The 72,089-nt window shown below is 44.4% G+C and overlaps 1 protein-coding gene across 1 annotated transcript; it reads left to right on the top strand.

Moving 5' to 3' along the window:
- The first annotated feature begins 14,738 nt into the window (after window positions 1-14,738).
- Window positions 14,739-69,298, top strand: LOC109886393 (hepatocyte growth factor-like). Its single transcript, XM_031818033.1, has 19 exons — window positions 14,739-15,076; window positions 17,941-18,094; window positions 18,344-18,456; window positions 19,055-19,169; window positions 30,168-30,310; window positions 30,938-31,058; window positions 31,412-31,530; window positions 37,737-37,902; window positions 38,067-38,200; window positions 40,984-41,082; window positions 45,897-45,917; window positions 50,341-50,457; window positions 52,621-52,656; window positions 52,959-53,073; window positions 60,674-60,748; window positions 64,433-64,570; window positions 64,755-64,861; window positions 65,798-65,940; window positions 66,091-69,298. The coding sequence occupies exons 1-19, from the start codon at window positions 15,013-15,015 to the stop codon at window positions 66,316-66,318; spliced, it is 2,208 nt and encodes a 735-aa protein (XP_031673893.1). The 5' UTR covers window positions 14,739-15,012; the 3' UTR covers window positions 66,319-69,298.
- Window positions 69,299-72,089: the final 2,791 nt, after the last annotated feature.

Raw genomic sequence — 72,089 nt, 5'->3', positions numbered from 1 at the left:
GAATGGAGGATGGTTCATTTTCATGCCAGCCAGGTAGGCTATACTGCTGTTGTAAAGCAAAGCAATGTGCTTAATATTAGGAAAGTTAATAAATATAGTAGGTCTAGCCTATAGAAAGCTGATGGGACCTCTTTTTAATCGAGTCAATTCATGGGCTCCCATGAATTGTTTGATTAGATTTTTAATTAAATTTGCATTGATGTCAGAGTGATTAGAGGGACAATAGAGTGCTGGGTACCAGGCCGTTAGTAAGTTTAGTAGGCTACTAATGTCCATCAGTGGCTATAGAGCTGAGAGAAGCCTAATGACAGTGACAACGCGGCCACGTGGAATCTGACTGCCATCATGACTCGTGCCGCCAGTGTGGTGGTACTACGGTCATGTAACAGCCCTAGTACCTGCCACCACTGACAGGGAGAAATATTGAGGACATCATATCCATGCCAGAATACTTCTGTTTATGGAAGTGGGCCTCCGAGTTAGCCACAGAATTGGAGACCAGTTACATTTACCTATAATGATTACAAGTCATGTTTTAAGCTATAGGGCACAGATGCTTTGTAGCAGCCCCTTATTTTGGGCCACCTGCCACAGTAGGTAACCTGCCAAGGGCCATGTGCTTTAGTTAGTGTTTAGAAGTTTTGTGGCATGCGGTGTGTGTTTGGTGGTAACCACAAGCCCCCCGTCCCCCTTGGTGCAGCCCCCCACCTTCCCTCCCATATGACTTCCAATCCAAACTCCCCTCCACCTGTGCAACCACTCCCCGATCTCTGCACTGAAGTAGATCTACCTTCAGCTGCCACTAACTCTCGTTGGGTGACTCGTCTGCTGGTTGTTTCAGCACACGCTTGGCTGTAAATTGCTGTAGTCTGGTAGCGCTCCCTTTTCATGTTCCTTTCATGTTCTGGCCGTCGTGAAAGTGAATCGCCCTCCCTAATGTATCGTACCCCCAGGCAGATGTGGTCCAGCCTGGCCCAGTCCCGCCTCATTGAGCAGCATGACCAGCGCTGATAGTTTGATGTGGTTCTCATTACACTGACAAAACCACCGGCGTGACTGGCGCTCGCACGTCAACTCTCTTAGCTGGAATAATGACTGGAGGCCAGCCGGTCATAGAGGCCAGCCGGTCATAGAGGCCAGGAAAGAAGAAGTGGTTTGTGTACAGACGTAAAGGAAAGGGGAAATACCCATTGTGTTGTGAAAGAGTCTGGTATGTGTGTTAAACTGCTGAACCACTGATAAACAGCAAGACACAATCATATACCTTTACTGTGTGGATGGGTAAACAGAGAGAGATGGATGGGTGGGTGGCACAGGAGGTTGGTGGCACCTTAATTGGGGAGAACAGGCTGTTGGTAATGACTAGAGCGGGATCAGTGGAATGGTATCAAATACATCAAATACATGGTTTCCATGGTTTCCATGTGTTTGATGCTGTTCCATTTGCTCTGTTCAGGCCATTATTTTGATCCTTTCTCCCGTCAGCAGCCTCCACTGGTGGGTATGTGGGTGGGTGGATGGGTGGGTAGGTGGGTGGGTAGGTGGGTAGGTGGCTGGGTGGATGTCGGGATTGAAGGATGGATGGACAATCATACAGGCAGAAGACAAACAAGACCAATAGAAAAGACAGACAGATTATATAGAGTATATATTACATAATACCCGGCATTATACCTAAAGCGGACACGGCCATTGGCTGCACAGAGTCGCATTAAGAGAAATGACATGCAGCCTTGTTTACAAGTTCAACCACTGGAATGTGAGATTTAATTACAGCTCCGTTAGGCTGATAGAAATAATTTTTTTGTTTAATGATTTTCAATTTGAGTGTCATTATTTCTATATAGCCTACACTTTGTCGTTGTGAACTTCTAACGCGAGTGGGACGGGTGTGGCTTCTTGACAATAACCACAAGAGCAGCTTCTCACCGATTTGACAGCTTGTACACCGCTAAAACACCAGCAATGCGGGTGTCGGCTATCACAGGTTAACGCTTGATCTGCATGAATCTAGGACTTAGACACTGACATAACACAGGCAGACAAAGAACAGACATCCAGACATCTTTGTGATAAAGCAGAGTGAGTTATTTCCTCAGCTGTGAGGGCCAGGTGTGTGTGACTGTGATTTGGGCTGAGTTGCAGCAGTTCTGGGGGGCGTAGAACGTAATAACGTGCCTGTGATTAAGAGGCAGAGACTGGGGCATACAGGGAGCTGCCTGCTCATTCAGATAAACATCTTCTGACACGATAGCCCTGTATACCATGTTTGTGTGTGTGACTCCCAGAGAGGGCCCACAGCTGCTTGTTTTGGAGAGAAGATGCCACACACACACACTGTCTCCCCTGCTTTAGGTCACTTAGTGCTCTGACTCATACACACAGTCCCAATGCCAGACCCCCCCCCCCCCCTGCCTGGACCACTCACACAACCATAAACCCCACAGACTCACACACACAGACTCACACACAAAGACTTACAGACACAGACTTACACACACATGAGGGGAGGGAAACAAACACACGCAAGTCTGCCTCCCTCACAGCAGCTCTGTGGTTGGCTAGTTTTGAAACGTGACTGTTTGCACATCAGGTGTTAATGTGTTTGTTTGGTTAGCAGGAGGTGTACAGACATGCGTGTGGAGAGAGATGCATTTTTTTAGTGTATGTCTTTTGAGGGTGGGTGGCTGAGGGTGGGCGGAGTTAAGGAATAGAGGAAAGGTGTGTAGGCGTGTATTTCTGGGTGTGTGTATTCACATCTGTCCGGGTGTGTGTGTCAGTCCAGGAGTGTGTGCCTGGGCCAGGAGTGTTGCAGGGAGGTCAAACCCTGGTCCAGGTAATTTGCCACAGATGAAACCCTACGCCATTCCAGGGGACCCACACAAACAAACGTTTCAAAGCTGCAGGAAATCTATTAGCACCTGGTGGGACTCTCTCCTCCCTGTCCCCCTCCCCAATCTCACCTCTCCACGCCCCAACCCAGTTAATAAAGCCACACAAGACCACAGCAGTCCCGCTGTGCCACTAAAAGGGCCTTGCGCCAAGGGCAGGCGTGGATGTGGGTCTATGGTGGCAGGGGGGGAATGGGAGGCTAATTTATTTAGGCTTGTCCCCCTACACACGTGGAGCCAGTTAGCAGTGAATGAGGTGCCAGACAACCTTGCAGCTGCGGCCACAACAACTAAGAGCTTTTTTATCCCAGTGATGGTCTCCCAGCTTAGCCTTGCATTGTTGGTAGACGTTGCCCATAACTACTGGTCCATGGTCAGATTTTTGTGTTCAATATAGGTGTGAGGGTTTGGGTGATCTTAAACTAGATCTGTGATTAGAGGTAAAGTATTGGATCTTCATCCAGACTTTCTGCTGCCCCAAGAGAAAAGGATGCTCACCCTCGTTTAGTCAGCCAGCATGTGTTCAACACCCTGGGTTTTACAACTCAAGTGACCACCAGCTACAAATGTGTCTGTCTCATGCTTTGACAACTTCCAGATAAACCAAAACATTGACGCGTGTGAATAACCACGGCAGTTTACTTTAGCTTACCTCAGCTTCAGCGTGCTAAAACAATTAGCCTTTAGCCTTAACGTAGGCACAACGCAGACTGTCTATATCTTTCCATCCTCTGTTCATCCTTCTAACTACATTACCTAAGTCAACTGGATTTGGAGCGGGCGGTCGCCTGCCTGCGTCCAGTTTTTAAGTTAATTGGATTTATGTGCAGGAATGTTTTCCAAAGCCACACTTGTGAAATACCTCCACATCTGCTCTCCATTAGCTAGTTGACGAAACACACCACCATATGGAGAGGAGAGCCCCTAACACCTTGATTCACTGGGTTAAGACTCTGAGATTGTGGTTTTATTATGGGGAGGTTAGGGGAAAGACTTGGTTTCTGCTCAGTGAGCAAAGCTTTAACGCTTTCTGTCTGTACGCTCTCCTCCTGTCTGTCTCGTGCTCTCTAGCTGTGCCATATGAACAGTGGTCCCTCCTTCTAAAACTCTCCATCTCCCTGTCACTCTTCATCTGTGTGTCCCATTGGTTTCAACTCAGTGAGCACAAAGCTTTATCGCTATCTATCTCCCTCTCAAGTCAAGGCATGGGAAACATATGTTAACATCAGAAACAAAAGTGAAATAGACAATAAAAATTAACAGTAAACATTACTCACAGAACTTCCAAAAGAATAAAGACATTTAAATGTCATTATGTCTATATACAGTGTGGTAACGATGTGCAAATAGTTCAAGAACAAAAGGGGAAATAAATAAATAATTAGTGGTTGGTGAGCGGACCCCAGACCCCACAACCATAAAGGGCAATGGGTTCTATAACTGATTCAAGTATTTTTAGCCAGATCCTAATTTGTATGTCAAATTGTATGTTCCTTTTGATTGCATAGAAGGCCCTTCTTGCCTTGTCTGTCAGCTCGTTCACAACTTCGTGGAAGTTACCAGTGACGCTGATGTTTAGGCCGAGGCATGTATAGTTGTTTGTGTGCTCTAGGGCAAAGGTGTCTAGATGGAATTTGTATTTGTGGTCCTGGTGACTGGACCTTTTTTGGAACACCATTATTGATGTTTTACTGAGATTTACTGTCAGGGCCCAGGTCTGCCAGAATCTGTGCAGAAGATCTAGGTGCTGCTGTAGGCCCTCCTTGGTTGGTGACAGAAGCACCAGATCATCAGCAAACAGTAAACTTTTGACTTCAGATTCTCATAGGGTGCTGCAGACTGTTCTAGTGCCCTCGTGCATCATCTCTCTCTCTTCCTCTCTCTCTCTCTCTCTCTCTCTCTCTCTCTCTTTCTCTCTCTCTCTCTTCCTCTCTCTCTCTCTTCCTCTCTCTCTCTCTCTCTCTCTCTTCCTCTCTCTCTCTCTTCCTCTTTCTCTCTCTCTCTCTTCCTCTCTCTCTCTCTTCCTCTCTCTCTCTCTCTTCCTCTTTCTCTCTCTCTCTCTCTCTCTCTCTCTCTCTCTCTCTCTCTTCCTCTCTCTCTCTCTCTCTCTCTCTCTCTCTCTCTCTCTCTCTTCCTCACTGTTCTCCCGTTTTTGCTCTCTAACACATTCTCATTATTCCTTTTGCCCTTTTGCTGTTTCCCTACATTCCTGTACCTCTCTCTGGAATGTGTTCTTTCTCCTCACCCCTTCCTGCTTCTCCACCTGTCACTATTTTCCTCAAAGTCAATACTACTTTCTATTTTAAGTCAATACTACTTTCTATGTCAAGTCAATACTACTTTCCATGTTAAGTCAACACTACTTTCTGTTTAACCTTTGATATCCTCCCTGCTAAAGCTGTTTATGTTGTCCAGTTACTTTCCATGCTTCACTGGACCCAGAGAGGGAAAACTAACATGTGGGTCCTCCAACCCCCGTGACCTCTCATCTGTAACTGGAGAGGGGAAACAGGACCCACCTAATTGGGGCAAAGCGTTGGGGGTGGAGGGGGTTGTTAGGGGTGGAGGAGGATTGTCATTCTAGCATCAGGGGGTCAGAGGTGAAAAAAAGGAGATCACACAGACCAATTAGCCCCCCTCTGGGGTGTGAGTGGAGGAATGGGGTGAGGGTGGTGAGATGAGGTGAGGGAAGTGGGATTAGGTGAGGGGAGGGGAGTGGGATAGGGTGAGGGTAAATGAGGTGTAAAGGGGTGGGACGGGTATGGCTATATTACCCAGGTGGCCTAGAGGCGGGGTGGTTTGTGTGTGTGTGTGTGCTCATGTGTGTATTTCCAAACATATTTATGTACAATAGGCGCATACACGTTCACATACAACATATATACTGTATATGACTGTGTGTGAGTAAATGCATAAGCATGTACAGTACCAGTCAAAAGTTTGGACACGCCTATTCATTCCAGGGTTTTTCTTTATTTTTACTATTTTATATATTGTAGAATAATAGTGAAGACATCAAAACCATGAAATAACACATATGGAATCATGTAGTAACCTAAAAAGTGTTAAACAAATCAAAACATATTTTAGATTTGAGATTCTTCCAATAGCCACCCTTTGCCTTGATGACAGCTTTGCTCAGCCTGGCTCCTCGTTCAGCCCGGCTCCATGGCCGGATCCGTGTTCTTGGCGGGGGCTACGACCCGCACCGGAGCCGCCACCGACGCTAGTCACCCCCCCCCTAACCCTCCCCATCTGGTTTCAGGTTTTGCGGCCAGAGTCCGCACCTTTGGGGGGTGGGGGGGTACTGTCACTCCCTGACCATAGAGAGCCCTTGGGGTTCTCTATGGTGTTTTAGGTCAGGGCGTGACTAGGGGTATTTCTATGTTGGTGTATTTTGTATGGTTCCCAATTAGAGGCAGCTGATTATCGTTGTCTCTGAATGGGGATCATACTTAAGGTGTCATTTGTTCCCACCTGCTTTGTGGGATATTGTTTGTTAGTGCATTGTGCCCGCGGTTCCACGTTTTTTATTCTTTGTTGTTTTGTGTAGTTTCACTTAAATAAATATGTGGAACTCTAATCATGCTGCGCCTTGGTCCGTCCTTGTAAACAATCGTGACAGCACACTTGGAATTCTCTCAACCAGCTTCATGAGGTAGTCACCTGGAATACATTTCAATTATCAGGTGTGCCTTAAAAGTTCATTTGTGGAATTTCTTTCCTCCTTAATGCATTTCAGCCAATCAGTTGTGTTGTGATAAGGTAGGGGTGGTATACAGAAGGTAAAAGGTAAAATACTAAGTCCATATTATGGCAAGAACAGCTCAAATAAGCAAAGAGAAATGACAGTCCTTCTTTACTTTAAGACATGAAGTTCAGTCAATCTGGAAAATGTCAAGAGCTTTGAAAGTTTTTGAGACTGCATTTGAAGAAAAAATCCAAATCTATGATGAAACTGGGTTTCAAAAGGACCGCCACAGGACCGAGTTACCTCTGCTGCAGAGGATAAGTTCATCCAAGTTAAATGCACCTCAGATTACAGCCCAAATAAATGTTTCACAGAGTTCAAGTAACAGACACATTTCAACAACTGTTCAGAGGAGACTGTGTGGATCAGGCCTTCATGGTTGAATTGCTGCAAAGAAACCACTACTAAAGGACACCAATAAGAAGAAGAGACTTAATTGGGACAATAAACATGAGCAATGGACAGTAGACCAGTGGAAATCTGTCCTTTGGTCTAATGAGTCCAAATATGAGATGTTTGGTTACAACCGTCGTGTCTTTGTGAGACACAGAGTAGGTGAAAGGATGATCTCTGCATGTGTGGATCCCACTGTGAAGCATGGAGGATATTTAATGGTGTGGGGGTGCTTTGCTGGTGACACTCAGTGATTTATTTAGAATTCAAGGCACACTTAACCATCATGGAGATACGCCATCCCATCTGGTTTGCGCTTAGTGGAACAATCATTTGTTTTTCAAGAGGACAATGATCCAAAACACACCTCCAGGCTGTGTAAGGGCTATTTGACCAAGAAGGAGAATGATGGTACTGCATCAGATAACCTGGCCTCCCCAATCACCCAAGCTCAACCTAATTGAGATGGTTTGGGATGAGTTGGACTGCAGAGTAAAGGAAAAAAAGCCAACAAGAGCTCAGCATATGGGAAACTCCTTCAAGACTGTTGTAAAAGTATTCCTCATGAAGCTGGTTGAGAGAATGCCAAGCTGTCATAAAGACAAAGGGTGGCTACTTTGAAGAATCTAACATCTAAAATATATATTTTATTTGTTTAACACGTTTTTGGTTACTACATGATTCCAGAAGTGTTATTTCATAGTTTTGATGTCTTCACTATTATTCTACAATGTAGAACATAGTAAAAATAAAGAAAAACCCTGGAATGAGTAGGTGTGTCCAAGGTTTTGACTGGTACTGTATATGGTCATTTCAGGGGAGAATGACTGCTCCCTAGTATTGAAGCCACAGATGTTCAAGACAGAAAACAGGATCCCCATTATAATGACTGGAAAAATGGCAATCTTTTTACCAATCATTTATTCTAATACACCAGATATATGTCCTTGAAGCGACTATTAAAAAATCAGACAAAGAAGTTATCAGGATAATTTACTGTATTTGCTAATGGCAGCCTGCAGTACCCCGGCCAGCCTTCAACTTGAGTTACACAATGAGATGGGACAGTACTGAGCTCGCCTGCAACATCACTTCCTGGAGTAGCTCAATTGATCATGTTGTCTCTATGAGACTCCCTCTTAACCAACTCCATTTGGCTTCAATGCTCTATTGAGTCATCACATAGGAATGAATGGGGTCACGTGATCAATGGCTTTGTCTGGCTGGTGCTGACAAGGTCTGTCCTTGTGGAGTCCAAGGTCCACCCTCCTTTTATCCGCCTGGTGAGGAACACCACCCATCCCTCCGGCTCTCTCCCTTCCTCCTCTCCTCACCTCTCCTGTCCACACCTCTCTGCTTAGCTCAGCACTCCTGGGCACTGTGTGTGTTGGTGCATGTCAGAGAGTGAGGGCGAGATGAATAGAGAGAAAAAGGGAGTGAAAGAGATAGCAGCAGGAAGGATATAGACAGTGTCGCCAGAAAGAGAAAGGAAGGAGGTGGAAAGGGAAGATGGGGGGCGAGAGATAGAGAGAAAGGGGAAAGATGTGGAGAGAATCAGAGCGAGAGGTGAGTAGATGTGGGTAGAATGAGAGAAATATTGATGGAAGTTGTTTTCCAGCCAGACAACCCACTGGGCACAGATGTCAGTTCAACATCTAGGTGAAAACATTGTTATAATTATTTTCGGAACTCAGTCATGGTCTCAACTTGGTCGTTAACTGGCTAGACTATGTATACTTGTAGTAATCATGGCTGAATACCGATTGGGCATGCAGGGCATGTGCCCAGGGGCCCTGACCTCCAGGGGGGCCCATTGATTTTGTTAGTCTTTCTCACGCAGATATCATAATTTCATGGCATAAATTACTACAAAATCTGTAGAATGGCATGAAATTATCTGTAAAACTGCAACAACAAAAAATATCTCTGCCTCATAAAAATGGCAAAATGTGTAGAACTGCAGAAAACTTGCTTTAAAGATTCAATGAAACGTTTTTTTTCTTAGTATCTTAATATAAAAAAAGTCTGGGTAACAGAATGTTTTCAATTCAAATGGTCAAAAATAAACACAAATTGCCCCTTGGCAAAATTTGTAGAATTGCAGAAAATTCACTTTAAAACATACATTTTTCTCTCCACCATCAAGAGGGGGCCACTAAAATGTTTTTCTGTGAGGTGGGGGGGGGGCTCAAACAAATCTCTCTTAGGGCCCCCAAAAGGCTACAGTCTGCCCTGTCTCCATTTCTCATTTGACAGGTCCACTCATTATGTTGTATTGCATTTTAATGTTTTGAGCTTTTAGCCTCCCTCTCCGGGCCTAGAACACACGGACACTGTCACTGACTATGTCCTGATGAGGAGAGAGTGAGCCTAGGCAGTGGTAGGTGGGCCTATAGCAGGGAGAGCTTTGGCTCTGGGGCTGAGAGAGTTAGCTATGGGAGGGGAGTGAAGGACTGACTGATGGGGTTTTAATGGGGTGGTATATAACAGAACCCGATCTCGCGAGCTGGAAGGATATCACACACATGGTCCCGGTCTAGCTCTTCCCGCCAAATGAACCGTAGTGTATCATAGCCAGGAGGCCGCATCTAACCGTGAGGTCATCCCAATTTAGGGAAATGGAGTGGGGAATGATGCTTTGTTTTCAGATGTTGATGTGATTCCGAAACCTGGCCCTATTCCAATTTATGTGGAGTAGGTAGCCTACAGAAGTGGATACTGGAACATACTATTAGAGGTCGACCGACTAATCGGGATGGCCGATTAATTAGGGAAGATTTCAAGTTTTCATAACAATCAGTAATCTGTATTTTTGGACACAGATTGTGTCCGATTTATTTTTATTTATTTATTTAATATCTTTATTTTATTTTGTTTTACACCGTTATTTAACTAGTCAGTTAAGAACACATTCTTATTTTCAATGACGGCCTATGAACAGTGGGTTAACTGCCTCGTTCAGGGGGAGAACGACAGATTTTTACCTTGCCTGCTCGGGGATTTGTTTTTGTAACCTTCCAGTTACTAGTCAACCATCTAACCACCTGCCTTACATTGCACTCCACGAGGAGACTGCGTGGCAGGCTGACTACCTGTTACGCGAGGGCAGCAAGAAGCCAAGGTAAGTTGCTAGCTAGCATTAAACTTATCTTATCAAAAACAATCAATCGTAACATAATCACTAGTTAACTACACATGGTTGATATTACTAGCTTATCTAGCGTGTCCTGCGTTGCATATAATCAATGCGGTGCCTGTTAATTTCTCATCGAATCACAGCCTACTTTGCCAAACGGGTGATGATTTAACAAGCGCATTCGTGAAAAAAGCACTGTCGTTGCACCAATGTGTACCCAACCATAATCAATCAATGCCTTTCTTTAAAATCAATACACAAGTATATCTTTTTAAACATGCATATTTAGTTAATATTGCCTGCTAACATGAATTTCTTTTAACTAGGGAAATTGTGTAACTTCTCTTGCTTTCCGTTCAAGCAGTCAGGTATATGCAGCAGTTTGGGCCGCCTGGCTCGTTGCGAACTGTGTGAAGTCCATTTATTCCTAACAGAGACCATAATTAATTTGCCAGAATTGTACATCATTATGTCATAGCATTGAAGGTTGTACTATGTAACAGCAATATTTAGACTTATGGATGCCACCCGTTAGAGAAAATACGTAACGGTTCTGTATTTCACTGAAAGAATAAACATCTTGTTTTCGAATTGATCGTTTCCGGATTTGACCATATTAATGACCAAAGGCTAGTATTTCTGTGTGTTATCATGTTATAATTAAGTCTATGATTTGATAGAGCAGTCTGACTGAGCGATGGTAGGCAGCAGCAGGCTTGTAAGCATTCATTCAAACAGCACTTTTGTGCGTTTGCCAGCACCTCTTTGCTATGCTTCAAGCCTATCAACTCCCGAGATTAGGCTCGTGTAACCGATGTGAAATGGCTAGCTAGTTAGCGGGGGGCATGCTAATAGCATTTCGATCGGTGACGTCACTCGCTCTGAGACCTTGAAGTAGTTGTTCCCCTTGCTCTGCAAGGGCCGCAGCTTTTTTGGAGCGATGGGTAACGATGCTTCAAGGGTGGCTGTTGTCGATGTGTTCCTGGTTCGAGCCCAGGTAGGGGCGAGGAGAGGGACGGAAGCTATACTGTTACACTGGCAATACACTGGCCTATAAGAACATCCAATAGTCAAAGGTATATGAAATACAAATGGTATTGAGAGAAATAGTGCTATAATTCCTATAATAACTACAACCTAAAACGTCTTACCTGGGAATATTGAAGACTCATGTTAAAAGGAACCAGCAGCTTTCACATGTTCTCATGTTCTGAGAAAGGAACTTAAATGTTAGCTTTTTTAAATGGCACATATTGCACTTTTACTTTCTTCTCCAACACTTTGTTTTTGCATTATTTAAACCAAATTGAACATGTTTCATTATTTATTTGAGGCAAATTGATTTTATTGATGTATTATATTAAGTTAAAATAAATTCAGTATTGTTGTAATTGTCATTATTACAAATACATTTAAAAAATCGGCCGATTAATCAGTATCAACTTTTTTGTTCCTCCAATAATCGGTATCGGTATCGGCGTTGAAAAATCATAATCGGTCGACCTCTACATACTATAGTAATGATAGACCTAAAGTGTTTCAAATGTGTTTTGGGAAAATGTTGCTCTGACAGCAGGTGAAAGAAGAGTTTGACTTGCAAGCTCACCTGCCTCCACCCTTAATCCTTCTCTCTCTCACTCTCTCCCCACTTCCTTCCATTCTGCTAGCAAACAGGCATATCTATGGATAATAAAATCGATGACCTAAACCCAAGATGAATCTACCAATGGGACATTCAAAACTGTAATATTGTCACAACTTCCGCAGAAGTTGTTCCCTCTCCTTGTTCGCGTGGCATTCGGCGGTCGACGTCACCGGTCTTCTAGCCATCGCTGCTCCATCTTTCATTTTTCCATTTGTTTTGTCTTGTTTTCCCCACACCTGGTTTACATCTCATGATTACTATGTGTATTTAGCCCTCTCTTCCCTCCATGTCTGTGTGGGGTATTGTTTATTGTCGAGGTTGGCACGCTTCCGGCTGGGTTACGCCGGGTTTCATTTGTACCTGTGATTTGTGACAGCCGGTACTTTGTACTTGGTTGTTGTACTTTGTGCTGCCTCACTTGTTCTTTGGGCATTTGTTTTTGTGACACGGTTTAGTTCTGTTCTTTCAATTGCCTCAGTAAAGTGCTTCTTTGTTCACTCATCTCTGCTCTCCTGCGCCTGACTTCCATACACCAGCTACACCCACCGTATGACAAATATCTTATGCTTCACGGCATTGTGGCTGAACCACGACACTATCAACATACAGCTGGTTATACGCTGTACCGGATAGAACAGCGGTGTCTGGTAAGACAAGGGGCGGCGGACTATGTATTTTTGTAAATAACAGCTGGTGCATGATATCTAAGGAAGTCTCAAGCTATTGCTCGCCTGAGGTAGACGCTTTTGCTGACAACTGGCAAGTGTCTTCACTGACATTTTCAACCTCTCCCTGTCCCGGGCTGTAATACCAACATGTTTTAAGCAGACCACCATAGTGCCTGTGCCCAAGAACACTAAGGTAACCTGCCTAAATGACTACCGACCCGTAGCACTCACGTTTGTAGCCATGAAGTGCTTTGAAAGGCTGGTCATGGCTCACATCAACACAATCATCCCAGAAACTCTAGACCCACTCCAGAAACCCTAGACCCACTCCAATGATGCAATCTCTATTGCACTCCACACTGCCCTTTCCCACCTGGACAAAAGGAACACCTATGTGAGAATGCTATTCATTGACTACAAGTCAGCGTTCAACACCATAGAGCCCTCAAAGCTCATCAATAAGCTAAACATCTCCCTCTGCAATTGGATCCTGGACTTCCTGACGGGCCACCCCCAAGTGGTGAGGGTAGGTAACAACACATTCACCACGCTGATCCTCAACACAGGGGCCCCTCAGGGATGTGTGCTCAGTCTCCTCCTGTACTCCCGGTTCACTCATGACTGCACGGTCAGGCATGACTCCAACACCATCAATAAGTTGGGGCGGCAGGTAGCCTATTGGTTAGAGCGTTGGGCCAGTAACCAAAAAGTTGTTAGAACGGATCCCCGGTAAAAATCTATTGTTCTACCCCTGAACAAGGCAGTTAACCCACTGTTCCTAGGCCATTATTGTAAATAAGAATGTGTTCTTATGTGACACATATTAATGCCAAAATAACATGCAAAACAGGCTAAACTGGCGGGGCTAAACAGGTGGGGCTCTGCCCCACTTGCCCTGAATGAGGGGTTGCCAGTACCTCTCTCCTTCTCTCTCTAGAGCTCTTTCTCTCTCTAGAGCTCTTTCTTACGGGCTGCCCATTAATGGTCGAAGTATGGATTAAAGAAGGCGCCCCCCTCCACGGGTTTGTTTTGTGTCCAAAACTCAGGAACACTTACTGGTTAAACAAAATGCCCGGCTGGCTGGTACCTAAAAATGGAAAGGTTTCCAGCTGTGTTTGCCCCCTTCCCACTCGCTCGCCACACCAAGAGCAAAACGCCTTACTGTAAGACTGTAGATCCTATCACTGTCACCCAAAAGCGCTCCCGATGGGATGCCGCCATGAAACCCGAAAGGCAGCCTGAAGCTACTGTCTATGATGTGGGTCTGGGACCGAAATAACTGGCATGGCATTTTATTACTGTCCCAGAAATCTGATGGCAAGCCATTGCTTTGGGGGCAGCGTTCCAAGTTAAAGGTGGCCTGCCTCCAACAATCCTGCGTTCTCAACTTCTCAGTTCTTACTAGGTTCCGTTTTTTTCGTATTTTGGAGCATTCCTGCTGATTATTTTAGTACATGCTGCGATTTAGAATGTAAGCAAGTAAACTAAATGATTATTTTCCCCCACTCATATTTTGTCTAAAATATTGCTTTAGCTTGGACATATATAAATATATATATTTGTCTCGTGGCATCTGTGGTATTTGCTGCAATATTCTCCAGTAGGCCTATATTTTGTTTCTCTCGTTTTTGAATGATCACTCATCTATACCATTCATGAGCCTACCCTATGAACAGACTATAAAAAACGTCGAAAAGAGGTTAAATACTTTGATTTTACATATTTCAACAAATTTTGCTCACTGGGTACATTCATTTAACACAAGCTATAGCCAACTACATTATGGAACTTGCATTCCACAAATTCTCAATTTCATTTTGGGGAAGATAACTGAATCCATGTGTTCAGGAATTTTTTTAAATGCACTGTCTTTGTTATGGGTCACAGGAGTTACCTAGGCTAATGCCGATGCGTTTATGTGCAAGGCGGTTTTCGCGCATTTTGCCAGCACTTAGGTCATTAGGGGCTTAATCAATGCGCTGCATAAAGTTTCTACATGCATGTGCAAATCATCCCAGTTTCAAGCCTAGTTCTCAAACGTTTTTTCATATCTTATCATCAACCCAGTCCCGCTGAAGCATTGGACCCGGACACGTTCTGACCAGCTGTATTCAAATGTGCCAAATGAAACCAAAATGCAGAAACTTCTACATATTAGCTCTCAGTCTATTACAAGGGAAATTACATGTATCCGGTTTGGCATCACCCCCAGCTGTTTAAGATAAACAAGTTGACAAACGTACTTTGCGTGAGGCTGTGGAAACTGGCTGAAGAAGGGACGAGAGTGCGGTTAAAGTGCTGGTTAATTGCCGCGCAGCTGGGGGAGGGGAACCGGTTTGATAAAGCGGACTGGGGGGGTTGAACCAGGGACGGCGCTTTCCAGTAAAGGGGGGCATCGCTGGCTGCACTGTGGGCTCTTCCTGTTAATCCCAGATCGAACCATATAAACAGGTATAACGCGGAGAGGACGTTCAATCAATCCACGCCGCAAACCTTGGATTAGGATAATACACTCTACTCCATCAAAAATGAAGGCAGATATCATCTGGATTTACAAACTTTTCTTGTGTGTTGTGCTCGCTGTGAATTCAGGTAAATCTTACTAGGCAATATGACCTAACGGTAAACTATGTATAGCCTAGATAGCCCGTCATTGATATTCGGTTTAGTGGCTGTGCGTGTAGGCTATATCATTTTCATAGGCGTGAAAGGGAACGAGTTCTCTAAATATATCACACAGATCCAAAGACTTGTAAGTGAAATGGATTGAAGTGTAGCACTTCCATAGACCAATCATTTATAAACCTACGTTTACCTGGCCTGCAGACTTTTACTTTTGCGCAGAAATATTGCATATGTCATGAAGACCAAAAGGTTTATTTGTATTGGTAGCCTAAACGTAAAACATTATTAAATTAGTGGTTGATACGCTGCATCATCTATCAAAATCCACAGTGGTGATCAATGGCCTGAATTATTTCGAGGAATTTGATAATGGTTGATATTGTAATTGGAATGTGGCGAGGTGGCCATGTCTTTAGTTTGTCCCTATGTGTGCATTAGCTGGCTGGTGCGGCTGGGAATGTGCCTTGCGCTTTGGCATGTAGGCTAAGGTAACACGATGATGCTGCTTAGTAGAGAGGATCATTTGTGAAACACAGATTTTTGGTCAAAATTTAACAGATATTCTCAGTTTCAAAGATTTTCTTTAAAAAAAGAGGCATATGTTGAATTTAACAGATATTCTCGGTTTCAAATATTAGAATTTTTTAAAAAGAGGCCTATATTGATCGTTGCCTATATCAGTGTAAGGCTATATTCATGAATTGGGCCGAGTGGTTCAATTGACTCGTAAGAAAATGTGCATGTCAGTGAGAAATTACTTTGTTTTCACTGTCATAAATACCTAATGTATGTAGGCCTAATGCATGAGTTACGCGCGGCCATCTGCGTAAAGGTAACTATAGTACACAGCATAGATCCTCTGCGCTGCAGTCATGTTTTTGAAGTGCGTCTGCTGGCGATATAACTGCTTTGTCATTAACATTTTTTACAAGTCAAGTTCATTAATGTAATAGGCCCTTTACTGTCCCTGGAACGATAAATGCATAGCTACTGAAATAATTTCGTGCAGTTATCCACGCAACTGATATGTTGATATAATCAAGCTAGATTGAAAACACCTAAATAGACCTATAACTAACTGCTCAGGGAAAATTACAAATTAACTTAATTTTAATTCCTGAGCTCAGTCAAGGTACATTTAATTGCTCTGGTTAAACCCAGTGGATGTTGTGCGCATGCCCGAATAGATTGTGAATCCTGCGTGTGCGCGCAGAGGTGAGCTGCGCTATAGCCACATCTGGACGCAGAGCAGAGTTCCATTAACTCCCTCGCAAATTTTCACTTACACAGATTGAATGCGTATGCAAATTCGATAACGAGACGCACCTTTAACCGGTTCGTTTGCTGTTTAAAGAGGAGATGCGTTTTATTGGATACAGGTCCTCTCCACTTTGGAAAAAGGAACGGTACCCGTCTTCCCACATTGACATGCTTAACGTTAATGCCAAGATAGTGGACTAAAACCTAATCCGCTAATACCAAACCGAAGTTTGTCTTTTGGCATCACTCCCAAAAAAACTCGGACTATATCTGACCAACGTTGGTCAATTTAAAAAACGAATACGCCTAAATCTAATATTGCGTCGGTGAGATAACGGAATGTCTCTTTCTTTCTGTCTGAGGGAGAGGAAGAGTCTGAGTGAAGTGTAATTGCGCTGCGTGAGGAGGGATGCATGTTAGAACAACAGCGTGATGAGTCCCAGATCTAGTACTAATGCCGCCCAGGCATTGTGTCCTCCCAGAAACCATTCCGACCACGGAGAGTCTCACAGACATCACAGTGAGCTGCAGAGTACAGACGCAACGAATTGTCTCTGATGTGGGCGCGTTAACGTGTTTCTTACATTCAAAACTCCTAAGCACTTTTCAATTGAGAATTTTTCACTCTGGTCACAAATGATGAAGGAAAGACGGCACCACTAAAGTATATGCTCTTTAAATACTTTATTTAATGGATTTTCAATAAGGAGAACTCTGAGAGACCATGTGATAACAAGTTTAATATCTTCAGTCCTATAAACCCCTTCACACCAAAAGTATGTCTAGTTGTAATTTCTCACATGTTCAATTGAGGTCCCTGTAGCTTTCTTATAGGTAACTTAATATCTGCCAGGAGACACTAACAACCCTTAAAAGTCTACACCGTTGCGGAGGTCTACTAAGCTAACATATGGAATTGTTTTAAGATGGTCATACCATGGATCATTTAGCTATTTGATTTACAGTTTTAGGACCCCTGTAGGTATCAAAAACATATATTTAATTTGGCCTCTACTACTATAGCCCATAGAAACACATTGAATAACACATTCATAAATGGCAAAACCAACAGTCAGATAATACAAACAATGATGGTTCATTGGTTCTTGGCCTATAAACAGCTGACTTCACTGCTTTAACGTTTAATGATGGGGCAGCTCTGGGCTTCATACACATTGATTGAGGGAAGTGGAGTTAGTGTTGTGTGTGTGCGTGTGTGTGAGATTGATAGCCGAGATTCTGTGTGTGCATGTCTGTCTGTCTACTCTCTTTCTGTTCACCGTCTGTCGGTCTGTTCCATCGGTCTGTTCACCGTCTCTGTCCTGTCTCAGAGTGCAGGAAGCAGTCATTACAGAAGTATCATCTCTGTCCTGTCTCAGAGTGCAGGAAGCAGTCGTTACAGAAGTATCATCTCTGTCCTGTCTCAGAGTGCAGGAAGCAGTCGTTACAGAAGTATCATCTCTGTCCTGTCTCAGAGTGCAGGAAGCAGTCGTTACAGAAGTATCATCTCTGTCCTGTCTCAGAGTGCAGGAAGCAGTCGTTACAGAAGTATCATATCTGTCCTGTCTCAGAGTGCAGGAAGCAGTTGTTACAGCAGTACCAGAAGAGTGAGGACACCAGGCTGCTGTGTCCAGATTGCCCCCAGCCCTCCATGGTCAAGAACAGCCGCTCGCTGGAGCACTGTGCTCGCAAGTGCAGCAAGAACAAGAAAACCTTCACCTGCAGGTGCATCTCACACAAACAAAAAAGATGGTCATAGAGACATATGCATGCAAAATTCACAACTGTTTCACACACGTTTCTCTCTCACTCACTCACTCCCTCACTCACTCACTCACTCACTCACTGTTTCTCCATCTTTTTCTCTCTCCAGTGACCTACATTTCCCTCTTTCCCCCTCCTCCCTTCATACAGCCTTCATATTTCTTATCACCCAGTGCTCATCTCTCAACTACTTCCTGTCTGTTCTTACAGGGCATTCTACTTTGACCATCAAAACAGGAAATGCCACTTGCTTCCCTTTGACCGCTTCATGGACAGTGCTCACAGGGAACATAGGGTGAACTTTGACCTTTATGAGAAAAAAGGTAAATATAACTGTTGACTTTAGCTCAAACATGACATTTTAGCCTTACACTGTCGCTTTTCCCCCTCCAAAGCCTTGTAAAATGTTGTCTTGGAAAAAACGCTGGATAACTGTTCGCGAGATCTGCCTCAAACATGGCATTATACACTCTCTCTCTTTTCTCCGAAACGTTCTGAAATGTCAGTGGAAAGTTTATAGACGTTTATAGCAATGCAGATATGTTGTTTGTTTAGAGTGATGGTTCTTGTGGTGTGACGGATCCTTCGAGCTTGACTTTCTAAGGTTTAAGAGCTCTCGATGTCTGTTGACACAACAACTGCCTTCCCGCTCTAGTTATGTAACTCCAGTGGCCAGAGATGTGCACACAAACATGCGGTGAACCAACCAGAGCATAAACAACATGGCCGCTGTTTACAGTTTGGACCCAAGGGATTGTTTAAGCTGTGGAGTCTCGCGCTTGAGAATTGACGAAACGCCCCAAAGTGACATTTAATTAACTTTAGGGAGCTATATCTTCCATGCAAATAATGACAGTGTTTTGCTAACTCTGACATGAATGTTTGTGTCTCTGTCTTTCTCTCTCGTCTTGGCATTTTTAGATTATGTGAGGGAGTGTATCATCGGTTCCGGGGTGAACTACAAAGGCAGGAGGGCGGTAACCAAGGCCAAGATTCCCTGTCAGTCATGGACTGAATCCTTCCCTCACGAACACACGTAATTGTCTCTATTTTACCGAATTTTTAAATGTTATTTTTCTGTGGGATATGCAGATTTGTCAGTCTGTGGTATTTCTAAGGCTTTGTTAGAGTGTTGGGCCTTGTAGGCTAAAGTAGGATTGTTGGGTGACATACTCTGATGGTTAATGAGTTGAGCTCCTTCTGTGTAAAACTCTTTGAGACAGAATGTCTCCCCCTCTTCTCACATCAGTGAATGGAAGAGACAAACACTTATACATCACTTAAACACTGTAGCGTTATGACACACACACACACACACACACACACACACACACACACACACACACACACACACACACACACACACACACACACACACACACACATACACACCTAACACACACACACACACACACACCCACATCCAACCCCCCCTAGACCTATCCCGTCTTACATCGCTCTAGTTAAACAAAAAACTAACTGTCAGAGAGGGAGGGAGGGTTGGCAGAAAGGAAAGAGGAAAGGTCATCAAGTACAGTAGGTACAGCAGGAAAAGCTCTCAGGTTAAGATAAGCGAGACCAGTGAATATCTAATGATGGTTTGGAGCCAGGTTCTTGTTAGCACTGCTCGTTGGCCACAAGACATTTTAACCACAATGTTTGGGGTCGGAGAGGAAGGAGAGAGGAGATAATGGAGATGAAATTAAAGAAGAGTGGAGAGAGAAAGAGGGAGGGAGGGAGTGAATGAAAGAGAGAAAGCAGGCAGGGAAAGAGGGGGAGATAGAGAAACAGATGGATAGAGAGAGAAAAAGAAAGAAACATAAGGAAGGAGAGAGTGAAGGGAGAGAGAGTGAAGGGAGAGAGAGTGAAGGGAGAGAGAGTGTAGAGAAAGAGAGTGTAAAGATAGTGTAGAGAGAGAGTGTAGAGAGAGAAGAGAGAGAGTAAAGAGAGTGCAGAGAGAGTAGAGATGTATAGACAGAGGTAATGTGCTCTCCAGCTGAGCTCACTAAGCCACAGACATGAGAAAAATGCAAGCCTCCGACCCAGATGAAAATACAGGGCCCACTCTCACCTCCCCCAGGACACCTTGACTCTCCCCCTCCGTCCCCTCCTCCCCTCCCCCTTGATCAGCTGCCGGATTATTCATGCAAACTGTCTGACTGATTGAATGAATCACATATGCACAGACAGACAGAGAGATGGATATGCACACAGACCCCAGCACAAATGGACAGATGTACAGACCTCTAAATATTCCTGCGTTTGATATACAGCCTAGTTCAGCGACCTTTTCTGGCGAGTAACTGAATGCATCGTAGCACCCTCCAGTTGAACAACAACACAAGTTTGTTCCCCTCTCCTTAAGGGGTGAGAGTTGCAGCTGGTTAGCGTGAGACTGTCCCGGTGTGTGAGAATAACACATAATGAAGCATGCATCATTTGGGTTTCATGTACCTATTATTGGAATGCTTGATCACTGATTGCAGGTGTGACTTTTCAGGGCTTACATCTGCTGTCTGATGTTAGGACTTGGATTGTAATATCACTAAAGGAGTGTTTTGAAGTTGGTATAGTAGCTTGTTAGGTAAAGTTTGTGTAGTCAGTTGTATTAAAGTGTATTTGGAGGTTGCTCTATTGCAGGGTACTCAAGTCTTACCCTACGAGGTCCAGAGCCTGCTGCTTTTCTCTTCTACATGATCATTAATTGCACACACCTGGTGTCCCAGGTATAAATCAGTCGCTGATTAGAGGGGAATCACACACCTGGTGTCCCAGGTATAAATCAGTCGCTGATTAGAGGGGAATCACACACCTGGTGTCCCAGGTATAAATCAGTCGCGGATTAGAGGGAAATCACACACCTGGTGTCCCAGGTATAAATCAGTCCCTGATTAGAGGGGAATCACACACCTGGTGTCCCAGGTATAAATCAGTCGCGGATTAGAGGGAAATCACACACCTGGTGTCCCAGGTATAAATCAGTCCCTGATTAGAGGGGAATCACACACCTGGTGTGTCAGGTATAAATCAGTCCCTGATTAGAGGGGAATCACACACCTGGTGTGTCAGGTATAAATCAGTCCCTGATTAGAGGGGAATCACACACCTGGTGTGTCAGGTATAAATCAGTCCCTGATTAGAGGAGAATCACACACCTGGTGTCCCAGGTATAATTCAGTCCCTGATTAGAGGGGAACAATGGAAAAAAGAGGTCCAGAGTTGAGTTTGAGGGCTGTTTTTATCTGGTTCCAGAGTTCTTCATTGTAACATTTTGAACTTGTTGTATCATTTCCCGCTGGATCATAATGCTGTCATTTCAGTATGCAGTTTTCCAGTTTACAGTTTACTGGGGCTAAATCTAAAGACAAGCTGGTGTGTTTATCCTTGTCCAGAGAAAGATATGGGGAGAGAGAGACACACACACACACAGAAAGAGAGAGAGATACACACACACACACACACACACACAGAGAAAAAGACACATGAGAGACCCAGAGAGAGACAAAGAGAGGGAGACACAGTGAGTGAGACACAGAGAGAGACACACAGTGAGAGAGATGTAGCGAGACAGTGAGAGAGACACAGTGAGAGAGACACAGTGATGGATGTGGAGAAAAAGAGGGAGAGGTCCAAATAGAGAGCCAGACCTATGTGCATAGTGTCTGCCTGCAACACCATAGGGACCCCTCCTTGACAAGGAGATGAATAGTTGGCTCTCATCTGTTAGCCCAACATCATTACTTTCTTTCCTCCTCTATACTGTATATACAGACAGACAGGCAGGCAGTACATCTTCTTACTGGCTCCACTCTCTCCTCATGTGGAGATGGGGGTGCAGCTCACCAGATAAAGTGAAATCCTGTATTTTTTTTAATGACATTCTGATAGACTTTTATGACGTTAAAGGAACGTGTTGATATGTTAATAAGTAGGACTCAGCTCATTATGTTTTTTGGGCTGTTGGCAGGCAGTCGGTCAGGTCCAAGTTGAAGTCTGGCCCTGTCCAAAATAAGCTCCTAGATCCTTGGAACTACATGTGGATGCAACTTAATGGTATAGGTGCAAGTAATATGGTCAGATCTACACTAGTGTCTAGGGGGCTTATGGGCTTGTGGTTGTCTCTGGACTGGGCATTAGACTACCACGTGGATGGAAGGGTTTTGGTTCATAGCAGACTGGACTCCCACTATGTCACTGAAGACTCTCTCGTGGTCTAAGTTAGATCTCTGCGTTTCCTCTGGCAATGGGATGAGTGATGTTGTGCATTAGTGGAGTTCTATGGAGGTCGGAGGGCACAGGGGGGAGTGCCGAGCCGGCTCTCCCCCAAGAAAGGGCCCTGGCTTTGGGGTTGAGGGCTGAGCCGAGCTGCTGATAGGAAGGCGTTGGGGTTGAGGACTGAGCCGAGCTGCTGATAGGAAGGGGTTGGGGTTGAGGGCTGATCCGAGCTGCTGATAGGAAGGCCTTGGGGTTGAGGGCTGAGCCGAGCTGCTGATAGGAAGGCGTTGGGGTTGAGGGCTGAGCCGAGCTGCTGATAGGAAGGCGTTGGGATTGAGGGCTGAGCCGAGCTGCTGATAGGAAGGCGTTGGGGTTGAGGGCTGAGCCGAGCTGCTGATAGGAAGGCCTTGGAGTTGAGGGCTGAGCCGAGCTGCTGATAGGAAGGCGTTGGGGTTGAGGGCTGAGCCGAGCTGCTGATAGGAAGGCGTTGGAATTGAGGGCTGAGCCGAGCTGCTGATAGGAAGGCGTTGGGGTTGAGGGCTGAGCCGAGCTGCTGATAGGAAGGCGTTGGGGTTGAGGGCTGAGCCGAGCTGCTGATAGGAAGGCGTTGGGGTTGAGGGCTGAGCCGAGCTGCTGATAGGAAGGGGTTGAGGGCTGAGCCGAGCTGCTGATAGGAAGGCCCCTCTGGTTTTCTTTATCTTCATTTTTTTATTCTCCATCTCTCTTTCCATGTCTCAGCATCTCTTCTGTTGTTCTCTTTCCATGTCTCAAAATCTCTTCTGATGTTCTCTTTCCATGTCTCAGCATCTCTTCTGTTGTTCTCTTTCCATGTCTCAAAATCTCTTCTGATGTTCTCTTTCCATGTCTCAGCATCTCTTCTGTTGTTCTCTTTCCATGTCTCAACATCTCTTCTGATGTTCTCTTTCCATGTCTCAGCATCTCTTCTGTTGTTCTCTTTCCATGTCTCAGCATCTCTTCTGTTGTTCTCTTTCCATGTCTCAGCATCTCTTCTGTTGTTCTCTTTCCATGTCTCAGCATCTCTTCTGTTGTTCTCTTTCCATGTCTCAGCATCTCTTCTGTTGTTCTCTTTCCATGTCTCAGCATCTCTTCTGTTGCTCTCCTTCATGTCTCCAGCATCTCTTCTGTTGCTCTCCTTCCATGTATCCAGCATCTCTTCTGTTGCTCTCCTTCCATGTATCCAGCATCTCTTCTGTTGCTCTCCTTCCATGTCTCAGCATCTCTTCTGTTGTTCTCTTTCCATGTCTCAGCATCTCTTCTGATGTTCTCTTTCCATGTCTCAGCATCTCTTCTGTTGTTCTCTTTCCATGTCTCAGCATCTCTTCTGTTGTTCTCTTTCCATGTCTCAGCATCTCTTCTGTTGCTCTCCTTCATGTCTCCAGCATCTCTTCTGTTGCTCTCCTTCCATGTATCCAGCATCTCTTCTGTTGCTCTCCTTCCATGTCTCCAGCATCTCTTCTGTTGCTCTCTTTCCATGTCTCAGAATCTTTTCTGTTGCTCTCTTTCCATGTCTCAGCATCTCTTCTGTTGCTCTCTTTCCATGTCTCCAGCATCTCTTCTGTTGCTCTCTTTCCATGTCTCAGCATCTCTTCTGTTGCTCTCTTTCCATGTCTCAGCATCTCTCTTGTTGCTCTCTTTCCATGTCTCAGCATCTCTTCTGTTGCTCTCCTTCATGTCTCCAGCATCTCTTCTGTTGCTCTCCTTCCATGTATCCAGCATCTCTTCTGTTGCTCTCCTTCCATGTCTCCAGCATATTTTCTGTTGCTCTCTTTCCATGTCTCAGCATCTCTTCTGTTGCTCTCTTTCCATGTCTCAGCATCTCTTCTGTTGCTCTCTTTCCATGTCTCAGCATCTCTTCTGTTGTTCTCTTTCCATGTCTCAGCATCTCTTCTGTTGTTCTCTTTCCATGTCTCAGCATCTCTTCTGTTGTTCTCTTTCCATGTCTCAGCATCTCTTCTGTTGCTCTCTTTCCATGTCTCAGCATCTCTTCTGTTGCTCTCTTTCCATGTCTCAGCATCTCTTCTGTTGCTCTCTTTCCATGTCTCAGCATCTCTTCTGTTGCTCTCTTTCCATGTCTCAGCATCTCTTCTGTTGTTCTCTTTCCATGTCTCAGCATCTCTTCTGTTGCTCTCTTTCCATGTCTCAGCATCTCTTCTGTTGCTCTCTTTCCATGTCTCAGCATCTCTTCTGTTGCTCTCTTTCCATGTCTCAGCATCTCTTCTGTTGCTCTCTTTCCATGTCTCAGCATCTCTTCTGTTGTTCTCTTTCCATGTCTCAGCATCTCTTCTGTTGTTCTCTTTCCATGTCTCAGCATCTCTTCTGTTGCTCTCTTTCCATGTCTCAGCATCTCTCCTGTTGTTCTCTTTCCATGTCTCCAGCATCTCTTCTGTTGTTCTCTTTCCATGTCTCAGCATCTCTTCTGTTGTTCTCTTTCCATGTCTCAACATCTCTTCTGTTGTTCTCTTTCCATGTCTCAGCATCTCTTCTGTTGTTCTCTTTCCATGTCTCAGCATCTCTTCTGTTGTTCTCTTTCCATGTCTCAGCATCTCTTCTGTTGTTCTCTTTCCATGTCTCAGCATCTCTTCTGTTGTTCTCTTTCCATGTCTCAGCATCTCTTCTGTTGTTCTCTTTCCATGTCTCAGCATCTCTTCTGTTGTTCTCTTTCCATGTCTCAGCATCTCTTCTGTTGTTCTCTTTCCATGTCTCCAGCATCTCTTCTGTTGTTCTCTTTCCATGTCTCAGCATCTCTTCTGTTGTTCTCTTTCCATGTCTCAGCATCTCTTCTGATGTTCTCTTTCCATGTCTCAGCATCTCTTCTGTTGTTCTCTTTCCATGTCTCAGCATCTCTTCTGTTGTTCTCTTTCCATGTCTCAGCATCTCTTCTGTTGCTCTCCTTCATGTCTCCAGCATCTCTTCTGTTGCTCTCCTTCCATGTATCCAGCATCTCTTCTGTTGCTCTCCTTCCATGTCTCCAGCATCTCTTCTGTTGCTCTCTTTCCATGTCTCAGAATCTTTTCTGTTGCTCTCTTTCCATGTCTCAGCATCTCTTCTGTTGCTCTCTTTCCATGTCTCCAGCATCTCTTCTGTTGCTCTCTTTCCATGTCTCAGCATCTCTTCTGTTGCTCTCTTTCCATGTCTCAGCATCTCTCTTGTTGCTCTCTTTCCATGTCTCAGCATCTCTTCTGTTGCTCTCCTTCATGTCTCCAGCATCTCTTCTGTTGCTCTCCTTCCATGTATCCAGCATCTCTTCTGTTGCTCTCCTTCCATGTCTCCAGCATATTTTCTGTTGCTCTCTTTCCATGTCTCAGCATCTCTTCTGTTGCTCTTTCCATGTCTCAGCATCTCTTCTGTTGCTCTCTTTCCATGTCTCAGCATCTCTTCTGTTGTTCTCTTTCCATGTCTCAGCATCTCTTCTGTTGTTCTCTTTCCATGTCTCAGCATCTCTTCTGTTGTTCTCTTTCCATGTCTCAGCATCTCTTCTGTTGCTCTCTTTCCATGTCTCAGCATCTCTTCTGTTGCTCTCTTTCCATGTCTCAGCATCTCTTCTGTTGCTCTCTTCCATGTCTCAGCATCTCTTCTGTTGCTCTCTTTCCATGTCTCAGCATCTCTTCTGTTGCTCTCTTTCCATGTCTCAGCATCTCTCCTGTTGTTCTCTTTCCATGTCTCCAGCATCTCTTCTGTTGTTCTCTTTCCATGTCTCAGCATCTCTTCTGTTGTTCTCTTTCCATGTCTCAACATCTCTTCTGTTGTTCTCTTTCCATGTCTCAGCATCTCTTCTGTTGTTCTCTTTCCATGTCTCAGCATCTCTTCTGTTGTTCTCTTTCCATGTCTCAGCATCTCTTCTGTTGTTCTCTTTCCATGTCTCAGCATCTCTTCTGTTGTTCTCTTTCCATGTCTCAGCATCTCTTCTGTTGTTCTCTTTCCATGTCTCAGCATCTCTTCTGTTGTTCTCTTTCCATGTCTCAGCATCTCTTCTGTTGTTCTCTTTCCATGTCTCCAGCATCTCTTCTGTTGTTCTCTTTCCATGTCTCAGCATCTCTTCTGTTGTTCTCTTTCCATGTCTCAGCATCTCTTCTGTTGCTCTCTTTCCATGTCTCAGCATCTCTTCTGTTGCTCTCTTTCCATGTCTCAGCATCTCTTCTGTTGTTCTCTTTCCATGTCTCCAGCATCTCTTCTGTTGTTCTCTTTCCATGTCTCCAGCATCTCTTCTGTTGTTCTCTTTCCATGTCTCAGCATCTCTTCTGTTGTTCTCTTTCCATGTCTCAGCATCTCTTCTGTTGTTCTCTTTCCATGTCTCAGCATCTCTTCTGTTGTTCTCTTTCCATGTCTCAGCATCTCTTCTGTTGTTCTCTTTCCATGTCTCCAGCATCTCTTCTGTTGTTCTCTTTCCATGTCTCAGCATCTCTTCTGTTGTTCTCTTTCCATGTCTCAGCATCTCTTCTGTTGCTCTCTTTCCATGTCTCAGCATCTCTTCTGTTGCTCTCTTTCCATGTCTCAGCATCTCTTCTGTTGTTCTCTTTCCATGTCTCAGCATCTCTTCTGTTGTTCTCTTTCCATGTCTCAGCATCTCTTCTGTTGTTCTCTTTCCATGTCTCAGCATCTCTTTTTTGTATTTTTATTTCTCCATCATCAAATCAAATCACATGTATTTATATAGCCCTTCGTACATCAGCTGATATCTCAAAGTGCTGGACAGAAACCCAGCCTAAAACCCCAAACAGCAAGCAATGCAGGTGTTGAAGCACGTTGGCTAGGAAAAACTCCCTAGAAAGGCCAAAACCTAGGAAGAAACCTAGAGAGGAACCAGGCTATGAGGGGTGGCCAGTTCTCTTCTGGCTGTGCCTAGTGGAGATTATAACAGAACATGGCCAAGATGTTCAAATGTTCATAAATGACCAGCATGGTCAAATAATAGGTCTGGGACAGGTAGCACATCCAGTGAACAGGTCAGGATTCCATAGCCGCAGGCAGAACAGTTGAAACTGGAGCAGCAGCACGGCCAGGTGGACTGGGGACAGCAAGGAGTCATCATGCCAGGTATTCCTGAGGCATGGTCCTGGGGCTCAGGTCCTCCGAGAGAGAGAAAGAGAGAATTAGAGAGAGCATACTTAAATTCACACAGGACACCGGATAAGACAGGAGAAGTACTCCAGATATAACAAACTGACCCTAGCCCCCGACACATAAACTACTGCAGCATAAATAATGGAGGCTGAGACAGGAGGGGTCAGGAGACACTGTGGCCCCATCCAATGATACCGCCAGACAGGGCCAAACAGGAAGGATATAACACCACCCACTTTGCCAAAGCACAGCCCCCACACCACTAGAGGGATATCTTTAACCACCAACTTACCATCCTGAGACAATGCCGAATATAGCCTCATCTGTTTCATTCTCTTTCTTTCCCTCCATTATCCATCTGTTTCTCTATATTTTTTTCTCTCTTTCTCCCTCTCTCTCTCGCTCTCTCTCTCTCTCTCTCTCCTTTCCCCTCTCTCTCAGTTGGTGGGAAGGCAGGGGCTGTGGTAGGGCTGAATACGGAGGTTTTTAAAAGCCAGCTTTTCAGAAGATGAATATTACAGTGTCCATTTATCTGGCATGGCCCCATTGTTACAGGCTATATGCTTCACATGGTGATTTTACTCCCAAAAGGTGTGTGTGTGTGTCCATGTGTGTCTCCCCTGACCCTTCCGCTGAACTAATGTACACTGCTCAAAAAAATAAAGGGAACACTTAAACAACACAATGTAACTCCAAGTCAATCACACTTCTGTGAAATCAAACTGTCCACTTAGGAAGCAACACTGATTGACAATAAATTTCACATGCTGTTGTGAAAATGGAATAGACAACAGGTGGAAATTATAGGCAATTAGCAGGACACCCCCAATAAAGGAGTGGTTCTGCAGGTGATAATCACAGACCACTTCTCAGTTCCTATGCTTCCTGGCTGATGTTTTGGTCACTTTTGAATGCTGGCGGTGCTTTCACTCTAGTAGTAGCATGAGACGGAGTCTACAACCCACACAATTGGCTCAGGTAGTGCAGCTCATCCAGGATGGCACATCAATGCGAGCTGTGGCAAGAACGTTTGCTGTGTCTGTCAGCGTAGTGTCCAGAGCATGGAGGCGCTACCAGGAGACAGGCCAGTACATCAGGAGACGTGGAGGAGGCCGTAGGAGGGCAACATCCCAGCAGCAGGACCTGTACCTCCGCCTTTGTGCAAGGAGGAGCAGGAGGAGCACTGCCAGAGCCCTGCAAAATTACCTCCAGCAGGCCACAAATGTGCATGTGAAACAGACTCCATGAGGGTGGTATGAGGGCCCGACGTCCACATGTGGGGGTTGTGCTTACAGCCCAACACTGTGCAAGACATTTGGCATTTGCCAGAGAACACCAAGATTGGCAAATTCGCCACTGGCGCCCTGTGCTCTTCACAGAGGAAAGCAGGTTCACACTGAGCACATGTGACAGACGTGACAGTCTGGAGACGCCGTGGAGAACGTTCTGCTGCCTGCAACATCCTCAAGCATGACCGGTTTGGCGGTGGGTCAGTCATGGTGTGGGGTGGCATTTCTTTGGGGGGCCGCACAGCCCTCCATGTGCTCACCAGAGGTAGCCTGACTGCCATTAGGTACCGAGATGAGATCCTCAGACCCCTTGTGAGACCATATTCTGGTGCGGTTGGCCCTGGGTTCCTCCTAATGCAAGACAATGCTAGACCTCATGTGGCTGGAGTGTGTCAACAGTTCCTGCAAGAGGAAGGCATTGATGCTATCGACTGGCCCGCCCGTTCCCCAGACCTGAATCCAATTGAGCACATCTGGGACATCATGTCTCGCTCCATCCACCAACACCACGTTGCACCACAGACTGTCCAGGAGTTGGCGGATGCTTTAGTCCAGCTCTGGGAGGAGATCCCTCGGGAGACCATCTGCCACCTCATCAGGAGCATGCCCAGGCGTTGTAGGGAGGTCATACAGGCACGTGGAGGCCACACACACTACTGAGCCTCATTTTGACTTGTTTTAAGGACATTACATAAAAGTTGGATCAGCCTGTAGTGTGGTTTTCCACTTTAATTTTGAGTGTGACTCCAAATCCAGACCTCCATGGGTTGATACATTTGATTTCCATTGATAATTTTTGTGTGATTTTGTTGTCAGCACATTCAACTATGTAAAGAAAAAACTATTTAACAAGAATATTTCATTAATTCAGATCTAGGATGTGTTAGTTTAGTGTTCCCTTTATTTTTGTTGAGCAGTGTACAATGCAGAAGAAATAGATTATGTTTCAATTTGCGAAGTTGGCGAAAACAAGAAATGCTTGAGCTGCTGTTTCTGATTCATAGTTGTGTGGTGAAATCCATGTTGTGAGACTGTGCATGTGTAGCAGTAACTGGCTGATTTACAGGTCAGACTGGAAGCATTTACTGGTAGATTAGCCTGAGTGTGAAGGGAGGATGTACTAGAAGATAATATTTTCCATTTTCTATCCATTTTTATTACACTTTGTCTATATTACTATGGTCCAAGATAATGTAGCAATGTAGCTAAGTTAGCATATTGCGACTCTACCAACTGTCTTTGTTTTTGGCTCAGTTTTTAGCGTGCTAGCCTTCGGAGCTAAGGGCTCCCAATTCACGTCAATATCTAAGAGAAACTACAGAAATCCCATCTTAAACAAAATGAAGTTCTACAACTTTGAGTCCTAAAACAGAAACTCGTGCTTGTCACACACATTTGGTCATTCCCACTTTATGCTTAGTAGTGTTTTTCTCCACACTTTCCCACAGCTTCCAGCCGGCGAGACTAGGCAAGAAGGACCTGAACGGGAACTTCTGCCGTAACCCCAAGAACGAGAGCAGTGGACCCTGGTGTTTCACTACAGACCCAGAGGTCAGGCACCAAGAGTGTGGCCTGCCTCAGTGCTCCCAAGGTAACACCTCAACCAGAAGAGTCCAATTACACGTTGGGGCCAGTTTCCCAGACACAGGTTAAGCCTAGTGCTGGATTTAAGAGCACTTTCAATTGAGATTATCTTTAGTCTAGGACTAGGCTTAATCTGTGCTTGGAAAAATGGCCCTTTGGTTTGCCCAACATAGACATCTTTAAAATGTCAATGATATGTCATTTACTGGAGTGAAGCTGATTTGTTGTCGAAAAGCAGCCATGTTTTTGGAAGGTTTTTTTCAACTGTACTCTGCCTTCTAATAGTGTACCACTACAGTCTGATAACAACCCTCTGTTATCCCGATAACAACCTAGAAAAACATATCTTGTGCTCTTGTAGCCGAACAAGAATGTTGTTTTTGACGCACCAGGGAATACCAATTCACTACCGTGTCAAGAAATGTTTAGTATGCTAGTATCTTAGTTCTCATTGAATATTGTACAAAGAGAGATAAGCATGGTGCTAACATTATTAAAGTGATCAACTTTACAATAAGATAAGTCAGACTGTTATTTAGTCATCTTTAATCGTGTTTCCCTTTATAATATAGTGTCAAAATATGTTCTATGCCATTGTGGGAAGGTTGTGCTAATGTTGTTTTTGCGTTTGCAGTGGAGTGTATGAGGTGTAACGGGGAAGACTACAAAGGGCCGATGGATCACACAGAGAGTGGGAAGGAGTGTCAGAGATGGGATTCATCCAAGCCCCACAGACACCCCTACCAACCTAAAAAGTGAGTAAGGAAACCCATAGCCTTATGTATTTATAGCACAGTAAGTTATGGCTAACGTTACTTACTTTTAAATGAATTACTCCTTTTTATTACTTCAAAGTAAATTGTTTGTGATCTTTGGATTAGCCCACTGCTGTTAGTTAGTCAACCTTCTGTATGCAGTGAATGTGGTGAAGGTCTGTGGATGAATGTATACTCAGACCAACCGCACTGCAGTCCCTCATCAAGTTCTACACACACCCTACACAGCTGCACAAACGCTCCCTCTATCCTAATACACGGGTGATGAACCCATGTAGCATAACTCTCTCTGTCTCTGTCTCTTTCATATTTTTTCCTGTCTTTCTTCACAGGTACCCTGATAAAGGGCTGAATGACAACTACTGTCGGAATCCGGACAACCGTTTGCGTCCGTGGTGTTACACCATGGACCCACAAACACCCTGGGAGTACTGCAACATCAGTGTGTGTGGTGAGTGTGTGCACTTTCTACTGTCTTCCTCTTTATCCCAAATAGTGAAAACTGTCTAATGATACTGGTATAGCATACCAACGCTTAGAGTGTGGAAGGACAGACATGTTAGATAATCAGTCTGGTTTTGTGGTCTCAGCATATTGTTCTGTTGTGTTGTGTTCTGTTGGGTTGTAATTGTGTTGTGTTGGGTCAAGGTGGAGCAGGAAGCACTCACATAGTAAAGAAGAATAGTGGATGGTACACATTTTCCTACACACACACACACACACCTCGTCCGGATCCTCATTAATGCGATGTCACAGCTCCCTCTATGAGAGAGGGCCCCCCTGTCCCTCCCAATACTTCACCATTCTCTCACACACATTCCCTATTCCCTTTCAATAAACTACAGTGAAGGAAAAAAGTATTTGATCCCCTGCTGATTTTGTACGTTTACTCACTGACAAAGAAATGATCAGTCTATAATTTTAATGGTAGGTTTATTTGAACAGTGAGAAACAAAAATCCAGAAAAACACAAGTCAAAAATGTTAAAAATTGATTTGCATTTTAATGAGGGAAATAAGTATTTGACCCCTCTGCAAAACATGACTTAGTACTTGGTGGCAAAACCCTTGTTGGCAATCAAAGAGGTCAGATGTTTCTTGTAGTTGGCCACCAGGTTTGCACACATCTCAGGAGGGATTTTGTCCCACTCCTCCAAGTCATTAAGGTTTCGAGGCTGACGTTTGGTGACTCGAACCTTCAGTTCCCTCCACAGATTTTCTATGGGATTAAGGTCTGGAGACTGACTAGGCCACTCCAGGACCTTAATGTGCTTTTTCTTGAGCCACTCCGTTGTTGCCTTGGCCGTGTGTTTTGGGTCATTGTCATGCTGGAATACCCATTCCACGACCCATTTTCAATGCCCTGGCTGAGGGAAGGAGGTTCTCACCCAAGATTTGACGGCACATGGCCCCGTCCATCGTCCCTTTGATGCGGTGAAGTTGTCCTGTCCCCTTAGCAGAAAAACACCCCCAAAGCATAATGTTTCGACCTCCATGTTTGATGGTGGAGATGGTGTTGGGGCGGCAGGGTAGCCTAGTGGTTAGAGCATTGGACTAGTAACCGAAAGGTTGCAAGTTCGAATCCCCGAGCTGACAAGGTACAAATCTGTCGTTCTGCCCCTGAACAGGCAGTTAACCCACTAGGCCATCATTGAAAATAAGAATTTGTTCTTAACTGACTTGCCTAGTAAAATAAAGGTAAAATAAAAATAAAATAAATAAAAGTGTTCTTGGGGTCATAGGCAGCATTCCTCCTCCTCCAAACACGGCGAGTTGAGTTGATGCCAAAGAGCTACATTTTGGTCTCATCTGACCACAACACTTTCACCCAGTTGTCCTCTGAATCATTCAGATGTTCATTGGCAAATTTCAGACGGGCATGTATATGTGCTTTCTTGAGCAGGGGGGCCTTGCGGGCACTGCAGGATTTCCCTCCTTCACGGCGTAGTGTGTTACCAATTGTTTTCTTGGTGACTATGGTCCCAGCTGCCTTGAGATCATTGACAAGATCCTCCCATGTAGTTCTGGGCTGATTCCTTACCGTTCTCATGATCATTGCAACTCCACAAGGTTGCATGGAGCCCCAGGCCGAGGGAGATTGACAGTTCTTTTGTGTTTCTTCCATTTGCGAATAATCGCACCAACTGTTGTCTTGTAGCCCATTCCAGCCTACAATCTTGTCCCTGACATCCTTGGAGAGCTCTTTGGTCTTGGCCATGGTGGAGAGTTTGGAATCTGATTGATTGATTGCTTCTGTGGACAGGTGTCTTTTATACAGGTAACAAACTGAGATTAGGAGCACTCCCTTGTGCGCTCCTAATCTCAGCTCGTTACCTGTATAAAAGACACCTGGGAGCCAGAAATCATTCTGATTGAGAGGGGGTCAAATACTTATTTCCCTCATTAAAATGCAAATCAATTTCTAACATTTTTTACATGCGTTTTCTGGATTTTCTTGTTGTTATTCTGTCTCTCACTGTTCAAATAAACCTACCATTAAAATGATAGACTGATCATATCTTTGTCAGTGGGCAAACGTACAAAATCAGCAGGGGATCAAATACTTTTTTCCCTCACTGTATATATGCCCATACAACTTCACTAAACAAACCATAATCTCCCCATTTAGTCCTTCCTAGCAGTGGAATAGAATACGAGACTCCCACAGAATTCAATAGAACTCTTCAATATTTCGATGTATTTATCTGTATGGGGATTCTACTGTGATCAGAGGGGAAGAGAGTGGACCACACTGAGTCTGTAGAGGGGCTTTCTAACTTTATTTAACCAGGAAAGAGCCTTGAGGTTAGAAACCTCTTTTGCGAGGGCAACCACTGTGATTGAAGTGGTGGTTTTAGGGAGGTCCGAGTTGTGGTTTTGAGAGTGCCAACGTTTTTTTTGGTAGAGGGGCCACAATGGTGGTTTGGGGGGATAACGAGATACGTATAGGAGCCTTCCAAAGGAGACAGGGAGAGGCTTTGTTTGGGATATTTAGTGTTTCATGTGTCTCTAAGCTGAAAGCTATTTACATCAGAGTGAGGACAAGTGGGCTGTATTTGTCAACTGCAGGGGAGGGAGAGTTTGAAGGTTTAAAACTTCCACTTCAAATTTTTACTAAGGCTGGGTTTACACAGGCAGCTTAATTCTGATCCTTTTCCACTAATTGGTGTTTTCACCAGTCAGATCAGCTCCTTTTGCCAATAATTGGGCAAAAGATCACAATTGGGTTGCTTGTGTAAACTCATCCTTAGTCATGCATTGATGTCAATGGAAGACTAACTAGAAATGTCACTTTAAGTGGAAATTATGATTCACCCTTATGAAATATATTAACTGTAGGGGGGTAGCCAAAATGGCTCAATAGTTACTGACACAGATAGTTCCAATAGATTGGGAGGCACTGGGAGTAATGTTCGTCATCGTTATCAATAGAACACACAGGCGCCACAGTTGTAACACCATGGATGCTGAAACCATAACAGATTGTCAGAAGTGTTGTAGAAGGCAAGGTCCACTGAAACCCTGGCACTACAACTGAGGACTTGACTAGATGGGGGGGATGAGAGGGCGTGCTAGTGTGTTAGGGGGTTGGCTGTTTGTGTGTGTGCCTGCATACTTGCATGTGCGTGACATGACATCCTCTGTGTGTGTGTGTGTGTGTGTGTGTGTGTGTGTGTGTGTGTGTGTGTGTGTGTGTGTGTGTGTGTGTGTGTGTGTGTGTGTGTGTGTGTGTGTGTGTGTGATGAGAAAGAGGATAGAAACCACTTTTAGACAGTTTGATATTCTTCATCCAAAGGGATGTTCAACACTGACCTTGAGCCCACGGCTCCGCCCGGCTGAGGGCCGTGATTTACAACCAGGGAGTAAAAAATCATTTGTCCAGATGGATTCTGCGCTGCCTAACCTGTAGATAACAAAGGTGACCCGACGTTAGATGCCGGCATGCATTACATCAAGCCAAAAGAACATCCTCCTTCTGTCCTCCTCTCCAAACATTCCCTTCCTTTTTTTCTGTTCGCGGGTCATTTCTCAAACAGTATAGAAGCACAAATCCCACATCCGGAGGGGTTGCAGAAATTCCGACAAATCCGTCCCTGTACACTGTAACATGAAAAAGTTCAGAGATTTTTTGAGATGGTTTTTTGGAGGCCAGAGGGCCAGGAAGCCTTGTTAAGCAGGCTGGATGCAGGGTTGTTTGGCTTGGCGGTGAGTACCACATCCATCAGCCCTTCGTTATAGTAACCCACCCTTACAGTCACACATGTAAGAGGCCAAGCTACCCAAGCAATAAGGATCTAGCTAGGCTCAACTCACACATGCATGTTCCTCCTGCCAAAACCTGGTATGGTACACTGTACACCATGAATGAGGCCAGTACAGTATAGGATAGAGGGGATTCGCAGATGCTAGATAGTAGATATTCCCTTTTTGTAGCCTTTTGTAGAGCTTTGAGAGCTATGTTTGAAAAGTACTTAAGTATTTTAGTACTTAACGGATAAAGATATTAGATACCCAAATTAAACCTGTCTAAACTCTCCCAAAAATCTGTTGGATATCAGAAACTCAGATTGTCAGATATTCTTAATCTGTTTTTATAACCACTTTGTCCTGACACTCAGATATGTGATACCCAATACCCTATAACCTACCCTGGCTGTCCAGTCTGTTTGTGCAATTAGACTAGTACTCTATGTGTTCGTTTATTGAATGGCATGACAGAGATAGAAGAGTTGGCTACAGCCCATTCCCATTAGCCTCATAATGTCAGTCTGTGGTCTGTTGTAGTGTTGGTTTCGGTATGTCTCGTGGTGGGGCACCACTGTTTTGGATAAATAGACAGATTATAGACCATACAGTACTACAGATGTAGGCTGTTAATTTGATCACGCTTATTTTACTTATGTAAATCACAAACCTCTGCATTTTCCTGCACCGTAACAAACTGTAACAAAGTTCAATGAAATCTTGCACACACAGTATATTAATAGTATTGCACTTTTCATCTAGCAAACGTTTACCCAGCTAATAGCCTAACCACCGATCAAGCAACATTATGGACTAAACAGGATTATTTTGCTTCGATAATGCTGTTCAAATTAAGATCCTACATCTGTATTGACTGTTTATGATCATTTGTCTCTAGGCTAAACATGACCCATTCTCTGAGATTCATCTTTCTTTTCCCTCTCTCCCTCTTTTCTTTATCCCTCCTTCCTGCCTCTCTCTGTCCCTCCTGCCTTCTCTGTCTGGTTTCTCTCTCTCTCCCTGCTGCCTTCTTTGTCTGGTTTCTCTCTCTCTCCCTGCTGCCTACTCTGTCTGGTTTCTCTCTCTCCCTCCTGTCTTCTCTGTCTGGTGTCTCTCTCTCCCTCCTGCCTCTCTGTCTGGTTTCTCCATCTCTCTCCCTCCTGTCTTCTCTGTCTGGATTCTCTCTCTCCCTCCTGTCTTCTCTGTTTGGTCTCTCTCTCCCTTCTGCCCTCTCTGTCTGGTCTCTCTCTCTCCCTGCTGCCTCTCTGTCTGGTTTCTCTCTCTCCTGTCTTCTCTGTCTGGTTTCTCTCTCTCCCTCCTGTCTCCTCTGTCTGGTTTCTCTCTCTCGCTCCTGCCTTCTCTGTCTGGTTTCTCTCTCTCGCTCCTGCCTTCTCTGTCTGGTTTCTCTCTCTCCCTCCTGTATTCTCTGTCTGGTTTTTCCATCTCTCTCCCTCATGTCTTCTCTGTCTGGTTTCTCTCTCTCCCTTCTGCCTCCTCTGTCTGGTCTCTCTCTCTCTCTCCCTGCTGCCTTCTGTCTGGTCTCTCTCTCTCTCTCCCTCCTGTCTTCTATGTCTGATTTCTCCCTCTCCCTCCTGTCTTCTCTGTCTGGTTTCTCTCTCTCCCCCTGTCTTCTCTGTCTGGTTTCTCTCTCTCCCCCTGTCTTCTCTGTCTGGTTTCTATCTCTCCCTCCTGTCTTCTCTGTCTGGTTTCTATCTCTCCCTCCTGTCTTCTCTGTCTGGTTTCTATCTCTCCCTCCTGTCTTCTCTGTCTGGTTTCTATCTCTCTCTCCCTCCTGTCTTCTCTGTCTGGTTTCTCGCTCTCTCTCCCTCCTGTCTTCTCTGTCTGGTTTCTCTCTCTCTCCCCTGTCTTCTCTGTCTGGTTTCTATCTCTCCCTCCTGTCTTCTCTGTCTGGTTTCTCTCTCTCTCTCTCTCTCCCTCCTGTCTTCTCTGTCTGGTTTCTCTGTCTGGTTTCTCTCTCTCCCTCCTGCCTTCTCTGTCTGGTTTCTCTCTCTCCCTCCTGCCTTCTCTGTCTGGTTTCTCCATCTCTCCCTCCTGCCTTCTCTGTCTGGTTTCTCCATCTCTCCCTCCTGTCTTCTCTGTCTGGTTTCTCCATCTCTCCCTCCTGCCTTCTCTGTCTGGTTTCTCCATCTCTCCCCTTCTCTGTCTGGTTTCTCTCTCCCCCTCCTGTCTTCTCTGTATGGTCTCTCTCTCTCCCTCCTGCCTTCTCTGTCTGGTTTCTCCCCTGTCAACCTCTTTACATTCTACATTCTTCTTTCTGTCTATCATCTTATCTATCGCTCATCTCTCATCCTAAATCCTCTTTCTCTCTCTCTCTCTTGTCCCTATACCCACCCCCCTCTCTCTGTTTTCATCCCTCTCAACTTCCTTCTTCTTCTCTCCCTCTTTGTCTCAGACCCAGGTAATGACTCTGATGTGGATGCTACATCGTCGTGTTTCAGGGAGCAGGGACAGAGTTACCACGGTACTGTGAGCGTCACCCCATCGGGCGTCACATGTCAACGCTGGGACTCCCAGTTCCCCCATAACCACACCTACAGCCCGCAGAACTACAAGTGCAAGTGAGTGATGTCATTCAATACCCACATGGGTTTTCTTTTGTGTCTGTCACTGGTACGAGAAATATAGGGAAACGGACACATACAGTCATATTATTACGTACAGTATGTCCACGTGGGAAGCAGCTATTTAACCGGTGTGTACGTATCTCTCTCTTACATCACAGAGACCTGAGAGAGAACTACTGTCGGAACCCAGATGGTGCAGAGATCCCATGGTGCTTCACTACAGATCCTAACCAGAGACTAGCCTTCTGCACCCATATACCCCGGTGTGAGACAGAGAACATCGACACAGAAGGTGAGACACAGTTTTGTTTTCCACATGCTCCTCCAACCCGGCACCGAAAGACTTTGATGGAAGGACTATTGTGTTGAGCATGCCAATTATTGATTCTACTGAGACACAACACCACACAGCAGACTGGCCCCATGCAATACATTAGATCCATCACCACTTTTATTCACTTAGTACACCCAGAATTACATGTTGTGTTAAGGTTCTCCCACAGTAAACAGACTGAATAGAGAGCAACATTTACATTAATAATAATATTGAATTTACAAAAATCCACATGCAGTATGTACACATTAATCAGCAAAAAATGTATATACATTTGAAGTCGGAAGTTTACATACATTTAAACTCCGTTTTTCACAATTCCTGACATTTCGTCCTTGTAAAATATCCCTGTCTTAGGTCAGTTAGGATCACCACTTTATTTTAAGAATGTGAAATGTCAGAAAAATAGGACAGAGATTGATTTACTTCAGCTTTTATTTCTTTCATCACATTCCCGGTGGGTCAGAAGTTTACATACACTCAAGTAGTATTTGGTAGCATTGCCTTTAAATTGTTTAACTTGGGTTAAACGTTTCGGATAGCCTTCCACAAGCTTCCCACAATAAGTTGGGTGAATTTTGGCCCATTCCTCCTGACAGAGCTGGTGTAACTGAGTCAGGTTTGTAGGCCTCCTTGCTCGCACAAGCTTTTTCAGTTCTGCCCACAAATTTTCTATAGGATTGAGGTCAGGGCTTTGTGATGGCCATTCCAATACCTTGAATTTGTTGTCCTTAAGCCATTTTGACACAGCTTTGGAAGTATTTTTGGGGTCATTGTCCATTTGGAAGACACATTTGCGACCAAGCTTTAACTTCCTGACTGATGTCTTGAGATGTTGCTTCAATATATCCACATAATTATCCTCCCTCATGATACCATCTATATTGTGAAGTGCACCAGTCTCTCCTGCAGCAAAGCACCACCACAACATGATGCTGCCACCCCCGTGCTTCATGGTTGGGATGGTGTTCTTCGGCTTGCAAGTCTCCCCCTTTTTCCTCTAAACATAACGATGGTGATTATGGCCAAACAGTTCTGTTTTGTTTCATCAGAACAGAGGACATTTCTCCAAAAAGTATGATCTTTGTCCCCATGTGCAGTTAGAAACCGTAGTCTGACTTTTTTATGGCGGTTTTGGAGCAGTGGCTTCTTCCTTGCCGAGCGGCCTTTCAGGTTATGTCGATAGGTACAAAAGGATCTATATCCACAGTAAAACGAGTCCTGTGTTTCCTCCAGCATCTTCACAAGGTCCTTTGCTGTTGTTCTGAGATTGATTTGCACCTTTCGTACCAAAGTACCATCATCTCTAGGAGACAGAACGCGTCTCCTTCCTGAGTGGTATGACAGCTGCTTGGTCTCATGGTGTTTATACTTGCGTAACATTTTTTGTACAGATGAACGTGGTACATTCAGGCGTTTGGAAATTGCTCCCAAGGATCAACCAGACTTGAGGAGGTCTACATTTTGTTTCTGAGGTCTTGGCTGATTTCTTTTGATTTTCCATTATGTCAAGCAAAGAGGCACTGAGTTTGAAGGTAGGGCTTGAAATATATCCACAGGTACACCTCCAATTGACTCAAAATTAGCCTATCAGAAGCTTCTAAAGCCATGACACCATTTTCTGGAATTTTCCAAGCTGTTTAAAGGCACAGTCAACTTAGTGTATGTAAACCTCTGACCCACTGGAATTGTGATGCATTGAATTATAAGTGAAATAATCTGTCTGTAAACAATTGTTGGAAAAATTACTTGTCATGCACAAAGTAGATGTCCTAACCGACTTGCCAAAACTATAGTTTGTTAACAAGACATTTGTGGAGTGGTTGAAAAACGAGTTTTAATGACTCCAACCCTAGTAAACGTAAACTTCCGACTTCAACTGTATGTGCATGGTACGGATGTTTAAACAATATACTGTATGCTATGTGAATGACTAGATATGTGGTGTAATCGGATGTATGGCTGCTATGTACTGTGTTTGCAATTGACCTCTAAACTTCAGCTGCAATATATTGAGAAAGAGCTGTGGTCTTACTGAAACAGACGACTGGCATTCTTTTGGGCATGTTTTTTTAGTTTTTTTTGCCCTACAAATTCATTTTCCTCAAATTACAAGAAGAAACAACAATGGTCAGACAGCAATTCAACGTTTGCTGGAATTCTAGCTCACTCATACATGTCTATGCTTTGCTTTTCAAAAGAGCTTTCTAGAGGAAAAGAGAATGCTTTGGTCACTACAGGTACCTCTGGTTCCGCTTAGTAACAGCCGATATGGGGGAGAAATCTTCCTGGCTCTTTTATTCCATTTGGGAACCACCAATTATAGATTGGCACAACATGTTAAATAAATCCAAACCACAAATCAAGCCCGTTTCAACGTGATTTTTTTAAAGATGGCATCAATATCAGAATGTTGTCTCGGTGGACCTACGCACACAAAAACATGTTGATTCAATGTACAATTGTAAGGCAACCAGCTGCAATAGGATTGTGAGTTTTGCTCAACAACATTTCTGTTGACCAAACTAACAATCCTAATGCAGCTGGTAGCCTAACAATTGTACATTGAATCAACACGTTTTGTTCTACACTGTGGGTATAGCTGTGTGTGTGCATGCGTTTGTGTCTGTGGGAGAGAGCGAAAGAGACTGTAGATGGTTATCTCAATAAACCACATATAGGGTCGGTTTAAGACTACTCCGTGTTTTATTTCTCCTTCTCTCGATCTCTGTCTGTCCCAGATTGTTATGGGGACAATGGAGGGAATTACACAGGCAATTTATCCAAGACCAGATCAGGAATTCCCTGCGGACTGTGGGCAAATCATAGCAACAGGTACAGTAAACCTCATACATTACACACACTTACCAACCACACACAACTGGAACTTACCTCTCAATCCATATTCACATGAGAAAAAGTAAAACTATGGGTTCAAGCAATGTATGGGAAGGTTTCGTTGACATTTTTTCAAATTCTCTGGCTTTTTCGATTAACTGTTTATTGATGAGGTATTTCCCGTTGCTTAGAGAAAATCCCCTTTTAAATGAATAAATTTAAGCCGTGAAAACAAACAACGACAGGAAATCAGGGGCCCCACCCGGGTCAGTTCTGGGCCTGCTATTATTTTTCTAGCTGATAGAGAGGAAGCCTTACGGTGCTTCCAGAACTTCCAGAACAAGCCACCCTGGAGGGGCGCATAGTCTGCCCCTCTCTCCACATCCGTGTGCCCCCCATGCTAAAGTACCATAGCTAACGTTGGCCCTGGCTGTTAGAAATACTTCATTTAAAGGAATTTAAAAGCCAAAATGGCAGCGACAGATGGACATGTGCCAGAGCTGACCCGTGACCCCAGGAAGTGCTTCCTCGGCCCGGCAGATCAAAGCCAATCAGCTTCCCTCCAGGGCCCGCAGCCAGCGAGTCTGCCCCTCGCACAAGGTCAAAGGGTCGGCGCAGAAAAATGGCGTAAAGGTTACAGCTTGTTTAACATTGGCCGGGGAAGTTAAATTATCTTCACACTTATCTTCACACAAATTGGTTTCCCCCTCTCCTCACATTGTGTTTGTCTGAGGGTACCAGTCAATCCTGATCCAAGCCCTCCAACAATTGATCACATCTAAAGATATTCCAATTATTTGAATGTATGAAACTGAAGGACTGGAATTGCTGTTTCAACAAGACTACCGAAGGCATCTGTTTAGGCTCGGTTTAGTCTATGTGCAGTGAAGTATACGACCAGATCGTGAGTCCACGTTTACAGTGTTTGGACTGTATCTTGGAGTTGAGTCTGTAGCTTCTTCCTTGTGATTGCTGGGATTGCATACTTTAATATTCCCCGGAGCACTCTTCACAAAACTGCTTTGCTTCCTTGTAAGGCCTCTGCATAGCTGGAACTCTGAGGATTCACTGCCCCAAAAGTAACAGCTGAGTCAAAGTTTCCAACCTGAATGCAGTTATGGCGTCAGAATTTTCCATGTGTATGTGTGCGTGTCTACATACCGTATATGTGTATCTACAGTATGTGTCTCTGTGTGTGTGCTTATGCATGGTCCTCATATATGTTGTGTTTTCCAGTGGAGAATCCAGTGTGGGTCTGGAGAGGAACCTATGCAGGAATCCAGACCAGGATAAACACGGTCCCTGGTGTCACACTATCCAGACCCCTCTATCCCATGGGACTATGCAAGCTCAAACGCTGTAAGAATACAAAACACTGTCTATTCATCCAATCTCTGTCTCATCCCCTATACACTCCTACATCTACCCTACCCTACCCTTCATCCAACCAACATCGACCCTACATCTACCCTCAAACGCTGTAAGAATACAAAACACAGTCTTCATCCAATCTCTGTATCATCCCCAATACACTCCTACATCGACCCTTCATCTACCCTACATCGACCCATGTCAAGTAATCAATAATGGAGATGGTTGAGTCAGCCATGCTCGTGTGGTGAGTAACATCGTCTTGTGTTTGCTCCCTGAGCTAGTGCCTAGGCTTTAGCTCAGACAGTTAAAATAGTAATGTCGTGCACAGGAGACCTGAGTTCCGACCAGTAGGTCTCATCAGCGGCCCAATCATCAGATGATGCTTCGTCTTCAGTTACTGAATGTAATTTAAGAAAAGTCCAGTGAAAAGTCTAGCCACACTCATAACTCTGTGTTGTTCAATCAATCTTATGGGACATCAACACAGCAATGATCTTAGTTCCATGAGTGTTACGTACGCCTCTAGGAAGAGGGAACGCAACACCCTGCTACAACTCAACTCTCCGTGGAGTGAAAGAGGTATGGGACTGTAGGTGCGAGTAAGGATGACAAAGGCAGAGATCGGTACCATTTACAGGGAATTTATTCCATCACACGGATTTTTTGGGAAAAGGGGCTGGACGGAACCAAAGCAAAGAAAGTAAATGTCAAAGCCCCCCTCTCCTACCTTACCTGCCTACCCACAACTTCCCTCTCCTACCTTACCTGCCTACCCACAACTTCCCTCTCCTACCTTACCTGCCTACCCACGACTTCCCTAACTAGCACCACCTGGTGCACTAAGCCAAATTACAGGGGGTGGTCCGCCCAGGTCTTACCTAGTGTGCATAGACCGAGTATATACACTACGGGTATATGTATGCCCTCGAGCCTCTTGCCTAAGCACTCTCAAGGTGCCTTCCCCTTCCCCCCTGGGAACAAAAACAATTTCAATAATCAAACCGCTGCATCCTATTGGCACACACATACCTCAGAATCAGCAGCTACACAATACTTAACCAAACACTGAGCAACAACTAACACAGAATTTACCCATCAGCTCCCCAGCAACAATCAACACATGACATAATCAACACAGGACACAATCAACACAGGTCACAATCAACACAGGACACAATCAACACAGGACACAATCAACACAGGACACAATCAACACAGGACACAATCAACACAGGACACAATCAACACCAGACACAATCCTCTCCCTCAGCTCTATTCTCTCAGCAATCATCTCTCTTCTGAGCAAAAGAACACGGCCTTATATTGCTTCAGAAGGAGTCTGTATTTGAAGACTGCTGTTTCCTGCCGAGGGGGCGGGTCAGCTCTCCATTAGCAATGGGGGCCGACCAATCAGCTGCTTGGGGGAATTTCAGGAAGCCATCTGAAAACACACACATACATACAAANGTTTTGGATAAATAGACAGATTAGACCATACAGTACTACAGATGTAGGCTGTTAATTTGATCACGCTTATTTTACTTATGTAAATCACAAACCTCTGCATTTTCCTGCACCGTAACAAACTGTAACAAAGTTCAATGAAATCTTGCACACACAGTATATTAATAGTATTGCACTTTTCATCTAGCAAACGTTTACCCAGCTAATAGCCTAACCACCGATCAAGCAACATTATGGACTAAAACAGGATTATTTGCTTCGATAATGCTGTTCAAATTAAGATCCTACATCTGTATTGACTGTTTATGATCATTTGTCTCTAGGCTAAACATGACCCATTCTCTGAGATTCATCTTTCTTTTCCCTCTCTCCCTCTTTTCCTTTATCCCTCCTTCCTGCCTCTCTCTGTCCCCTCCTGCCTTCTCTGTCTGGTTTCTCTCTCTCTCCCTGCTGCCTTCTTTGTCTGGTTTCTCTCTCTCTCCTGCTGCCTACTCTGTCTGTTTCTCTCTCTCCCTCCTGTCTTCTCTGTCTGGTGGTCTCTCTCTCCCTCTGCCTCTCTGTCTGGTTTCTCATCTCTCTCCCTCCTGTCTTCTCTGTCTGGATTCTCTCTCTCCCTCCTGTCTTCTCTGTTGGTCTCTCTCTCCCTTCTGCCCTCTCGTCTGGTCTCTCTCTCCTGCTGCCTCTCTGTCTGGTTTCTCTCTCTCCTGTCTTCTCTGTCTGGTTTCTCTCTCTCCCTCCTGTCTCCTCGGTCTGGTTTCTCTCTCTCGCTCCTGCCTTCTCTGTCTGGTTTCTCTCTCTCGCTCCTGCCTTCTCTGTCTGGTTTCTCTCTCTCCCTCCTGTATTCTCTGTCTGGTTTTTCCATCTCTCTCCCTCATTCTTCTCTGTCTGGTTTCTCTCTCTCCCTTCTGCCTCCTCTGTCTGGTCTCTCTCTCTACTCTCCCTGCTGCCTTCTGTCTGGTCTCTCTCTCTCTCTCCCTCCTGTCTTCTATGTCTGATTTCTCCCTCTCCCTCCTGTCTTCTCTGTCTGGGTTCTCTCTCTCCCCCTGTCTTCTCTGTCTGGTTTCTCTCTCTCCCCCTGTCTTCTCTGTCTGGTTTCTATCTCTCCCTCCTGTCTTCTCTGTCTGGTTTCTATCTCTCCCTCCTGTCTTCTCTGTCTGGTTTCTATCTCTCCCTCCTGTCTTCTCTGTCTGGTTTCTATCTCTCTCTCCCTCCTGTCTTCTCTGTCTGGTTTCTCGCTCTCTTCTCCCTCCTGTCTTCTCTGTCTGGTTTTCTCTCTCTCTCCCCTGTCTTCTCTGTCTGGTTTCTATCTCTCCCTCCTGTCTTCTCTGTCTGGTTTCTCTCTCTCTCTCTCTCTCCCTCCTGTCTTCTCTGTCTGGTTTCTCTGTCTGGTTTCTCTCTCTCCCTCCTGCCTTCTCTGTCTGGTTTCTCTCTCTCCCTCCTGCCTTCTCTGTCTGGTTTCTCCATCTCTCCCTCCTGCCTTCTCTGTCTGGTTTCTCCATCTCTCCCTCCTGTCTTCTCTGTCTGGTTTCTCCATCTCTCCCTCCTGCCTTCTCTGTCTGGTTTCTCCATCTCTCCCCTTCTCTGTCTGGTTCTCTCTCTCCCCTCCTGTCTTCTCTGTATGGTCTCTCTCTCTCCCTCCTGCCTTCTCTGTCTGGTTTCTCCCCTGTCAACCTCTTACATTCTACATTCTTCTTTCTGTCTATCATCTTATCTATCGCTCATCTCTCATCCTAAATCCTCTTTCTCTCTCTCTCTCTTGTCCCTATACCCACCCCCCTCTCTCTGTTTTCATCCCTCTCAACTTCCTTCTTCTTCTCTCCCTCTTTGTCTCAGACCCAGGTAATGACTCTGATGTGGATGCTACATCGTCGTGTTTCAGGGAGCAGGGACAGAGTTACCACGGTACTGTGAGCGTCACCCCATCGGGCGTCACATGTCAACGCTGGGACTCCCAGTTCCCCCATAACCACACCTACAGCCCGCAGAACTACAAGTGCAAGTGAGTGATGTCATTCAATACCCACATGGGTTTCTTTTGTGTCTGTCACTGGTACGAGAAATATAGGGAAACGGACACATACAGTCATATTATTACGTACAGTATGTCCACGTGGGAAGCAGCTATTTAACCGGTGTGTACGTATCTCTCTCTTACATCACAGAGACCTGAGAGAGAACTACTGTCGGAACCCAGATGGTGCAGAGATCCCATGGTGCTTCACTACAGATCCTAACCAGAGACTAGCCTTCTGCACCCATATACCCCGGTGTGAGACAGAGAACATCGACACAGAAGGTGAGACACAGTTTTGTTTTCCACATGCTCCTCCAACCCGGCACCGAAAGACTTTGATGGAAGGACTATTGTGTTGAGCATGCCAATTATTGATTCTACTGAGACACAACACCACACAGCAGACTGGCCCCATGCAATACATTAGATCCATCACCACTTTTATTCACTTAGTACACCCAGAATTACATGTTGTGTTAAGGTTCTCCCACAGTAAACAGACTGAATAGAGAGCAACATTTACATTAATAATAATATTGAATTTACAAAAATCCACATGCAGTATGTACACATTAATCAGCAAAAAATGTATATACATTTGAAGTCGGAAGTTTACATACATTTAAACTCCGTTTTTCACAATTCCTGACATTTCGTCCTTGTAAAATATCCCTGTCTTAGGTCAGTTAGGATCACCACTTTATTTTAAGAATGTGAAATGTCAGAAAAATAGGACAGAGATTGATTTACTTCAGCTTTTATTTCTTTCATCACATTCCCGGTGGGTCAGAAGTTTACATACACTCAAGTAGTATTTGGTAGCATTGCCTTTAAATTGTTTAACTTGGGTTAAACGTTTCGGATAGCCTTCCACAAGCTTCCCACAATAAGTTGGGTGAATTTTGGCCCATTCCTCCTGACAGAGCTGGTGTAACTGAGTCAGGTTTGTAGGCCTCCTTGCTCGCACAAGCTTTTTCAGTTCTGCCCACAAATTTTCTATAGGATTGAGGTCAGGGCTTTGTGATGGCCATTCCAATACCTTGAATTTGTTGTCCTTAAGCCATTTTGACACAGCTTTGGAAGTATTTTTGGGGTCATTGTCCATTTGGAAGACACATTTGCGACCAAGCTTTAACTTCCTGACTGATGTCTTGAGATGTTGCTTCAATATATCCACATAATTATCCTCCCTCATGATACCATCTATATTGTGAAGTGCACCAGTCTCTCCTGCAGCAAAGCACCACCACAACATGATGCTGCCACCCCCCGTGCTTCATGGTTGGGATGGTGTTCTTCGGCTTGCAAGTCTCCCCCTTTTTCCTCTAAACATAACGATGGTGATTATGGCCAAACAGTTCTGTTTTGTTTCATCAGAACAGAGGACATTTCTCCAAAAAGTATGATCTTTGTCCCCATGTGCAGTTAGAAACCGTAGTCTGACTTTTTTATGGCGGTTTTGGAGCAGTGGCTTCTTCCTTGCCGAGCGGCCTTTCAGGTTATGTCGATAGGTACAAAAGGATCTATATCCACAGTAAAACGAGTCCTGTGTTTCCTCCAGCATCTTCACAAGGTCCTTTGCTGTTGTTCTGAGATTGATTTGCACCTTTCGTACCAAAGTACCATCATCTCTAGGAGACAGAACGCGTCTCCTTCCTGAGTGGTATGACAGCTGCTTGGTCTCATGGTGTTTATACTTGCGTAACATTTTTTGTACAGATGAACGTGGTACATTCAGGCGTTTGGAAATTGCTCCCAAGGATCAACCAGACTTGAGGAGGTCTACATTTTGTTTCTGAGGTCTTGGCTGATTTCTTTTGATTTTCCATTATGTCAAGCAAAGAGGCACTGAGTTTGAAGGTAGGGCTTGAAATATATCCACAGGTACACCTCCAATTGACTCAAAATTAGCCTATCAGAAGCTTCTAAAGCCATGACACCATTTTCTGGAATTTTCCAAGCTGTTTAAAGGCACAGTCAACTTAGTGTATGTAAACCTCTGACCCACTGGAATTGTGATGCATTGAATTATAAGTGAAATAATCTGTCTGTAAACAATTGTTGGAAAAATTACTTGTCATGCACAAAGTAGATGTCCTAACCGACTTGCCAAAACTATAGTTTGTTAACAAGACATTTGTGGAGTGGTTGAAAAACGAGTTTTAATGACTCCAACCCTAGTAAACGTAAACTTCCGACTTCAACTGTATGTGCATGGTACGGATGTTTAAACAATATACTGTATGCTATGTGAATGACTAGATATGTGGTGTAATCGGATGTATGGCTGCTATGTACTGTGTTTGCAATTGACCTCTAAACTTCAGCTGCAATATATTGAGAAAGAGCTGTGGTCTTACTGAAACAGACGACTGGCATTCTTTTGGGCATGTTTTTTTAGTTTTTTTTGCCCTACAAATTCATTTTCCTCAAATTACAAGAAGAAACAACAAATGGTCAGACAGCAATTCAACGTTTGCTGGAATTCTAGCTCACTCATACATGTCTATGCTTTGCTTTTCAAAAGAGCTTTCTAGAGGAAAAGAGAATGCTTTGGTCACTACAGGTACCTCTGGTTCCGCTTAGTAACAGCCGATATGGGGGAGAAATCTTCCTGGCTCTTTTATTCCATTTGGGAACCACCAATTATAGATTGGCACAACATGTTAAATAAATCCAAACCACAAATCAAGCCCGTTTCAACGTGATTTTTTTAAAGATGGCATCAATATCAGAATGTTGTCTCGGTGGACCTACGCACACAAAAACATGTTGATTCAATGTACAATTGTAAGGCAACCAGCTGCAATAGGATTGTGAGTTTTGCTCAACAACATTTCTGTTGACCAAACTAACAATCCTAATGCAGCTGGTAGCCTAACAATTGTACATTGAATCAACACGTTTTGTTCTACACTGTGGGTATAGCTGTGTGTGTGCATGCGTTTGTGTCTGTGGGAGAGAGCGAAAGAGACTGTAGATGGTTATCTCAATAAACCACATATAGGGTCGGTTTAAGACTACTCCGTGTTTTATTTTCTCCTTCTCTCGATCTCTGTCTGTCCCAGATTGTTATGGGGACAATGGAGGGAATTACACAGGCAATTTATCCAAGACCAGATCAGGAATTCCCTGCGGACTGTGGGCAAATCATAGCAACAGGTACAGTAAACCTCATACATTACACACACTTACCAACCACACACAACTGGAACTTACCTCTCAATCCATATTCACATGAGAAAAAGTAAAACTATGGGTTCAAGCAATGTATGGGAAGGTTTCGTTGACATTTTTTCAAATTCTCTGGCTTTTTCGATTAACTGTTTATTGATGAGGTATTTCCCGTTGCTTAGAGAAAATCCCCTTTTAAATGAATAAATTTAAGCCGTGAAAACAAACAACGACAGGAAATCAGGGGCCCCACCCGGGTCAGTTCTGGGCCTGCTATTATTTTTCTAGCTGATAGAGAGGAAGCCTTACGGTGCTTCCAGAACTTCCAGAACAAGCCACCCTGGAGGGGCGCATAGTCTGCCCCTCTCTCCACATCCGTGTGCCCCCCATGCTAAAGTACCATAGCTAACGTTGGCCCTGGCTGTTAGAAATACTTCATTTAAAGGAATTTAAAAGCCAAAATGGCAGCGACAGATGGACATGTGCCAGAGCTGACCCGTGACCCCAGGAAGTGCTTCCTCGGCCCGGCAGATCAAAGCCAATCAGCTTCCCTCCAGGGCCCGCAGCCAGCGAGTCTGCCCCTCGCACAAGGTCAAAGGGTCGGCGCAGAAAAATGGCGTAAAGGTTACAGCTTGTTTAACATTGGCCGGGGAAGTTAAATTATCTTCACACTTATCTTCACACAAATTGGTTTCCCCCTCTCCTCACATTGTGTTTGTCTGAGGGTACCAGTCAATCCTGATCCAAGCCCTCCAACAAATTGATCACATCTAAAGATATTCCAATTATTTGAATGTATGAAACTGAAGGACTGGAATTGCTGTTTCAACAAGACTACCGAAGGCATCTGTTTAGGCTCGGTTTAGTCTATGTGCAGTGAAGTATACGACCAGATCGTGAGTCCACGTTTACAGTGTTTGGACTGTATCTTTGAGTTGAGTCTGTAGCTTCTTCCTTGTGATTGCTGGGATTGCATACTTTAATATTCCCCGGAGCACTCTTCACAAAACTGCTTTGCTTCCTTGTAAGGCCTCTGCATAGCTGGAACTCTGAGGATTCACTGCCCCAAAAGTAACAGCTGAGTCAAAGTTTCCAACCTGAATGCAGTTATGGCGTCAGAATTTTCCATGTGTATGTGTGCGTGTCTACATACCGTATATGTGTATCTACAGTATGTGTCTCTGTGTGTGTGCTTATGCATGTGTCCTCATATATGTTGTGTTTTCCAGTGGAGAATCCAGTGTGGGTCTGGAGAGGAACCTATGCAGGAATCCAGACCAGGATAAACACGGTCCCTGGTGTCACACTACAGACCCCTCTATCCCATGGGACTACTGCAAGCTCAAACGCTGTAAGAATACAAAACACTGTCTTCATCCAATCTCTGTCTCATCCCCTATACACTCCTACATCTACCCTACCCTACCCTTCATCCAACCAACATCGACCCTACATCTACCCTCAAACGCTGTAAGAATACAAAACACAGTCTTCATCCAATCTCTGTATCATCCCCAATACACTCCTACATCGACCCTTCATCTACCCTACATCGACCCGACATGTCAAGTAATCAATAATGGAGATGGTTGAGTCAGCCATGCTCGTGTGGTGAGTAACATCGTCTTGTGTTTGCTCCCTGAGCTAGTGCCTAGGCTTTAGCTCAGACAGTTAAAATAGTAATGTCGTGCACAGGAGACCTGAGTTCCGACCAGTAGGTCTCATCAGCGGCCCAATCATCAGATGATGCTTCGTCTTCAGTTACTGAATGTAATTTAAGAAAAGTCCAGTGAAAAGTCTAGCCACACTCATAACTCTGTGTTGTTCAATCAATCTTATGGGACATCAACACAGCAATGATCTTAGTTCCATGAGTGTTACGTACGCCTCTAGGAAGAGGGAACGCAACACCCTGCTACAACTCAACTCTCCGTGGAGTGAAAGAGGTATGGGACTGTAGGTGCGAGTAAGGATGACAAAGGCAGAGATCGGTACCATTTACAGGGAATTTATTCCATCACACGGATATTTTTGGGAAAAGGGGCTGGACGGAACCAAAGCAAAGAAAGTAAATGTCAAAGCCCCCCTCTCCTACCTTACCTGCCTACCCACAACTTCCCTCTCCTACCTTACCTGCCTACCCACAACTTCCCTCTCCTACCTTACCTGCCTACCCACGACTTCCCTAACTAGCACCACCTGGTGCACTAAGCCAAATTACAGGGGGTGGTCCGCCCAGGTCTTACCTAGTGTGCATAGACCGAGTATATACACTACGGGTATATGTATGCCCTCGAGCCTCTTGCCTAAGCACTCTCAAGGTGCCTTCCCCTTCCCCCCTGGGAACAAAAACAATTTCAATAATCAAAACCGCTGCATCCTATTGGCACACACATACCTCAGAATCAGCAGCTACACAATACTTAACCAAACACTGAGCAACAACTAACACAGAATTTACCCATCAGCTCCCCAGCAACAATCAACACATGACATAATCAACACAGGACACAATCAACACAGGTCACAATCAACACAGGACACAATCAACACAGGACACAATCAACACAGGACACAATCAACACAGGACACAATCAACACAGGACACAATCAACACAGGACACAATCCTCTCCCTCAGCTCTATTCTCTCAGCAATCATCTCTCTTCTGAGCAAAAGAACACGGCCTTATATTGCTTCAGAAGGAGTCTGTATTTGAAGACTGCTGTTTCCTGCCGAGGGGGCGGGGTCAGCTCTCCAATTAGCAATGGGGGCCGACCAATCAGCTGCTTGGGGGAATTTCAGGAAGCCATCCTGAAACACACACATACATACAAATACACAAACCACAACACAGAAACTGGGGAACATAACAATGAGTAATACAGCTATCGCTTTGTTTGTGACGTTTCCGTTGACGTGACTATTGCACATTTGTAACACTACAATGAATTACATAGTCTAACGACTGAAATTTGCTGCAAAGCTTCACTTACTCACATCACTTGTTACAGTTATGTTATGGCTTAGTGCAGTGGTTTCACTTAGCTAGCTGGCACAGAATGGACACGCTCTAACTCTCAACAGATGTCGAATCTCATCCAGACCGCTTTTATTATTTGCAAAGCCATTCACTGATTCAGAGTTTAGTGATGTGTTTTTGTTGTACCCTATATCATCTTGGCGGACTGTAATCAGTTCACATTGATGGGGACCTTTTTCAAGTGGCCTCGCGGTTACATCTCTGTAATGTAAACATGTCGATCCGTGAAGTTTTTGGGAGCTTGACTGGAGGAAATGTATTTGCTGTGGGTTCAATTCAATATAGCCGCCCAACTGCAATGCAGATAGATGCAGAGATAATTTGAGCTAGGACTAAATGGTAGGAATAGTTTTGAAGAGGGGAGTTGAGGTTGCGTACTTTGTATGTTAATGTTGAGTGGGTTCATGTGAAATATGTCATGTCCTGTCTTTGTGAGGTCCGTGTGTTGAATTGTTGAATTGTTTTGTTTCAGGTGATAAGTCTCCGAACATCTCTGCCCACCCAAGAAGTGAGTGTCATATTAATGTAGCATTCTCTTGCTTACAATTCACCTTCTCTCTCTCTCTCTCTCTCTCTCTCTCTCTCTCTCTCTCTCTCTCTCTCTCTCTCTCTCTATTCCTAACTTTCTCTTATAGCTGTACAGTTTATTTATTACCAGGGTTCATGCTTGGCTGGATAACTGATCACTCCCGCTGCCGTTCAATGTAGTTGAACCTGGACCAAGTATACTCTCTTCTTTAGTAATAATAGAAAGTTAAAATATTTCCCCAGAGTCTAACCCAGATGAGTTGTCTTCTCTCTTACCCCAAGGCATCTCTCTCGTGTCTAAGACATCCTGCTTCATCCACAAGACCACCCGGATTGTTGGAGGGGCCCAGGTCCACAAGGCTAAGGATGGTAGCTGGGTTGTCAGCATCCAGAAAGGGTAAGAGCCCTCCTCTACACAGGAACACCACCGCTGAATGCACAGGAACACCCCTACTAAGTTCACAGGAACACCCCTACTAAGTTCACAGGAACACCCCTACTGAATTCACAGGAACACCCCAACTGAATGCACAGGAACACCACTACTGAATGCACAGGAACACCACTATTGAATGCACAGGAACATCACTACTGAATGCACAGGAACATCACTACTGAATGCACAGGAACACCACTACTGAATGCACAGGAACACCACTACGGAATGCGTGACTAACCTGGGTTTGAACCACTCTCTCTTGCGCAGGACAGTGTTAGCCAATAGAGCTAAAAGGCATTAGCTATGGGAGCTAACGTGTCTTAGGTTAGCCAGCTGAGCTGAAGTCTAGGCATTGAGGTCTCAGGCCAAGTGACTCATCACATAAGCATGGTACACCTAGTTTGAGTCTTCTGTCGGTTTGCAAGGCAAACAAGTGCTCCTGCTTTATCATTTTACGCTAAACACTTTCAGCAAAGTGCCATTTTGTTATTGCTCTGAAGATGAAGTCCTTAAAGTGTATTAGTTTTGGCAGCCCTATGTTTGTGCTAGAACACAGCTGTACATTCTTAGAAAAAAGGGTTCCAAAAAGGTTCTAAAGCTGTCCCCGTAGGAGCACCCTTTTTGGTCCCAGGTACAACCCCTTTGGGTTCCATGTAGAACCCTCTGTGGAAAGGGTTCTGCATGGAACCCATAAAGATTCTACCCTGAACCAAAAGTGTTCTACCTGGAACCAAAAAGGGTTCTGCTTCTGAAGAACCCTTTTAGGTTTTAGATGGCACCTTTTTTTAAGAGTTTAGTGAACTTTGTTGTATGAAAGACTGAACATGCCCATGTGTTTTACGTGCTGAATCTGCATCCTTCTGTTCAAAGACAAATAGAGGGAAGACATGAATGTAAAAACATTGATGGAAGTTGAAGACTCATGTAACATAGGCATGTTAAACTTGGACACTTGAAAAAAATGAAATGATAACAAAAAATAAACCACAGAGACAAAATGATTGGCTGCTGAGCATATGCATTCTTCCATGTTCAAACTACCCATGTTACCGGATACTTCAACATCAATCAATATAGTTCTGGTACTGTTTTTATTCGCTTTTTGCTCTGGAGCACTTTTCCACCTCTCATTACTTAGAGTCAAACTCTATGTCAGTGGTGACCTTTTTGAGCCGAGATCACTTTCTGAGTCAAAATGCAGGCTGAGATCTACCCCTCAGATTCAGTTTTAAATTTGACTTTAAAAAACAAAACCCTATTCAACGTGAACCTATTAAAAACAGTCCAAGGAATGCCTTGGAGATCGACCAGTCCAGGGGCGAATTGGCCATCTGGCAATTCTGGCAGATCTTTGAGATTCTTTGGGAATCTTTGAGATTCCCAAAGATTGGAAAGCAGCTGCGGTCATCCCCCTCTTCAAAGGGGGGGACACTCTTGACCCAAACTGCTACAGACCTATATCTATCCTACCGTGCCTTTCTAAGGTCTTCGAAAGCCAAGTCAACAAACAGATTACCGACCATTTCGAATCTCACCATACCTTCTCTGCTATGCAATCTGGTTTCAGAGCTGGTCATGGGTGCACCTCAGCCACGCTCAAGGTCCTAAACGATATCTTAACCGCCATCGATAAGAAACATTACTGTGCAGCCGTATTCATTGATCTGGCCAAGGCTTTCGACTCTGTCAATCACCATATCCTCATCGGCAGACTCGACAGCCTTGGTTTCTCAAATGATTGCCTCGCCTGGTTCACCAACTACTTCTCTGATAGAGTTCAGTGTGTCAAGTCGGAGGGTCTGCTGTCCGGACCTCTGGCAGTCTCTATGGGGGTGCCACAGGGTTCAATTCTTGGACCGACTCTCTTCTCTGTATACATCAATGAGGTCGCTCTTGCTGCTGGTGAGTCCCTGATCCACCTCTACGCAGACGACACCATTCTGTATACTTCCGGCCCTTCTTTGGACACTGTGTTAACAACCCTCCAGGCAAGCTTCAATGCCATACAACTCTCCTTCCGTGGCCTCCAATTGCTCTTAAATACAAGTAAAACTAAATGCATGCTCTTCAACCGATCGCTACCTGCACCTACCCGCCTGTCCAACATCACTACTCTGGACGGCTCTGACTTAGAATACGTGGACAACTACAAATACTTAGGTGTCTGGTTAGACTGTAAACTCTCCTTCCAGACCCATATCAAACATCTCCAATCCAAAGTTAAATCTAGAATTGGCTTCCTATTTCGCAACAAAGCATCCTTCACTCATGCTGCCAAACATACCCTTGTAAAACTGACCATCCTACCAATCCTCGACTTTGGCGATGTCATTTACAAAATAGCCTCCAATACCCTACTCAACAAATTGGATGCAGTCTATCACAGTGCAATCCGTTTTATCACCAAAGCCCCATATACTACCCACCATTGCGACCTGTACGCTCTCGTTGGCTGGCCCTCGCTTCATACTCGTCGCCAAACCCACTGGCTCCATGTCATCTACAAGACCCTGCTAGGTAAAGTCCCCCCTTATCTCAGCTCGCTGGTCACCATAGCATCTCCCACCTGTAGCACACGCTCCAGCAGGTATATCTCTCTAGTCACCCCCAAGACCAATTCTTTCTTTGGCCGCCTCTCCTTCCAGTTCTCTGCTGCCAATGACTGGAACGAACTACAAAAATCTCTGAAACTGGAAACACTTATCTCCCTCACTAGCTTTAAGCACCAACTGTCAGAGCAGCTCACAGATTACTGCACCTGTACATAGCCCACCTAAAATTTAGCCCAAACAACTACCTCTTTCCCAACTGTATTTAATTTTTATTTATTTATTTATTTTGCTCCTTTGCACCCCATTATTTTTTTATTTCTACTTTGCACATTCTTCCATTGCAAAACTACCATTCCAGTATTTTACTTGCTATATTGTATTTACTTTGCCATCATGGCCTTTTTTGCCTTTACCTCCCTTCTCACCTCATTTGCTCACATTGTATATAGACTTGTTTATACTGCATTATTGACTGTATGTTTGTTTTTACTCCATGTGTAACTCTGTGTCGTTTTATCTGTCGAACTGCTTTGCTTTATCTTGGCCAGGTCGCAATTGTAAATGAGAACTTGTTCTCAACTTGCCTACCTGGTTAAATAAAGGTAAAATAAAAAAATAAAAAAATAAAATAAAATAAAATGGGCTGAACCAGTTTTGGGTCGAAATGGACACATATTATCAAAAATAAAAACAGAAAAAGTGACATGGCATCGGCCCATGGGCCTGTTAAAAGATTTTTGTGCAATTTCTTTTTTATACAGTGGCCCTTTACCAAGATGGGCCGGCCCGGTTTTCTGATTGGCTGTGCTACAGTCACAAAAACTCACATTCAAAGTCAAATGCGACATCAACAAAGAGACCTGCTCCTCCCCGGGTGAACATTTAGGTGTTTGCCCTAGCACTACCAACTCATCATAAAGCTGACTCATCATAAAGCTGTGATTATTTCAACCAGCTGTGCAAAAACCAAAATGTGTCCCAGGACCGAGTCTGGGAAACCATGAGGTAGACAGCCAAGATCATGGATCATAAAAAACAAAAAGGGTGCTTATGAACGTAGAAAGAACATATTCTACATTGTCACCTTGCTCAAAATGTCCTATTTTGGGGGGGGCGTCTAAAACCAGGATTTGGTCAAACAGTAAAGTGCTTTACATTATCCTCATGATTCCTGTAGTGAAAGTGTCTGCCATGTGCCTGTTTTGCTGTGATGAGCGAGCCATCAGAGGAACAGTTATAGTGGTGAGTTGTATCTCCAGAGACACAGTTATAGTGGTGAGTTGTATCTCCAGACAGAGGAACAGTTATAGTGGTGAGTTGTATCTCCAGACAGAGGAACAGTTATAGAGGTGAGTTGTATCTCCAGACAGAGGAACAGTTATAGTGGTGAGTTGTATCTCCAAACAGAGGAACAGTTATAGTGGTGAGTTGTATCTCCAGACAGAGGAACAGTTATAGTGGTGAGTTGTATCTCCAGACAGAGGAACAGTTATAGGGGTGAGTTGTATCTCCAGACAGAGGAACAGTTATAGTGGTGAGTTGTATCTCCAGACAGAGGAACAGTTATAGTGGTGAGTTGTATCCCCAGACAGGGGAACAGTTATAGTGGTGAGTTGTATCTCCAGACAGAGGAACAGTTATAGTGGTGAGTTGTATCTCCAGAGGAACAGTTATAGTGGTGAGTTGTATCTCCAGACAGAGGAACAGTTATAGTGGTGAGTTGTATCTCCAGACAGAGGAACAGTTATAGTGGTGAGTTGTATCTCCAGACAGAGGAACAGTTATAGTGGTGAGTTGTATCTCCAGACAGAGGAACAGTATTTCAAGGCCTACCTTCAAACTCAGTGCCTTTTTGCTTGACATAATGGAAAATCAAAAGAAATCAGCAAAGACCTCAGGAAAAAAATTGGAGACCTCCACAAGTCTGGTTCATCCTTGGGAGCAATTTCCAAACGCCTGAATGTACCGTGAAGGATGGGGGTGAAGGAAGGGGGTGAAGGACGGGGGTGACAGCATCATGTTGTGGTGGTGATTTGCTGCAGGAGAGACTGGTGCACTTCACAAAATAGAAAATTATGTGGATATATTCCCAAAGATTGGAAAGCTGCCGCGCTCATCCCCCTCTTCAACGGGGGTAACACTCTAGACCCAAACTGCTACAGACCTATATCTATCCTATCCTGTCTTTCTAAGGTCTTCGAAAGCCAAGTTAACAAACAGAGCTGGTCAGAGCTGGTCATGGGTGCACCTCAGCCATGCTCAAGGTCCTAAACGACATCATAACCGTCATCGATAAGAGACATTACTGTGCAGCCGTATTCATCGACCTGGCCAAGGCTTTCGACTCTGTCAATCACCACATTCTTATTGGCAGACTCGACGGCCTTGGTTTCTCAAATGATTGCCTCGCCTGGTTTACCAGCTACTACTCTGATAGAGTTCAGTGTGTCAAATTGGAGGGGCTGTTGTCCGGACCTCTGGCAGTCTCTATGGCGGTGCCACAGGGTTCAATCTTCGGGCCGACTCTCTTCTCTGTATACATCAATGATGTTGCTCTTGCTGCTGGTGATTCTCTGGTACACCTCTAAAAATGACACCATTCTGTATACTTCTGGCCCCTTTTTGGACACTGTGTTAACTAACCTCCAGACGAGCTTCAATGCCATTCAACTCTCCTTCCGTGGCCTCCAACTGCTCTTAAACGCAAGTAAAACTAAATGCATGCTATTCAACCGATCACTGCCCGCACCTGCTCGCTCGTCCAGCATCACTACTCTGGACGGCTCTGACTTAGAATAGGTGGACAACTACAAATACCTAGGTGTCTAGGTAGACTGACTCTCCTTCCAGACTCACACTAAGCATCTTCAATCCAAAATTAAATCTAGAATTGGCTTCCTATATCGCAACAAAGCATCCTTCACTCATGCTGCCAAACATACCCTCGTAAAACTGACCATCCTACCGATCCTCGACTTCGGTGATGTCATCTATAAAATAGCCTCCAACACTCTACTCAACAAACTGGATGCAGTCTATCACTGTGGTAAAGGTATGGCCCCGCCTTATCTCAGCTCACTGGTCGCCATAGCAGCACCCACTCGTAGCACGCGCTCCAGCAGGTATATCTCACTGGTCACCCCCAAATCCAATTCCTCCTTTGGTCATCTTTCCTTCCAGTTCTCTGCTGCCAATGACTGGAACAAACTGCAAAAATCTCTGAAGCTAGAGACTCATATCTCCCTCACTAGCTTTAAGCACCAGCTGTCAGAGCAGCTCACAGATCACTGCACCTGTACATAGCCCATTTGTAATCAGCCCATCTATCTACCTACATCATCCCCATACAGTATTTATTTATTTATCTTGCTCCTTTGCACCCCAGTATGTATCTCTACTTGCACATTCATCTTCTGCACATCTACCATTCCAGTGTTTAATTGCTATATTGTAATTACTTTGCCAACATGGCCTATTTATTGCCTTAACTCCCTTATCTTACCTCATTTGCAGTCACTGTATATAGACTTTTTGTTTTCTTTTGTGCTACTGTATTATTGACTATGTTTGGTTTATTCCTGTGTTGTTGTATGTGTCGAATTGCTATGCTTTATCTTGGCCAGTTCGCAGTTGCAAATGAGAATTTGTTCTCAACTAACCTACCTGGTTTAAATAAAGGTTAAATAAAAATGTACAACATCTTAAGACATCAGTCAGGAAGTTAAAGCTTGGTCGCAAATGGGTCTTCCAAATGAACAATGACCCCAAGCATACTTCCAAAGTTGTTGCAAAATGCCTTAAGGACAACAAAGTCAAGGTATTGGAGTGGCCATCACAAAGCCCTGACCTCAATCCTATACATTTGTGGGCAGAACTGAAAAAGCGTGTGCGAGCAAGGAGGCCTACAAACCTGACTCAGTTACACCAGCTCTGTCAGAAGGAATGGGCCAAAATTCACCCAACTTATTGTGGAAAGCTTGTGGAAGGCTACCTGAAACATTTGACCCAAATTAAACAATGTAAAGACAATGCTACCAAATACTAATTGAGTGTATGTAAACTTCTGACCCACTGGGAATGTGATGAAAGCTGAAAAAAATCATTCTCTCTACTATTATTCTGACATTTCACATTCTTAAAATAAAGTGGTGATCCTAACTGACCTAAGACAGGGAATTTTTACTAGGATAAAATGTCAGGAATTGTGAAAACTGAGTTTAAATGTATTTGGCTGAGGTGTATGTAAACTTCTGACTTCAACTGTATGTGTCAGCACTACTGCCTGTGTCTAAGTAGGGTGTGTTGGGTCAGGGTTAGAGGGTATGGTGTGTTTCTGCATTGCTGGTGGCCTGCCGGGGAGGGGCTGAGTCTGTGGCATGCGCTGTGATGTGGGCTGGTGTAGATAAAATACCAGAGACTAATTCTTGTTCCTGTCCGGCCCTGGACCTGTCGATCACAATCAACCTTTTGGTGATCTCTGCTCTGTATTTATACCAACTTTTCTATTGGTGCCATGCAGGATAACGATCCATCTACTCCTCACAAGTTTAATCCCAAATGGCAGCCTATTTGCAATACTTTTGACTAGAGTCCTATTGGCCCTAATCAAAGGTAGTGCACTAAATAGGGAATGGGGTGCTGTTTGAGACAGATCCATACACATTATGAAAGAATGTCCAGATGTTGAGGAGGACCTCAAGGTTTGACTGTATGACTTGACATGGATGGAAGAGGGCGGCAGACAGCCTAGCAGTTAGAGCGTTGGGCCGGTAACCGAAAGGTCAAGGTGGAAAATCTGTCTGTGTCGTTAAGCAAGGCACCTAACCCTAATTTCTCTTGGGTGCTTTACTCCTTTGACTGACCCTGTAAAACAACACATTTCACTGCACCTGTGTGACTATAAAACATGTATTTTCTGTATTTTTTTATTAAGAGTTGGATACAGTACAAACAGCGTCTATAGAGCATGGGACTAAGCTCATCATGATGTCCTGTTCCCTACCCAGGAACACTCACTGGTGCGGGGGCTCGCTGATCCGAGAGGAATGGGTGCTGACGGATCAACAGTGCTTCTCCTCCTGGTAATCTCTCCATCCATCTTTTTCTCACTTTATTTTTTCCCTCATTCAAAGCAGAGGTGAGAGACAGTAGGAGGCATAGGGAGAAGAAGAGAGAGAGGAGAGAGGTTGAATGGAAACAGAGTTAAAACAAAGACCTGGGGAGTCTGTATAATATGTTCTCTCTGCTTCTCTATCAGTTCTTTATTCTTCCTCTTCCTCCAACTCTGTCTCCGTCTTTCGCTCTCCCTACTACTCTCTCCATCCCTCTGTCTGTCTATCTCTATCTCCATCCCTCCCTCCCTCTTCCATCTACCTCCTTCTCTCTCTCGCTCTCTCCCTCTTCCCTTCCTCTCTTTTCCCCCAATCCAATTCTAAGTGAAGATGCAGCCTGCCCATATCCTGTTTATGATAATGGATGCTCCAGCCTCTACAGATCTGTTTAACGTCCGCGCCCGGACCGTGTCACTGTGTCCAGATCTGCAATAGCAGTTTGAATGAAAAGCTCCTTGATCCATGTAGTGTATTAATGGATGTATGGGCTTTAGATTATGTTTTTGCGTTTCACCCATTTTTTCAATAGGTTTTTGTTACTTTTTGCCATTGTCTCAATCATAGTACACCAGAAATATGAGGTTGGGTCAGGATTTTTTTCTTCATACAGTAGTCAGAATGTTTTTGAGCCCGAGTTATAGGCCATAACAAAGAATTGGCAAGTAATATTAATAATTGCAAAAACAAACATGTGATTTGTATAGTGCTTTTCTAGAACCTAAAGACACTTTACAAAGGAACAGTGTCTGTGGTAAGTAATATTACGGTCAGGAAAACTCCTGTGCCTTGTGATGACACACTGTTATAAGAGGGTCATTAAGAAGGAGCGTTTATTCAGTGAACTTACAATCACTTCATAGTCGTTTGAGAGACATTTTGGCCACAAATCAAACCAGGCCTCATCCACAGATAATGAAAAGGCTTAAGTGCAGGAATCCAACTTTAAGATGAGTCTGTCAATCAGATAAGACCTGAACTGTTTCCTCCCCATCTAGACTGTGTTAAGCTCCTAATGCATTCTTATCATTCATGCTTGGTATCCTAGTGAGTGGTTTAGCTGTACTCCTAGTGAGTGGTTTAGCTGTACTCCTAGTGAGTGGTTTAGCTGTACTCCTAGTGAGTGGTTTAGCTGTACTCCTAGTGAGTGGTTTAGCTGTACTCCTAGTGAGTGGTTTAGCTGTACTCCTAGTGAGTGGTTTAGCTGTACTCCTAGTGAGTGGTTTAGCTGTACTCCTAGTGAGTGGTTTAGCTGTACTCCTAGTGAGTGGTTTAGCTGTACTCCTAGTGAGTGGTTTAGCTGTACTCCTAGTGAGTGGTTTAGTTGTACTCCTAGTGAGTGGTTTAGCTGTACTCCTAGTGAGTGGTTTAGCTGTACTCCTAGTGAGTGGTTTAGCTGTACTCCTAGTGAGTGGTTTCGTTGTACTCCTAGTGAGTGGTTTAGCTGTACTCCTAGTGAGTGGTTTAGTTGTACTCCTAGTGAGTGGTTTAGCTGTACTCCTAGTGAGTGGTTTAGCTGTACTCCTAGTGAGTGGTTTAGCTGTACTCCTAGTGAGTGGTTTAGCTGTACTCCTAGTGAGTGGTTTAGCTGTACTCCTAGTGAGTGGTTTCTTTGTACTCCTAGTGAGTGGTTTAATTGTACTCCTAGTGAGTGGTTTAGCTGTACTCCTAGTGAGTGGTTTAGTTGTACTCCTAGTGAGGGGTTTAGCTGTACTCCTAGTGAGTGGTTTCGTTGTACTCCTAGTGAGTGGTTTAGTTGTACTTCTAGTGAGTGGTTTAGCTGTACTCCTAGTGAGTGGTTTAGCTGTACTCCTAGTGAGTGGTTTAGCTGTACTCCTAGTGAGTGGTTTAGTTGTACTCCTAGTGAGTGGTTTAGCTGTACTCCTAGTGAGTGGTTTAGCTGTACTCCTAGTGAGTGGTTTCGTTGTACTCCTAGTGAGTGGTTTAGCTGTACTCCTAGTGAGTGGTTTAGCTGTACTCCTAGTGAGTGGTTTCGTTGTACTCCTAGTGAGTGGTTTAGTTGTACTCCTAGTGAGTGGTTTAGTTGTACTCCTAGTGAGTGGTTTAGTTGTACTCCTAGTGAGTGGTTTAGCTGTACTCCTAGTGAGTGGTTTAGCTGTACTCCTAGTGAGTGGTTTAGCTGTACTCCTAGTGAGTGGTTTAGCTGTACTCCTAGTGAGTGGTTTAGCTGTACTCCTAGTGAGTGGTTTAGCTGTACTCCTAGTGAGTGGTTTAGCTGTACTCCTAGTGAGGGGTTTAGCTGTACTCCTAGTGAGGGGTTTAGCTGTACTCCTAGTGAGGGGTTTAGCTGTACTCCTAGTGAGTGGTTTAGCTGTACTCCTAGTGAGTGGTTTAGCTGTACTCCTAGTGAGTGGTTTAGCTGTACTCCTAGTGAGTGGTTTAGCTGTACTCCTAGTGAGTGGTTTAGCTGTACTCCTAGTGAGTGGTTTAGCTGTACTCCTAGTGAGTGGTTTCGTTGTACTCCTAGTGAGTGGTTTAATTGTACTCCTAGTGAGTGGTTTAGCTGTACTCCTAGTGAGTGGTTTAGTTGTACTCCTAGTGAGGGGTTTAGCTGTACTCCTAGTGAGTGGTTTCGTTGTACTCCTAGTGAGTGGTTTAGTTGTACTTCTAGTGAGTGGTTTAGCTGTACTCCTAGTGAGTGGTTTAGCTGTACTCCTAGTGAGTGGTTTAGCTGTACTCCTAGTGAGTGGTTTAGTTGTACTCCTAGTGAGTGGTTTAGCTGTACTCCTAGTGAGTGGTTTAGCTGTACTCCTAGTGAGTGGTTTCGTTGTACTCCTAGTGAGTGGTTTAGCTGTACTCCTAGTGAGTGGTTTAGCTGTACTCCTAGTGAGTGGTTTCGTTGTACTCCTAGTGAGTGGTTTAGTTGTACTCCTAGTGAGTGGTTTAGTTGTACTCCTAGTGAGTGGTTTAGTTGTACTCCTAGTGAGTGGTTTAGCTGTACTCCTAGTGAGTGGTTTAGCTGTACTCCTAGTGAGTGGTTTAGCTGTACTCCTAGTGAGTGGTTTAGCTGTACTCCTAGTGAGTGGTTTAGCTGTACTCCTAGTGAGTGGTTTAGCTGTACTCCTAGTGAGTGGTTTAGCTGTACTCCTAGTGAGGGGTTTAGCTGTACTCCTAGTGAGGGGTTTAGCTGTACTCCTAGTGAGGGGTTTAGCTGTACTCCTAGTGAGTGGTTTAGCTGTACTCCTAGTGAGTGGTTTAGCTGTACTCCTCATGCCAACATTACAGAACCTTGCTTCCATCAAGACTGTGGCCATTGGCATCAGCATTAGTTCTGTAGCTTGTTGCTGACTATGCAATGTGCTGTGTGTGGGTCATTGAACACAGTTAGTTGAGGAGCCAGATTGAGTGAGTTTGTAGAGTGCATGCTGAGGCGTTCTATAGTCTAGTGTGAGTTTAGTGATGATGGTAGCTGTGGTTAGTATGTGGCCAATGATACGTGTTCATACAGAGAATAGAGTAGAATACTGCAGTACTGTATTGTATTACATTATATTATGTATTATAGTGTTTATACAAGCTGTGGCCAATGTTTTCTTCAGCGTATACCTCTTATACTATGTTCAGTTTATACTGACTGGTCAATGTGTGGTCAACCCTATTTGGAATGTGCCTGACAGTAGTCTCTGTGGTCCTCAGTGTTCCAGACCTGAGTGAGTACAGTGTACAGGTGGGCCTCCTTCACCTCAACTCGTCCTTGGACCACCCCAGGCTCCGCATCGCACACGTGGTCTGTGGCCCGGAGGGATCCAACCTGGCCCTGCTCAAACTGGCCAAGTAAGAATAGCATTCATTCATTCAGTGGGACAGTCAGTCAGCCATTTTACTTACCTGGTAAAATAAATGTTAAAAATATACTCAATCAATCAATCAATCCATCCATTAATTCCTTCTCAATCATGCATTGTAGGCACAGCAACCATTTATTTATTCATTCATGTGTTTATGTGTCCATGCCTAGGCCTGCCCCTCTCTCTGAGCATGCCTTCACCATCCAGCTCCCAGTAGCAGGCTGTGGGGTCACAGACGGAACCAACTGTCTCATGTACGGCTGGGGAGAGACCAAAGGTACTGCCCTACATGACTGTTCCTGTGTTATGTCTTATCCCTGTGTGGTGTCTTATCCCTGTGTGGTGTCTTATTATCTTTTATACACTCAATGGTCAGTTTATTAGGTACACCACCCCATTCACCAAAATGCTTTGCTCCTCCAGACAGTGGCCGTGGCTTGCTATATAAAGTTAATATTTGACTGAACGTTAGAATGGGCAAAACGAGTGACCAAAGCGACTTTGAGCATGGTATGATTGTTGGTGCCAGGTCTGCCAAGTCCAGTATCTCAGAAACAGCTGGCCTCCTGGGCTTTTAACCCACAACAGTGTCTAGGGTTTACTGAGAATGGTGCAAAAAACAAGAAGAAACGTCTCCAGTGAGCACGCGATCACCAACACTGGTGAATAAGGAGTGGAAAAACATCATCTGGTCAGATGAATCCTGGTTCCTGTTGCATCATGCTGATGGCAGAGTCAGGTTTGGCGTAAGCAGCATGAGTCCATGGCCCCATCCTGCCTGGTGTCAACGGTACAGGCGGGTGGTGGTGTAATGGTGTGGAGACTGTTTTCCTGGCACACTTTAGGTCCCTTGATACCAATTGAGCAATGTTTCCAATTCCCCAAAGAATTTAGGCAGTTCTGGAGGCAAAAGGGTTCTGACCTGGTACTAGATGGGTGTACCTAGTAAACTGGCCACTAAGTGTATTCTGTATGACCTCTGTTTCATGCTATGCTGTGGTGAAGAGATTGGGGGGTATTGGATCAAGAGATCCTTGATATTTGGAAAAGAGACCTTAGGAAATCATGTGTTGAATGTGTGAGTAAAGTCCCCCACAATGACACCATATAGACAAACATGTTGTCTAGGGTTATAGGTTTGGAACATGGTGAAATGGTGTTTGGACAGTAGACTGACTGTTTCCTGCTTTATTTCCGGCTACTTCCTGTTCAGGGACAGGATATGAGGGGGCACTGAAAGCTGTGAGTCTGCCCATGGTCAGTAACGACTGGTGTTCTGAGCTCCACAACAAAACCCTGCCTGTCACCGACAGCAAAGTGTGTGCCGGGGGCAGGAAAGACCAGGGAGTGTGTGAGGTGAGCATTACTCTAAATTATCTGAAACATGCATTGACTCGACATTGTGTGACTCAGTTATTACTTCAAGCTATTAGTATATCTACCATAATGCCTTTTGATCGGCTGCATGAGCACCACGCTAACCTGCTATTGGTTTGTCCCTCACAGAGAGACTACGGTGGCCCATTGGTGTGTCAGGAGCGAGAGAGCAAAGTCATTGTGGGCGTGAGCATCCACGGCCGGGGCTGTGCCCTGGCCCGGCGGCCCGCCATCTTCGTCAATGTGGCCTACTACTCGGGGTGGATCCACAAAGTCTTCATACACTACTCCAGGTTGGAGGAAAAACTACTGGAAGAAGCACAGACCAAACCGCTCCATTCAGAACTGTACCACTAGCCTGCAAGAGGAGGGGTGGAGCATTCAGGACTGTACCACTAGCCTGCAAGAGGAGGGGTGGAGCATTCAGGACTGTACCACTAGCCTGCAAGAGGAGGGGTGGAGCATTCAGGACTGTACCACTAGCCTGCAAGAGGAGGGGTGGAGCATTCAGGACTGACCACAGCACTGTAAGAGGAGGGGTGGAATATTTAGGACTGTACCACAAGCCGGGAGGATGGAGAATGATCTCTCCAACGGAGGATGCCTAACTAACAAGACGGTTGGGAGATGTAAGAATGAGGAAACTGACTTTATGGAAAGTAGCCATGTTGGGGCTTCGTGGCTGGACGTCGCTTCAGTTTTGGGAGGGGAAAAACACCATGAATGGAAGAGATATTTTGGGATGTTCAGAGGCTGGGAATACAATGACATGTTCAGAGAGGCTGAAAAGGATATGAAGAATTCTTATAATATGCAAATTGATTAATGCAGGACCAGGTTGTTACGCCTTGATCACACTGATAGCGTCATTGCGCAAAGTAGTACCTAGCATCATTTGGATTGTGTGCAACAAAAGTTCAACATTCACCTTCTGCTACCATTTCTGTCAAGCTGTCTATGCATACAATGTGATGCATACGTTTGATAAATCCAAGGTATGCACCACAAAGAACACACTGCAACTGCCTCTGCAACGCAATGCAGCAAGGCAAACGCAGCATTCCATTGGAAATGAATGTATTTCTGGTGTACTAAAATGCATTGACGCTGTCTTTGTGATTGAGGCATTAGCTTTAATAACATTTCTAAACAATAGTTTCTAGGACATGGAAAGATTATTTTTTGGGGTGAAATATATGAATACTCTTAAGCCATAAAGAGGGGTGAATTGATTCGTTCTCTCACTCCGCCCACAAGACAATAGGAATGGTATGGATGACTCAGTATTGTCTCCTGGAAAATACTTGAATTTGATCAGAACCAAAACCAGAGCCATGCGAGGAGAGATCCAGACAGGACTTGGTACGGTCCGTGGCTACTGGGTCACGTTGAGGGCACATGATGTAATGGCTCGAAGTTCAGTCATTCAGAAGTTACCACTTGATGAATGGTGAGAGTTAAAACCTGTCTAGAAACAACCTCTAGCTCATAGCCGTAAGCTCATAGCCCTACTCCCTAGGTGCTGGTGTAGAGCAGTGTATACCAACTCCAGTCCTCCAGTACCCCCAACACCCCAACTCCAGTCCTCCAGTGCCCCCAACAGCACACATTTCTGTTGTGGCCCCGGACAAGCACACCTGATTAAATTTTTCATCTAATCGTCAAGCCCACCTCGAGTTGAATCAGGATTGTCCAGGGTTACAACAAAAATGTGTGCTGTTGGGGATACTTGAGGACTGGAGTTGGTATACACTGCTCTACACCAGTACCTGGAGAGTAGGGCTATTAGCTTGCGGCTATGAGCAAAAGGTTGTTTCTAGACAGGTCCTAACTCTCACCATTCACCAAGTGGTTGTTTTTGGAAAGACTGTTCAGTAACTATTACCTAACTAATGCTAATGCTAACGGTTACTTAGCCAAACGTTAGCAGTTAGCCTACATGGCTAACATGTCTCCAGTTTTTGAGGGAACTCTACACTAGCCCCTGGTGGGTTGCGTGTGCGTTATGTGGTCAGAGTACACATTTAGATGTTTCTTATTGAGTGTATTTCTGGCACTCTGTGTTATTTAATAGGTCTTATAGATCTGGGCCTTTCCTTGGCTCACTCACACCAGATGTCAGTGGAGTTGCTTCCTCTCTACACTGTGTTTTCTATTTAAATGGATTAGAACGTAGTGTGCAGTCTATTTATTTATTTGTATACATCTGGCCCTCGTGAGAGGGCGCCAGCGATTGACGTTGACAAAGCGACACGTCTCGCTAATAGAAGAGGTGAAGATTATGGCGGCTTTTTATTTGATACATGTTCTAAACTCAGTGTGTCAATCATTATTATTGGAGGTACACTGAATGGCCATACGGATTACATGAAACGTATGGGTTGTGTTCCAAAACATACCACATGAAACGTATGGGTTGTGTTCCAAAACATACCACATGAAACGTATGGGTTGTGTTCCAAAACATACCACCTGAAACGTATTGGTTGTGTTCCAAAACATACCACATGAAACTTATGGGTTGTGTTCCAAAACATACCACATGAAACGTATGGGTTGTGTTCCAAAACATACCACATGAAACGTATGGGTTGTGTTCCAAAACATACCACCTGAAACGTATGGGTTGTGTTCCAAAACATACCACATGAAATGTATGATTTGTGTTCCAAAACATACCACTTTGTCAGGCATTTGTCTTTTAACAATACTGACATGCAGTAAGTGTAATGACATAGGGGAATGTAATAATAGCTTTTTTTCAGTGCTGAAAACCAGTCATGACATTTTTATAATCACAGAAAGCAGATGTGTCTGTATGACTAATGATCTCTTCAAACTGGGCCCCTAAGAAGACTTAGAATTTCACCCAATTTCTATATCCTAAAATATTCAGTGTGTTAGTTTAACCTATGTCACAGTATTTGACCTGTTCAGTGCCTTTTTAGGTGGACAGGAATCAACAGTGTACAAAAGAATTGGCGCAGAGATCTGTGAGTGTATTTTACTGTTATGTAAATAGGATGTAAAGTAGTGTGTGTGTAAAAAAAACTATTTTCCACTTCCAATGTCTTATTTACATCGTTTATTTACTATATATGGTCACTCTGTTCATAAACTTGTATACTGTAAACTCTATAACAGCTGCTATTTTTAAAGGGTCGGGTTGGGTCTTTATATTATATACTATATGATTTTGTTATATTCACGTTTTAATATTACATTTACAGTGTAAATTACAGCTTGTTTCACTCTTTTCATCTGTCTGTCTGTCTGTCTGTCTGTCTGTCTGTCTGTCTGTCTGTCTGTCTGTCTGTCTGTCTGTCTGTCTGTCTGTCTGTCTGTCTGTCTGTCTGTCTGTCTGTCTGTCTGTCTGTCTGTCTGTCTGTCTGTCTGTCTGTCTGTCTGTCTGTCTGTCTGTCTGTCTGTCTGTCTGTCTGTCTGTCTGTCTGTCTGTCTGTCTGTCTGTCTGTCTGTCTGTCTGTCTGTCTGTCTGTCTGTCTGTCTGTCTGTCTGTCTGTCTGTCTGTCTGTCTGTCTGTCTGTCTGTCTGTCTGTCTGTCTGTCTGTCTGTCTGTCTGTCTGTCTGTCTGTCTGTCACTCTCCTAAAGTAAACCTTCAGACAAAGATTCTTGCAGCAATACAGTTTTCTGCAACGCATACCGTCTCAACACAATTCAAGATATTCTCGGTCAAGTTCTTACTCTGGGTATTATTTTCCCACTTGCCATGTCAATCATATCAATAAGACCTCAGTCTATGGGTTTTGGATGGCCACCGTCCACCATGACCCAGTTCCTGACCAGAGGATGAGCGGCAACGCTTGGTTAACGCTTACATAACGTTTGGGCAGCGCTAGAGATGTTCAGTTCACGCTTAGACAGCAATTGGGCAACACTAGACACCGTGGCATGCTTCTTCCGTCATGTGGGGTTCTCATTTGATACATGAGCCCTCGGTGTTGAGGAGAAAATGGCCGACCTGTCAGCGCTGACCTCAGCCTCATCCGCGGTGGCTTGTCACGAACCAACCCCAAGGCTTTGTGCCTCATCGTAACGGGATGTGAAATAGCTTTTTCCCCCGCTTTTGCCGGACTAACAGCCCAACAGTCAATAGGTCACGTCTGGTGCGTCTGGAAAATAAATCCACTTAAAATATTTTTCTGTTGGGTAAATTCACAGTGGTGTAAAGTACATTAAATTACTACTTAAGTCGTTTTTGGGGTATCTTTACTTAATTTTTTTGACAACTTTTACTTCACTACATTCTAAAGAAAATAATGTACGTTTTACGTCATACATTTTCAGATTACAGTATGAATGACACCCAAAGTACTTGTTACATTTTGAATGCTTAGCAGGACAGGACACTGGCTATCTGTAAATAAATAAAAAATACAAGAGAATGGGTTGCTTAATATAATCATTTATACTTTTACTTCTTATACTTAAGTATATTTGAGCAATTACGTTTACTTTTGATACTTAAGCATATTTAAAACCAAATAATTTTAGACTTTTACTCAAGTAGCATTTTACTGCGTGTCTTTCACTTTTACTTGAGTCATTTTCTATTAAGGTATCGTTACTTTGACAATTGGGTACTTTTTCCACTACTGGAAAAAATATATATAAGAATCTTAATGGGAAAGCATTCGAAAAGGAATTTGTGAACCTGTGCTGGATTATTCCCAAAAGCAAGAGCAACATTGTAAACACAATGGGATCCTCTTGCAATAACCTTAATCAAGCAATCAACCATGATGATTTATAGCATTTAAAAGCTTGTTGCAGTGACCTCAAAAATATGTAAGTAGTGCTATGGAGTTTATGCTCAGACCCTGTGTTGTGTTTATGTGTTGATCCTGCTCAGTCACCGTGCTGAAGTATGTCTGTTCCCTTCCAAAGCCTACAAGAGAAGGCCATCTTAAAAACTGAACTTGGATCGCTCTCTGAGCTAATGGTTCTATCTCAACTCATCTTTCTGCCATTCCTCAGGCATCTCCTCGCCTGCTCACCTCAATACATTTTCAGAGAGTGTGTGGGTAATCGAGGAAAGATTCATTCAAAAACAGCCACTGGAAACCTCACAGAACTACAACGGTCTCTTGGCTTTGAGTGTTTTTGGGCAAACTCTTTTGGTTCACGTTTCCAGTGGAGGGGATGCAGTACAGCAGAGATGCCCAATCTTCCTCCTGTAGAACTACCCTCCTTCAGACTCTCGCTCCAATGATAATTTAACTCACCTGACTCTACCAATTAGCTCACTAGGACCTTGATTAGCAGAATCACTGTTGTAACAACTTAGTCGGAGCAACAGACATTCAAACCGTAATCTGGGCCCAGGTATACCATAGTCTGGCCCCAGGGATACCGTAGTCTGGGCCCCAGTCTACACAATAGACTTGGTACCCAGGGATACCTTAGTCTGGCCCCCAGGGATACCGTAGTCTGGGCCCCCAGGGATACCGTAGTCTGGGCCCCCAGGGATACCGTAGTCTGGGCCCCCAGGGATACCGTAGTCTGGGTCTCAGGGTATGACTCTTTCTTGTGGCGATACTGAGCACTGACAGAAAAGAGATACTCCACTGTCAGCATTCTTCTTTCTCTCAGAGAGATTGTGTGTGTTTGAGATGGATTGCATTGCAGAATCACTGATCTACCAAGCATCTTGCATCCAAAATAACTTTGCATTATGTGATCAAGATTAGCGATTCTGTGCCCACTCAAACTGATCCCCTCAAACAAGCTGATTAACTTGGCAGCGAGAGAAATAATGTATCCATAGGACTCTGTCTCCCTCTCCTGCCTAAAGATGGTAGTCTCTCAACTCTTCAGAGTTGATGATATGATACAATTCAGTGGGTATATCAACAATGGACTAATAACAACTATTAAACTCGCTTTTTATTACTGAAAATACTTTTCAAAACAGAAAAGGTCATACATTTCACTGAGATATGTTGCAATAGCCTGTAGAAATGTAATTTTAAACACATGAGGTCACGATTGGATGTCTCTGTACCCACTCTATTGCATACCCTGCCCAGTAGTAATCAGCAGAGCCTTAGAGGTGGTGTGTGTGGTGTGTGTGTGTGTGTATGAATGTTGGCTCTACATTCAGAGAAAA

This window comes from Oncorhynchus kisutch, unplaced genomic scaffold (genome assembly GCF_002021735.2).
Source record: "Oncorhynchus kisutch isolate 150728-3 unplaced genomic scaffold, Okis_V2 scaffold1234, whole genome shotgun sequence".
NCBI lineage: Eukaryota > Metazoa > Chordata > Actinopteri > Salmoniformes > Salmonidae > Oncorhynchus > Oncorhynchus kisutch.
Note: the sequence above shows the minus strand (reverse complement) of the source record. Positions and strands in the feature narration are given on the sequence as shown.

Coding starts and splice junctions, on each gene's coding strand:
- LOC109886393 (XM_031818033.1), top strand. CDS start 15,013: ATGAAGGCAGATATCATCTGGATTTACAAACTTTTCTTGTGTGTTGTG. Junction 37,903..38,066: donor CCGCAGAACTACAAGTGCAA/GTGAGTGATGTC, acceptor CTTACATCACAG/AGACCTGAGAGAGAACTACT. Junction 60,749..64,432: donor CAACAGTGCTTCTCCTCCTG/GTAATCTCTCCA, acceptor TGTGGTCCTCAG/TGTTCCAGACCTGAGTGAGT.